General features: G+C 43.6%; 1 long non-coding RNA gene and 1 other non-coding gene across 2 annotated transcripts; both read right to left on the bottom strand.

Moving 5' to 3' along the window:
* Nucleotides 1-29,096: 29,096 nt before the first annotated feature.
* Nucleotides 29,097-29,203, bottom strand: LOC129640786 (U6 spliceosomal RNA). Its single transcript, XR_008708989.1, has one exon. It is a non-coding gene; the product is annotated as a U6 spliceosomal RNA (small nuclear RNA).
* A 15,316-nt stretch (nt 29,204-44,519) lies between these two features.
* On the bottom strand, nt 44,520-47,069 carry LOC129640746 (uncharacterized). Its single transcript, XR_008708945.1, has 2 exons — nt 46,730-47,069; nt 44,520-45,689 (listed from the first exon to the last, which is right to left on the bottom strand). It is a non-coding gene; the product is annotated as an uncharacterized LOC129640746 (long non-coding RNA).
* Between the last annotated feature and the right edge of the window lie 25,020 nt (nt 47,070-72,089).

Genomic DNA, 72,089 nt, shown 5'->3' with positions numbered 1-72,089 from the left:
ATGAATTTAAAAGACGCTTACTCCTTGGAAGGAAAGTTATGACCAACCTAGATAGCATATTCAAAAGCAGAGACATTACTTTGCCAACAAAGGTTTGTCTAGTCAAGGCTATGGTTTTTCCTGTGGTAATGTATGGATGTGAGAGTTGGACTGTGAAAAAGGCTGAGCGCCGAAGAATTGATGCTTTTGAACTGTGGTGTTGGAGAAGGCTCTTGAGAGTCCCTTGGACTACAAGGAGATCCAACCAGTCCATTCTGAAGGAGATCAGCCCTGGGATTTCTTTGGAGGGAATGATGCTAAAGCTGAAACTCCAGTACTTTGGCCACCTCATGCGAATAATTGACTCACTGGAAAGGACTCTGATCCTGGGAGGAATTGGGGGCAAGAGGAGAAGGGGATGACAGAGGATGAGATGGCTGGATGGCATCACTGACTTGATGGACGTGAGTCTCAGTGAACTCTGGGAGTTGGTGATGAACAGGGAGGCCTGGCGTGCTGTGATTCATGGGGTCGCAAAGAGTCGGACACAACTGGGTGAATGATCTGATCTGATCTGAAGCACACTTGCACCACATGGCTTTTTAGTGAGGAACCAAGTATATTATTCAGCTGAACATACAGTCTGGAACCAGTGATTTTTCTTTAAAATCTATAAAGGTAACCCTTTGGGCCTCTGCTTATCCTCTCTAAAACAGAAAAAGTGAACCAAAAGATCCTAAGATTCCTTTTAGCCCTAAAATTCTATGACATCTGAATCTCTTGTTGTTGTTCAGTCAGCAGGTGTTTTGTTGAGAGCTTCCCCTGGAACCTGTGGATCATATAAGGGAAAGTAGGTGTAATCTACCTGGGAAGAGAAAATGAACAGAATCATCTGGTGGGCAATAGCGAATCCTAGAAAGGCCAGGTGGAGCATGGGCTGCAAGTGGAGGAGGAGTTGAGAAGAGTGAGACCAGTGGGTGCCAGATAATTGCTGGTGCCCGAGACTTAGGAGGGGAATTAGATGCTTGATAGGACTTTGTTAGACACAAGAGAAGGGTTCAGGAAATGTGTGAATCATGATTTTTCTCTCTTTTTTGTTGTTATTCTTTATTTTTTCTTGGCTGCACTGAGTCTTCATTGGTGCACGAGGGCTTTCTCTAGTTGCAGCGAGTGGAGGCTACTCTCTAGCTGCAGTATGTGGACTCTAGGCCGTGCAGGATCAATAGTTGTGGATCACTGGCTTAGCTGCGCTGAGGCATGTGGAATCTCCCCGACCAGGAATGGAACCTGTATGCCCTGCATTGGCAGGCAGATTCTTAACCCCTGGACCACCACGAAAGCCCTGAATCCTGATTTTTCAGTCTTCTGAAAAATTCTATAGGTTTTAAAATTTTATTTTATAGGCTCTCTTCTATTTTCCTTTTCTTTGTTTGCTTGTTTTGACCACTTCATTGGCCTGTGGGACCTTAATTGCCCAACCAGGGATTGAACCTTTGCTTTCTGCAGCAGAAACACAGAGTCTTAACCACTGGACCACCCGGGAAATCCCCTCTACTATCTCTATTATCTAGAAATTCTGAGATCATCTGTCACTGTTATTTGAGGGTCCTAGTAGCCCAAGGGGCAGTTAATTAGGAGGGAGGAGAAAATGGTATTCTTTTTCTTTTTCTCTAAAGTATAAAAAGTGTCTACCTGTGATATATGATATTCCCTGGTTAGTAGCAAAGATGGCATTTTCGGCCTTGAGGTTGTTGTTGAATCAATTATTTCAGTCTCCATTTTGCCTGCCCTTTGAAAGCAGAATTTGAGAGTCTAAAAAAAGAAAGGAAAACAGATCTGTTGGAAGCATGAAACCAGCTCCTCATCCTCCTCCACAAAAGCGAAGAAATAGCCCTGAGCTAGTTTCTAAATAGGAATAGTGCAAGAGAATTTAGAAAGTGCCAGGAGGAAGGGAAAACATGGAGCCCGATTTTGAAAGCCCACAGAGCACAGGGTGGGCGCCAGAGAGACAGTCACACCTGTTACCTGCTGTCTCTTGCTTCCTGGCTCCAGCTTGCCCTCCTCTGCCAAACCTTCTTGCTCGAGTTGTCCCTTCCTCACCCATTCAGATAGATACACATGTGACTGAAGCTCAGGAAAACGCCTCTCCACTAATACGTAAATACACTCACATGGTAGCGATACATCCAAAGGATATTCATTTGTCACAAGCATATTCATTCCTTCCAGCAAGCTTGAGCACCTGTAATATGCCACATACAGCACTCTTCAGTGGAGAAGTCAAGGTGAATAAGACATAGTTTCTGTCCTCAATGGTATATAACAACAAACCTATACACTGAGCTATAAGCCCAGAGGTGCACATATGCAAACATATATGTAACGTACACCCACTGGTATGTGAACTCATGAAATAAAAAAAACAGAGCTACTCACTCATAAATTTCACAAGTTCTAATACTAGTCATGCTGAAATATTTGGAGGGAGGTTGTCCGTTTTCCAATTTTTCCTTTGTCAGTTTTGTCATTGCCTTTCATATTCCAAAAATGATTTCACTTTATAGTTCCATTCTTTTCTTATTTCTTGCCTTTAAAAAATTATTTATTCTCTAAGATGAATTGTCTCACATGGAGAAACTGAGAAAAAGGAAAGTTTGCCCAAGTTATAAATAAAGTTACCCTTTCAGGTACAAAATCTGTCTCTTTATACTCAGTTGATAAAATGGAAAAGACTGGCAATATTTAGTGATTGATCCTTTAATGATGTCTTTTTAAAAATTCATTTATTTTATTTTTGACTGTGCTGGGTTTTCATTGCTGTGCATGGGCTTTCTTTAGTTTTGGCAAGCAGGGGCCACTCTGGCTGCAGTGAGCAGGCTTCTCATTATGGTGGCTTCTCTTGTTGGGGAGCAGGGGCTCTAGGGCATGCAGGCTTCAGTTCTCGTAGCACTTGTGCTCAGTTGCACCTAGGCATGTGGAATCTTTTGGAACAAAGGATTGAGCCAATGTCCCCTGCATTGGCAGGCAGATATTTAACCACTGGACCATCAGGGAAGTCCTAATGATGTCTTTTTAATGGGTATTTTGAACCACAAAATATGAAATCATTCCATCTTTATTTTTTTAATTGTAGGTATTTGAAGAAAGAAGAGCTCTGCTTGGAAAATGGGTACCTATTTAAAGTATACTTGATTCTAAGTCAGAAAGAGAAAGACAAACACCATATGAATATCACTTATATGTGGAATCTAAACTGTGGCACCAATGAACCTACCCTCAAAACAGAAACAGACTCACAGACGTAGAGATCAGACTTGTGGTTGCCAAGTGGGAGGAGAGGAGGGAGCAGGACAGACCGGGAGTTTGGGGTTGGTAGATGCAAGCTATTACATTTAGAATGGCTAAGCAACAAGGTCCTACTGTATAGCACAGGGAACTATATCTAGTATCCTGGAATAAACCATAATGAAAAAGAACATAACAAAGGAATGTATGTAAATCTATATATCCATATGTAAGTTACTTTCACACTTCCTCAAAGGAAACACAGTCTCAATGACCATTGTCCATGATCAAAGTACAGTAAGTCCGCTCTGTATGAATGAGTTCTGTTCCAAAAGCGAATTCATAGGTCCAATTTGATCGTAAATCCAACACAGTCAGCCTCGGTACCCAACTAACACAACTGGCTACACCCCGCTGTTTGTAAGCTTGCTTCCAGACATCCTGGGCTTGAAATTAAAAAACTGCTCTGCTGTACTGTAAAGTACACAAAAGCACAGCCACCTGTAGTGGATGGACACACATGACCGTGCACGCCAGACGCATGAACTAATGTGATTGGACATGCGAACACACATTCGCATCTTTGAAAGTTCGAAACTCAAATGTTTGTATGAGGGGACTTACTCTATTCCTCTCTGGCTAATGTGTATTACTCATCAAATTCCTCTACAGTTCTCATTGAGAGTCTCTTCCACCCAAGAGAACTGGAAACATGGTCATACAAAAATGTGTACACTAATGTTCACAGTGGCATTATTCATAATTGTCAAAAATGTAAACACCCAAACGTCCATTTGGTGAGAAATGGATAAACAAAATGGGGTCTAGCCAAACAATGGAACAGTGTTCAGCCTGAAAATGAAAGGCAGTTCTGTTTCAAGCTACTCATGAATGAACTTTGAAGATATTGTGCTACGTGAAATAAACCAGACACAAAAGGACCAATATTGTTTGACTCCACTTTTATGAAGCTCTTAGAATAGGCAAATTCACAGAGAAAGAAAGTAAAATACAGGTTACGAAGAAATAGGGATGTTACTTAACCGGTAGAGTTTCAGCTTGAGTTTTAAAAACAGTTCTGCAGACGGATGTGGGGATGTTGCACAACAGTGTGAGTGTGCATCATGTCACTGAACTGTACACTTAAAAATGGTTAAATTTTAAAAAGCACGGGCAAGAAAAAAGAATGAAGTACTGATATATGCTACAACATAAACTTTGAACGTAGTATGCTGAGTGAAAGAAACCAGACACCGAAGCCATCTAGCATACGATTCCATTTACATGAAATATTCAAAATAGACAAATCCATACAGACAGAAAATAGCTGAGTGGTTTCTAGGGGCCAGGGAGCAGGGGGGGAGTGACTGACTGTAATGGGTGTGGACTTTATTTTGGGGGTAATGGAAACGTTCTGAAATTAGACAGTGGTGCTGGCTTTACAGCCTGTGAATAGATGAAAATGCTGGGTGGGGTGGTGCATGAATCGTACCTTCATTTAAAAAAACAAATCAGGATCCCTTTTAAAAAATTATGCTTTGATTTCTTTAACTCTAGATGTATATAATGAACTTGAAATAGTCCATCTTTAAAGCATACAGTCAAAGCCTTCTTTCCTTTTAAGGGAGCATCTTTGCCCCAGAATACAGCAGTAGACAGAATATCCTACCTTGTGAGTTACTGAGATTCATTTTCCCGTATGTCTTAGTCCATTCCAGGTACTATAACAGAACACTGGTGGGGGTGGGGGCTTATAAACAGCAGAAAATTCATTTCTCATAGTTCTAGAGGCTGGAAAGTCCAAGATCAAGGTGCTAGCAGACTCGGTGTCTGCTGGGAACCTGCTTTCTGGCTCAGAGACTCTCCATGTGTCTTCACATGACAAAAGGGCTAAAGGTCACTCTGTAGTCTCTTTAATAAAGGACACTAAACCCATTCATGAGGGCTTCCCTGGTGGCTCAGTGGTAAAGAATCCGCCTGCCAATCAGGAAACTCTGGTTCGCTCTCTGGGTCAGGAAGATCCCCTGGAGTAGGAAGTGGCAACCCACTCCAGTATTCTTGCCTGGGAAATCCCATTAACAGAGAAGCCTGGCGGGCTACAATCCATGGGGTGGCAAAGAGTCAGACACAACTGAGCGACTGAGCATGGATGCTCGCAATCCCATATGTGAATGCTCTCCCTCATGACCTAATCCTCTCAAAGGCCCCACCTACCTCCCTGGGTCATTACCACAGGGTTAGGGTTTCAGTTTCGGAATTAGGGGTGACATAAACATTCAATCCATCATAAAGCTCTGTATCTTACTGGTGTTGTTTGTCTGATTTAGTCACCACTTCTTTTCTGTGCTGGTCTACAAGCTCCAGTCTAAAGATATTTACTAACCTAAAGAAGGGAAAAAAAAGTCATGTACACAATGTTTCTGGAAGACTTTACATATCTTCTGGAGAAAGAAATGGCAACCCATTCCAGTATTCTTGCCTGGAAAACCCCATGGACAGAGGAGCCTGGCAGGTTACAATCGTGGGGTCGCAAAGAGTTGGACATGCCTGATCGACTTCACTTTACTTTTACTTTTACAAGAAAAGGGGCAATATTGATTTCCTTCAGACAGGAAAACTGTCTAAAGGGTTGAAGAGACTCTTACCTGGAGAGCGTTTTGTGTCTTTTGAATTTTTAATCATATGAATGTTTTTAATCATGTGAAGGTAATATCTATTCAAAATAATAATAAAATTTTATAAAATAAATTCACTAAAAATGGCAAAATGAGACATACCCGAAATTTAAAATCTAGCTAAGTTTTTCTCATATTGTATTTGTGTTTTTAAACTAACTTTGTTACCAACAACTTAAAAAAGAGACTTATAAAAAAAGCAAATAGATAAAATAAAAGGGACATATTTAAAATGACTATCTTTGCATTTTCATTCTACTTACTATGAATGTGAATCCCTAAATTAATATAACCAGGGCTAATGTTCAGGCAGAATTCATTGGTATGGCTGAGCAGCCTCTGCCGATTTTGATTGGTTGATAGCATTGCCAGTTGTTAAACATTTTTAAGATCACCCTGGATAAAATTGAAGGTCTTCAAACTTTTAAAAAGATCTTGTTAAGTCTTTTCTTTTACCATAACTAATAGAAGCATATATTTCAAAGGTCACTGATATTTGCAAAGATCACTAATTATCTCTCTACTCCAATCAGCCAAACTATAGGGTCAGGCATGGTTTTACCATGCTCCTTGTTGTGCATTGCTTGATGCTGTCAGGCATCTAATAAATATTTTCTAAATGAATAAATGGTACTCACTGGTTTTTCTCTTTTGCCCAACAACAAACTTATTCCATAAATTCACTAGATTATATGGTAATCTTTACACCTCCATGAAAGCCACAGGAATTAAGTTTGAAGGGGATATTTCCAGTTTATTTTTATTCAGTTTTCTCTCTCCAGTTTGGGTTTAGGCTTTATTTGTCTGTGTGTTTTATGAACAGCATAACAGATTGATAGCATAAGGAATGCATTTTCAATAAAAAAAAGAAAGGAGAGAAGTAAGTAAGCATACAGGGTTTTTTTTGTTTTTAATTTTCCTTTATTTATGGCTGTGCTGAGTCTTCCTCGCTGCACAGGCTTTTCTATAGTTGTGGTGTGCAAGCTTCCCATTGCCAGGGCTTCTCTTGTTGCAGAGACTGGGCTCTAGAGCCTTCTCATTTAAGTTGTGGTGCATGGGATCAACACAGGCTCAGTAGTTGTGGCACACGGGCTTAGTTGCTCCACTGCATGTAGGATCTTCCCAGATCAGGGATCAAACCCATGTTACCTGCGTTGGCAGGTAGATTCTTTACCACTGAGCCACCAGGGAAGCCCAAGGATACTGATTTTTAAACTTAGCATTACTTGGGATTTTCATTGTACGAGTCAAGTATTGGCTTTAAAGCTCAATCTCATATTAGAAGTAAAGTCACTTTTAAAAACAATCTGGATAGTAAAGGGCAAGATGTAATGTGAAACCTATTCAATGATAGACAATCCAAAAAGTATTTTATATTTAGCCATGTGTGCATGCTCAGTCGTGTCCGACTCTTTTGCGACCCCATGAACTATAGCCTGCCAAGTTTCTCTGTGCATGGGATTTTCCAAGCAAAAATATTGGCGTGGGTTGCCATTTCCTTCTCCAGGGGATCTTCCCAACCCAGGGATCAAACCCAGGTCTCCTGCATTGCAGACAGATTCTTTACCAGCTGAGCCACCAGTAAAGCCCAGGATAATATAACCAAAAAGCAAAAAAAAAAAAAAAAAAAAAAAAAATAACAGCCTCTTCCTTCATCTTGACCTCACTGCCTGAGAACTTTCCTCTCCTTGCCATTTGGTGTGCGATGAGTGGCGCTGATGCCCTAGCAATGGTCCTCACATCTTGAAAGTGCAGCAAGAATCCTTGTAACAACTACTCTGAAAATGGGATTTTCACAATCCTATTGTCAAGAAATCCGGAAAGGCATTAAAAGTAACTATAAAATATAATTATGATATGATATAAGATAGTATTGTTGCTGTTTAGTAACTAAGTCATGTCTGAGTCTTTTGCGACCCTGTGGACTGTAAACCCACCAGGCTCCTCTGTCCATGTGATTTCCCAAGCAAGAATACTGGAGCCAGTTGCCATTTCCTTCTTCAAGGGATCTTCCTGACCCAGGGATTGACCCCCTGTCTCCTGCTTGGCAGACGTATTCTTTTCCACTGAGTCACCCGTGATGGTCATAGCATATAAGATAGTGTAGCATAAAATAATGTAGCACAATGTCGTATACTAATTACATGGTATTAATATTAAAAAGGAACTAACTGTAAAATGAGGTATCATACATGGTACTAGGATAAGAAAACGGTCTTAGCTGCTCCCCTACCTCACACATTAGATCCCTGGCTGTGATGGTATGGCTCTTTTTTCTTGAAGAGCTGAAGCAAGAGATGTGGGACAGATATATATACTACTATATATATATAATAGATTTGAAAAAAAAAAAAACAAACAAACCCAGGAACCTACTGTATAGCACAAGGAACTATATCCAATATCTTATTATAACCTACAGTGGAAAAGAATCTAAAACAGAATATGTGTGTGTGTGTGTGTGTATACATATATAAATCAATATGCTAGATACCTAAAAGATTGTAAAATAACAATGCTTCAATTTAGAAATTTTTTTAAAAAAGAGAAAGATACTGGGCGATTACCAAATTCATGTATAGTTAATTCTTCCATGGATTATCTACTTTTTGGATTATTCCCAGCACCTTTTAAATTCCAAGGGTTTTCCCCCAGCTGTTAAGCATTCTTCTCAGTCATCTACCCACCTTCAACTGGTAGAAGTTCAAGGAATGCAAATTTGTTTTCTATTAGACTAAATAAACACAATTAGAAAGGAGAAACCCCCAAGGCAAGAACACCTATCAAAGCCAAATATAAATTATCTTTGACTGTTATAATCAGGGAAATAAATGAGAAACCAATGTAATTATCCTTTTAATCTCTAGAGGAAAAGGTTTGAATGTTTTCTTTTATAGATTTCTTCAGCGCTTTATAATCCTAATGTTCTTTTATATTCATTCTAAATCACTGTTCTTCAATCTGAGCCTGTTCTCTTCTTCTGGGCATCCGTGACAATAAGTGAGCTGACCTCAATCCTTGCAAATGTGCTTCCTGTCCTTGTTAATGTACAAACATGGTAACTTTATGCTTTGTAATTTAATTATTATATATGTAATGATTTACCCCTCATGCTTATTATTTTTAACATCACTATGATATTTTCTAACAGGGGTCCCCAACCTCTGGGCCACAGACCCATTGGTACCTCTCATCAGATCAGCAGTGGCATCACATTAGAAATAAAGTGCACAATAAATGTAATGCTGTAGTTTTTCCAGTAGTCATGTATGGATGCGAGAGTTGAATCATAAAGAAGGCTGAGTGATGAAGAATTGATGCTTTTGAACTGTGGTGTTGGAGAAGACTCTTGAGAGTCCCTTGAACTGCAAGGAGATCAAACCAGTCAATCCTAAAGGAAGTCAGTCCTGATCGTTCATTGGAAGGACTGATGCTGACGCTGAAACTCCGTACTTGGGCCACCGGATGTGAAGAGCCGACTCATTAGAAAAGACTGATGCTGGGAAAGATTAAAGGCAGGAGGAGAAGGGGACGACAGAGGACCAGAGGGTAGGAAAACATCACTGACCCAATGGAGGTGAGTGTGAGCCAGCTCCAGCAGATGGCGAAGGACAGGGAAGTCTGGCATGCTGCAGCCCATGGAGTTGCAGAGTCAGACATGACTGAGTGACTGAACTACAATAAAATGCAATGTGCTTGAATCACCCTGAAGCCATCCCTCCCTGCCTGTTCCCCCTGTCCGTGGAAAAATTCTCTTCTATGAAACTGGTCCCTAGTGCCAAAAAGTTTGGGGACCACTGTTTATAACATTAGCTACCATGAGTTCAAAGAGTCATACACTCTTTCAGGAATTTTATACATATTTTCATTTCTTTAATCTTCCCAGTAACTCTAAATTTTGATATAATTATTCAATGTGTAAAGGAAGGAATTAAGAGATTCTTAGTGAGACTCTGAATGGCCTCACTCCCAAAGCCCCCATGCATCCTTAATGCTGTATTTTCTCTTATCATGTTGCTGAGCTGATTCACTATTGTGAGGCATTTGGGGTTATTTCTGATTTACTGTAGTGATAATTATATCCCATAAACATTTCTTCCCTCATCATCCTGGGTCCCCACATAGCTCAGTTTCTACAGAGTAGCTCGTAGCACTGCCCAAAGTAATTTTAAAGATGAATACCAATTTTCATGTTGTCTCTCAAAGAAAAATCACAGGGGATCCAATTCAGAACTCATAACACTACTTACCAGATCCCCTTTCTTCACTCCCCAGTTCTCTCACACTGTATAACTGCTGGAAGGGCAGTTACAGTCTGAACCGCCACAAACTGCCTACACGCCAAAACCCTGCAGCTCTCCTATCTCCATATGCCCCCCACTGGCTCCTTGTTTTAGAGATCACCGCAGCATCGTGGGCTGGTCCTTCCCCCAGCCCTCACCACTCTGGTCTGGCTTCTCTATCATTCTAATAACCCATCCCCAAAGGAAAGAAGTCTCATATTACGTTAGTTAGAAATATGGACTGTGCAGAAACAGGCGGAGAGGAAATCTGGGAACATTCATACATGAATACATTTTATTCACTTATTTGTAAATTAAGGTTTCTGATGTTTTTTTTTTTCTTTTTATTTCATTTGAGAGTCCCCCCTCCCCCTTGAATGATAGTGTCCAAAGTGAGATTGATGAGCGCTGAAAAGATCTTGTAACAGTGAATAGTTTTTGTTTTATTTAAAAATCTTTGGTTTGGCTGCACTGGGTCTTTGTTGCAACACAGGCTTTCTCTAGTTGTGGCATGTGGGCTCTTAGTTCCCTGAGCAGGTTATCAACCCTAGTCCCTTGCATTGGAAGGCAGATTCTTTTTATTTATTTGTTTATGGCTGAGCTGCATCTTCGTTGCTGTGTGCGGGCTTTCCCTAGTTGTCGTGAGCATGGGACCACTCCTCCCTACTTGAAGGACGCAGTCTTCCTACTGCAGTGGCTTCTCTGGTTGCAGAGCACAGGCTCTAGGGTGCTTGGGCTTCAGGGGCTGTGGCATGTGGGCTCAGTAGTTGTGGCTCTCAGGCTTACTTGCCTTGCAGCAGGTGGAATCATCCCAGACCAGGGATGGAACCCATGTCCACTGCACTGGCAGATTCTTAACCACTGGACTTCCAAGGAAGTCCCACAGTGAATGGTTTTAATCGAGAAGTACTCCAACTAATTAAAAAAAAGTAGATCCTATGATTACAAAGAAGTTGACTTGTCATAAGGCTTAAAATACATTTTTACTTTATATGCCTTTTTTTTTTTTTTTTTTAAAGGGCCTCCCTGGCGGCTCAGATGGTAAAAGCGTCTGCCTGTAATGTGGGAAACCCAGGTTCGATTCCTGGGTCGGGAAGATCCCCTGGAGAAGGAAATGGCAATCCACCCCAGCACTCTTGCCTGGAAAATCCCATGGACAGAGAAGCCTGATAGGCTACAGTCCATGGGGTCGCAAAGAGTTGGAAATGCCTTTACTTGCACTTTCATGCCTTTTTAGGTGGTCAATGTATTTTATGATTAAAACTAAAGTATTATAAAATTCTGATTACTTTATACTAACTAGCAAATATCTATTGGTGAAATGCAATAGTGTATAAAATACAAGTAGCCCCAAACTTTCCTGTTTTCTCTCCTCTAATGGACTAAAGAAGAAAACCAGAGGTTTAGACTCTGATAACAGCTCCTTCCGCTGCTAGCTGTTCCCATAAGAACCTTTCTTTTGATTTTGGCCAGCTCTCACACTCTCATCTTTGATTAGTCACTAATCTTGGGACTGGTTTGGGGTCATCACTGGGGAAAATTGTGAAGTAACCCAAGCGTTTGTTTGGTATGCCCCAGATTGCTTTGGCATGTACTTCCTGTCTCTGGCACTCTTTTTTTTTTCCAGGTCCTCCTATCAACTTTTCCTTTCCAATCATATCAATCATTTACATATTAGTAGGACTTTAACTCGGAGAAGGCAATGGCACCCCACTCCAGTACTCTTGCCTGGAAAATCCCATGGGCTGAGGAGCCTGGTAAGCTGCAGTGCATGGGGTCGCTAAGAGTCAGACACAACTGAGCGACTTCACTTTCTTTTTTCACCTTCATGCATTGGAGAAGGAAATGGCAACCCACTCCAGTGTTCTTGCCTGGAGAATCCAAGAGACGAGGGAGCCTGGTGGGCAGCCGTCTATGGGGTCGCACAGAGTCGGACACGACTGAAGCGACTTAGCAGCAGCAGCAGCAGGACTTTAACTGGAGCTTCCCAGGTGGTGCTAGTGGTAAAGAATCCACCTGCCAATGCAGGAGACCCAAAAGACACAAGTTCGATCCCTGGGTCGGGAAGAGCCCTTGGAATAGGAAATGGCACCTCATCCCAGTATTCTTGCCTGGAAAATTCCATGGACAGAGGAGCCTAGCGGGCTCAGCAAAGAGTCAGACAAGAGTGAGTGACTGAGAACACACACACACACAGGACTTTAACCCTATGTACTCCCCCTTCTCAGAGATATTTGCTTGTATTGCCTTATCTCTAATTGTGAATGCAAAGGTTTGTTTCTGGCCCTGGAGTTTTAATCACTAATGAGCTGATGTAAACTATGGGGGAAGACTGACTGCCCGGGTGTCTTCTCTTAAGGTTGTACAGACAGTCTGTGGCTTAAGATGCTTTGGCTTAGCAACTTTTTGGCTTTACAGTGATGCAAAAGTGATAGACATTCAGTGGACACCATAGTTAAAATTTTGTATTTGGGTTTTTTTGGGAGGGGTGGCTAGCCATGTGCAGTAGGATACTTATTTATGGTTCTGGGCAGCCAGTGAGCCACAGCTCCCAGTCAGCCACTCAGTCACAAGAGTACAGGCCAAATACACTTAAAACCATCAGTACCCAGACAGCCATTCTGGTTTCACATTCAGTGTGCTTGTATATATGATAAGTTGTGTCAGTCATGTCCAACTCTGTGCAACCCCATGGCCTGTAGCCCCCCAGGCTCCTCTGTCTATGGAACTCTCCAGGCAAGAATACTGGAGTGGGTTGCCATTCCCTTCTCCAGGTGTAGTAGTCAATAAATTACATGAACTAGTCAACGCTTTCTTCTAAAATAGGCTTTGTGGTAGATGATTTTGTCCAACTATAGGCTCATGTGAGGGCTTCCCTGGTGGCTCAGTGATAAAGAATACTTCTGTCAATGCAGGAGACTCAGGTTTGATTCCTGGGTCAGGAAGATCCCATGGAGGAGGGCACGGCAACCCACTCCAGTATTCTTGCCTGGAGAATCCCATGGACACAGGAGCCTGCTGAGCTACAGTCTATGGGGTCGCAAAACAGCTGGACATGACTGAGCGGCTAAACAACAGCAAGGAGCATCAGGGTTCATGTAAGCGTTCTGAGCACGTTAAGGTAGACTGGGCTAAGCTAGGATGTTTGGTACGTTAAGTGTATTATGTGCATTTTTAATTTATGATACTTTCAACTTAGGATGGATTAATTGGGATATAGCCCCATCAGAAGTTAAAGATCTACATTTTACAAGTCTGTATATATTCTCAGTTTACGACTATGACCAGCTCCCAAATTTTTCTGTAACTCCAAGTTTTGAGGTCAAGTGCATGTCTATGTCAACACTGGCCTTGCTTGGGCTCACACACACACATGTGAGAAAGAACAGGTAGGTGGCAAAACATGGGGTGTACTTGTTAGGGAAAGAAATGCATGCAATTCGTTAAGAATAAGTTACTAAACTCACTTTCTATGCAGTTCTTTATCTCTTTCATAATGCGTCTCTGGTGTCAGACTAAACCTGGAGCTTTTTTTTTTTTTTTTTTTTTTGCTTTGCTTTTTTTTTTCTCCCGTTTGACAAATGGATGGACACTCAGAGGAGAAGAATCCTGACAGTCCTGTTAGAACGCTGCTCCCTGTCACAGCAAAAGTTCTGCTGTTGAAAGCTTCAGGAGAAAATTCCAGCAGAAGCTCTGGATTTTACGACCAAGCTCCCAAAGGTGTTATCTTTATACATCTTTTCTTTCCTGGACCCCCAAAGCCTTTGTCTCTGTGCACAGGCACAGATAAAGAAGCAGGGTTCAGTGTTTTGTAAAGACAGCCTAGAAAACACTGAACCTTGAGGGAAAAAGGAAAGCACGCATACAAAACCGAGCACCGACAAGACGCTCACCGCGTTTTGTTGGCACGGTTTGGATTGGCCCCAGCTCTTTGTGTCTGGCTGTGCACTTAGTGCTCAAAGGGGAGAAAAAGTAAGCCATCGCTAAGTGTCCGTAAAATAGTATTAGCCAGTTGGGGAAATATATACACATGTATATAATGGTTCATCATCAGAATAGCCTTATATTGCACAGCAGAGGACCATAGTAAAACTTAAGAGTGTAGAGTGCAGGCCATTCATAAATAGAAAAGCATGAAATAAGGTGCTAATGTGATAAATACAGAAGCATGTGAGACTAAAGGAGTTCAGAGTGGGCAAATGTGCTCACAGGTTGGAAAAGCATCTGACCATTATTTTCTTACAAATAATTTCACGGTGTATTCAAGTATATTTTTTAAGACATAAAATTGATAGTCATTTTGTTGATTTCTTTTCATAGTCTAGAAAGACCAGAAATTCCCTGTTACTGTGCATTCACAGGGTAACTTTAGTTTTTAAAATTAAGAAAATGAAAAAAAAATTAAGAAAATGAATGCAGTAAGATAGATGACGTATTTAATAATTGGTGCTGGGACAATTGGGCAGTATCTGGAAAAAAATTCTAGAAGGATAAAAGATTGATATGAAATTATGGAAAACCATTCCCTACTCAAAGGAGGGAATTCCCTGGTCCAGTGGTTAAGTCTCTGCTCTTTCACTGCTGAGGGCAGAAGTTCAATCCCTGTTTGGGGAACTAAGATCCTGTAAGCCACCAGGCATGACTAAAGGGGGAAAAAATGTAATTAAAGGAAATCTAGGGAAGGAAGACTTTGTGAGTAATCTATAATATTCAGAGCCTCAAAAGAAAATGTATAACTTAAAATCTTTCTTTATTTATTTTATATATTTTGTATATATATTATATATGCTTTATAAATAAAGAAAGCAAGATTTTAAGTTGTGATTATAAAAGTTAAAATTTTCTCCATCGAGAAGAAAACTGTAAATAAATACAGACAGTAAACAGGAGGGAGCTCCCTGGGAGTGGTTAGGACTCAGTGCTTTCACTGATGAGGGCTCAGGTTCAGCCCCTGGCCGGGAGACTATGAACCCACAAGCTGCTGCAGTGTGGCCCCCCAAAATTAAAATAAACTGGGGGAAAACATATTGCCAGCAAAGGGGTAATTTTCTTATTTTTTAAAGAAAGACTATAAATCTACATTAAGAAGAAAAAAAAAGAGCAAAGCCTAGCAGAAAAATGAGCAAAGGAGGCGAACAAATAGTTCACAGAAAGAAAAGCAGATGTTTCTAAAATAGATAAAATGCTTAGCCTCATTTTCATGCCATCGTTTGTGACTCAGATGGATTGAGTTTCTTTTTTCTTTTTTTTTTTTAATGATAACATTTTATATTGTTAGGGGTGTGGGGAAACAAGCACCTTCATATGTTGCACCTTCATAGATAAATTGATGCAAACACCAAGGAGAGCAATTTGGTAGTACCCAATTTTTAAATAAAGATTCCTGGACATTCCCTGGGGATCCAGTGGCTTTCACTAACAAGGGTGTGAGTTTGATCCCTGGTCAGGGAACTGAGATCCTGCAAGCCATGAGACATGGCTAAAAACTTTAAAAATCTTTTTAATTAAAAAAAAAAAAACAACAAGATTACCTTTGGCCAGTAGTTCCACTTCTTGGAATTTGTCTGATGGGTATACTTCAACACATGCAAAATGTATGTCTATATAAGAATATTGCATCATTGTTTGTGGTAGCAAAAGGTTGGAAACAATGGAAATGTCTGCTAATAGCAGACTGGCTGCAACTATCTCCTCAATATATCATCAATAAAACAACAAAGGTGCAGAATTATCCTACCACTTTGGAAGAATAAAAGAATGCATCCATATTTCTTGCTCTTCTGGAATGGCACACAAGAAGCCAGTAACAATGGTTACATTCACAGAGGGAAATGAGTGGCTACATGACAAGGATGAGAGAGGCTTTTTTTTTTTTTACTTTTTTTACAGTGTGCCCCTTGGTATCTGTGATTTTAGTATTGATGTACACATATTATTCTAAAACTGAAACAATTTGTTTTTTAAAAAAACATAGTGTTTTAAATGCCCAGTAATAGAGTATCATTCTGCCATATAAAGAATTATTAGGCAGTCATTAGAAAACATGTTTTGCAAGAACAGAGATGCTTATTATGTGTAAAATGAAGAAAGCATGATTTTAAATTGCATGCAGTTTCCCAATTTTGCTTTCATATATACCTGAAAAACAGAAAGGAAAATAACTCTACCAGCTTGTTGATAATGTTTGGTCATCTCTGATTGACAGGGTTCTGGGTATTGTTTTTCTTCAGGTTTCTCAGAATTTTCCATGTTTTTCACAATGAGAATGTTATCATTCCAGGGAGATGTGATACGAAATAGATAATCTTATCATCTATGTGTACCATATGTCAATCTTGGTAGATTTCAACATTTTATTTTATTTCCCAGAACTGACTGTGAGGCAATTGTTCTTTAGCTAGATTTAAAGTAAACAATAAAGTCATTGCACCAAGATGAGCTTTGAGCTGTTTAAAAATGTGGTGGCGGTTGTCTTACAGTTTTGAAAGAGCTTCCCCACCCTCAACTTTCCTCATTCCTGTTTAGTTTTAAACAAACAAAAAGCAGCAAAAATCAAAAACAAAGCAAAATTTTATCTATCCCCAGTGCGGGGGCGGTGGGAACCCCAACTTAACTACCCAGGTCTAAACCCGATCTAAGTCAAAAGAGGAAAAGGATGAGAGTTGAGAAAAACTTTCTCCCCATCTCCTCCCTCCCAAACCCCACATCTTGATTGAATTAACTAACCATATGAGGTTTAAGGGCAGTGCAGTTTCATTCTGGGTTGCCCAAAGTGGTTGTGATCTCTGTTTCTGCCTGCAGTGTTGTATAAGATCCTCTAAGCCTTTTCCTCCATCTAGATCCTGAACCTACTGTTTCTCCTATTTGTGCCCCACTTCTGCTTCCCTCTCCCCTACATGTCTTATCTTCAGCCCATAAAATAATCCTGGACATAACACACGGGCCACCTGATGCAAAGAGCTGACTCATCTGAAAAGACCCTGATGTTGGGAAAGATTGAAGGCAAGAGGAGAAGGGGACAACAGAGGATGAGATGGTTGGATGGCATCACCAACTCAATGGACGTGAGTTTGGGTAACTTTGAAACTCCGTACACAATGGATGGAAGGAGGGAGGAAGACAGACAGATAGATAAACAGATGGATGGGTAGTGAGTTCCATTACAGAGTGTTCTGCTCCTTTTGGGGGCACTCAAACATTATTTATTATTGAGTTAACCTTGAAAAAGAGGCCAGTTTTCCAAAGATGGAATGAATGTGAAGACTAGCTACCATCTCTGCAATTCATGTTAAGAGATATGGAATGCCTAGTCTGAACTTTATCTATGGACTTGATTCTAGTTTCTACTAAGACTTATTTAAAACCTGGAATAAATTATTTTAAAAACTACTACACATAATAGGGTCACCTCCACCATTTGCTGGATATGTAGGATTGACCATAATGCTACGAAAATGGAATGTACAGAATACTTTTTAAAAAATGTATTAATTTGGCTGCACCAGGTGTCAGTTGCAGCACGTGGAATCCAGTTCCCTAACTAGGGATCAAACCCTGGCCCCCTGCACTGAAAGCATAGAATCTTAGCCACTAGACCACCAGGGAAGTCCCCAGGACAAACACTTAATGCTTCATTGAATCTTAAAGGCTATTTAGGACACATCAATATAGTATTAGTCATTGTGTTCCCTTTATATATTGAGTTAAATCATAAGCATGGAGGGAAAACAGAAGCATATCATGAAAAAAATAAGCAATGTGCCAACTGGAGTTTCTGTAGCCTTCATACAACGTTCATATGCAGACTCCCAGAGATCCTTCAGTTCAATTCAGTTCAGTCACTCAGTAGTGTCTGACTCTTTGTGACCCCATGAATCGCAGCACACCAGGCCTCCCTGTCCATCACCAACTCCCGGAATTTACCCAAACTCGCGTCCATTGAGTTGGTGATGCCATCCAACCGTCTCATCCTCTGTTGTCCCCTTTTCCTCCTGCCCTCATTCTTTCCCAACATCAGGGTCTTTTCAAATGAGCCAGCTCTTTGCATCAGGTGGCCAAAGTAATGGAGTTTCAGCTTCAACATCTGTCCCTCCAATAAACACCCAGGACTGATCTCCTTTAGGATGGACTGGTTGCATCTCCTTGCTGTCCAAGGCACTTTTAAGAGTCTTCTCGAACACCACAGTTCAAAAGCATCAATTCTTTGGCGCTCAGCTTTCTTTATAGTCCAACTCTCACATCCATACATGACTACTGGAAAAACCATAGCCTTGGCTAGACGGACCTTTGTTGGCAAAGTAACGTCTCTTCTTTTTAATATGCTGTCTAAGTTGGTCATAACTTTCCTTCGAAGGAGTAAGCACCTTTTAATTTCATGGCTTCAATCATCATCCGCAGTGATTTTGGAGCCCGGAAAAATAGTCAGCCACTGTTTCTCCATCTATTTTGCCATGAAGTGATGGGACCGGATGCCATGATCTTAGTTTTCTGAATGTTGAGCTTTAAGCCAACTTTTTCACTCTCCTCTTTCATCAAGAGGCTCTTTAGTTCTTCTTGACTTTCTGCCATAAGGGTGGTGTCACCTGCATATCTGAGGTTATTGATATTTCTCCCAGCAATCTTGATTCCAGCTTGTGCTTTCTCCAGCCCAGCATTTCTCATGATGTACTCTGCATATAAGTTAATAAGCTGGGTGACAATATACAGCCTTGATGTACTCCTTTTCCTATTTGGAACCAGTCTGTTTTTCCATGTCCAGTTCTAACTGTTGCTTCCTGACCTGCATACAGGTTTCTCAAGAGGCAGGTCAGGTGGTCTGGTATTCCCATCTCTTTCAGAATTTTCCACAGTTTGTTGTGATCCACACAGTCAAAGGCTTTGGCATAGCCAGAGATCTTTAGGAAGTTCCAAAGTCTTATCTGAAGCTTAGTTTCCCCATTTGCAAGGGAAGAATATTAATTATACTACCCTTCAGGTTGTGACGAGGATGGTTAATAGGTGCTCGATAAATATTAGTTGACTTGGATTCTGTCTGAATTAACATTAAAGAAAAGAAAAGAAAAAGGGGTACCCAAAGCCAGTGCTCTGTGAGAACCTGGAGGGATGGGATGGGGAGGGAGGTGGAAGTGGTGTTCAGGTTGGAGGCGACACATGTATACCTATGGCCAATGTATGGCAAAACCATCATAATGTTGTAATTATCCTCCAATTTAAAAAAAAAAAAAAACTTCCTGCCTTGTTAGGAAGCACTTCAGGTAAGAGGTAACTTGGTTGTGATTTGGAAAAAAGGACCAAAAAGAAACTACTTGTGAATTCCAGGCCTGGTTTATCAAGTTAAAATTATGTTTGCTCTGATTCATTCATGAACGAATCCATGAATCTACTTCCCCAGTGGCTCAGTGGTAAAGAACCTGCCTGCAGTGCAGAGAAGTGGATTCGATCCCTGGGTCAGGAAGATCCCTTGGAGGAGGGCATGGCAACCCACTCCAGAAAAAAAATAAAGAAGTTCTCTCAGTGCCAGGGTGACGGCTCAAAACCTAGAGAAAGTGGACATGTAAGCTGAATAGTTTTTTAACATTGTTTCTCCAGGTGAGCTGGCATTGGAAGAATTTAACTGAACTGGATCAGCTCTGGATGCTAAAATGTTTACAGTTTAACTGGTATATCAATGTCTCCCCAACTCCCTATGAGCAGGGTGTATGGAAGAAGCATTATATTCAAATGGTGAAAGAACTCCATGTTACCAAGCCCAAGGTAAATTTGGGAAAAGAAGAATTACTAACATCAGCTACTTAAGAATTCTAGAACTAAGTTGGAGAAGGCCATTGTTTCAAAAGAAATATACCATGACTTCAAAATTCCCTTGTTCTAAGAACTTAACAGCTCTTTTCAAGATATCCATGTTAGTTGAAAGTAATCTGACACTCACAAACCACAGTTCCACCAGGTTATGACTTGGAGCTCCTCATTCTCTCCAGATTCCTGGATTTCTGTGTCTCTGATGCCTACAGTACACAATTCTGACACTGGGATTCTGTGGGTAATGTGCAGTATTTATTACCTATGGGTCATCAAATTTTACTTAACTAATTCAAATTTTCTGTGATTCTCCCAGGCAAATTGAAGTTTATGTTTCTATCATTAATAAAGAAAAGTTTGCAAAACATTAGTAACTAGGAAATGGCATAATGGGCATATTAAAGTTCTTTTCACTTTAGAAACTAGCAATGTAAAGTCCTTACATAGAATTGTAAACAGTAAACAGTATGAGCATAAATTTTTTCTAGTGGTTTTCTATGCATTGCAACCAATGTTTATGTTCATTCTTATAGTCAGAGTTAATTAGATAACTTATGGGAAATTTGTATGAGCTTTTTCTTTATGGCATGATCTATATACATGCAGAGTTGTGCATCGTTTTGTATAATAGAAGAGTTCCTGAAAATTATGTGTAAATTACAATTTTAAAATTATTTTTAAAACCACAGGGATTTTTTTTTATAGAAAAGCTGCAGTGAGTCCTTTTTGAATTGGAGAATCCTTTTGAAATATGAATAGTTGGCTCTTAACATGCTGATTTACGTTTCATTTTATTGTGTTTACTTGAAGTAGAAACCCTCTACATTTAATATAGTAATAAAGTGCATAATTAATATTGTTATAATTACAATGATAAAAGCAGTCTTTCTGATTTCAATGATGGCTGTTCTTCGTGCGAATTTCTTTTAAAAAGAAAAATGTAAAGTGCAGTGGTGGAAGAGTTATTTTAAAAATTACAATAGCTATGACTCCTTTTATCACAAGGTTTCCCTTAACTCTCCTTCAACGTCACTCATAGCCAGGGAAAGGCTTCAATAGCTGATGCGTGGGCTGTTCTGGGACAGAGGAGAGAAAAGTGATCCACCAGGTTGTAGAATGAAAAAAGGTTTTGAGTATTGTATGTAATACTGATTTTAATACTTGGTCTTCAACAATAACTCTTTTTCCAGAAACCATTTATGGACTTCCCTGGTGGCTCAGATGGTAAGGAATCCACCTGCAATGCAGGAGATGCAGGTTTGATCCCTGGGTTGGGAGGATCCCCTGGAGAAGAGAAAGGCCACCCACTCCAGTATTCTTGCCTGGAGAATCCCCATGGTTGGAGGAGGTTGGTGGGCTACAGTCTGCAGGATCATAAAGAGTCGGACCTGACTGAGCAACTAACACACACATATTTTAAGACGATGAATAGTTCTGATACAAGAAAATTGCCACATTGTTGCTTAGTATTTCATTTCTTTAGGGAGTAGTTTGTTATAGTAAATTTCAGTTTTTCTATTAAAGAAAAAATTGGCAAATTAAACCTGGTAAGATATAAAAAAGGAATAATACATGATGACCAAGTGGGATGTATCCAAGGAGAGTAAGGTTGGCATAATATTAAAAAAAAATCAGTCCATGTAATTCACAGAATAAAAGAGAAAAGATGTCTGGTTATTTCAATATATGCAAACAAAAGCATTTAAAATTTTTTCATCATTTGCCATTTTAAAAAGTCTCAAATGGCTTTGGGTAAAGGGAACAAAGTTTTTGTTTACTTAACAGAAAAGTCATCAGTTTTCATTATTATCTATTCTGTTAATGGGTCAAATATTTTGTACTTTTCAGAATTAATGTTTATGTATATAGTTACGAGCATTCATGCCTAAATTTTCTCCCCTGAAAATGCTTTTTTATTATCATGTATTCTTTATTACCAGTGGTGTTAAACAAGACCTCTTCCAGCAAAAATAGATTTCATTCAATATAAACTCAGAAAAATGAAATGAATGCCCATCTTATTTTATTTATTTTATTTTTTTGGCCACTCCATGTGACTTGGGCTCTTAGTTCCCTGACCAGGGATTGAACTCCTGCTCTCGGCAGTGAAAGTGTGGAGTCCTCACCACTGGACCACCAGGGAATTCCTTGAATGTCCATTTTAAGTGAGATCCGCACTGTGCTGTGCTTAGTTGCTCAGTCGTGTCCAACTCTTTTCAGCCCCATGGCCTGTAGCTCACCAGGCTCCTCTGTCCATGGGGATTCTCCAGGCAAGAGTACTGGAGTGGGTTGTCAGGATTCACACAAAACACTGAACACTAATCTTGTAATGAGCCATCGATTATATAAAAGTAAAATGTCTTCTTACTCTACTACTTACAATCACCCACTAAATCAGTAAATATGTATTAAATACTGTTATGTGCTAGCTGCTAAGGGTACAATGGTCTTAACCCCACTTTCTGGGAGCCTAGTCTATGGCCCAGGACACAAACAGATAGTTACCACACTGAATACGAAGTACTATCCTGTAAGAGAAATATGCACAAAGAAAGAGCAGTTGAAACAAGGATAAGAAACTAACTGATTCTGCTTGGAGGAACTTGGGGAATTTTTAAATTTTCACAAACAATTTAAGCAAATCAATTTACTGAGCAAAGCTTCCCTAATCTCTTAAAGAAAAAAAAAAATTAAACCTTTAATGGCTTCTCAACGTAGCAGTATCTCTTCCCTTAGGCTACAACCGCATAAAAACCCTTACGAATTTTATACACAAAAGAACAAGACTTTCATTTTGGGCAATTAAAAAATAGACTTTCCAAAAAAAAAAAAAAAAAGATTTTCATTTCCCAATTCTTTAGGAATGGCTGAAGTTTTGATAATTGATAAAATCTATAGTTTACCCCTACATAATGGAAATTGTTTCTGTGTTTTAGATAGGTAGAACAGGGTACTGTTTTTAAGAACGTATATTGTTATGAACAAACTAACTGCAGTTGTGGAATAGCTGTATAATGATATGGTAGGAGAGGTGGTGACACAGGATAGAGAAGCTCACTGTGTGGCCTGAAGCTGGAGAGTCCCGGATTCAAATTCTGACCCTGGGTCTTACTGCTTATGTCTTCACAGTAGTGGTGGAAAAATTTATCAGTTTATCCTACCTTCAGTTTTCTCTTCTGTAAAATGGAAGCAGTTACAATTACCTTTTAAAGTTATTATGAAGGTTAGATAAAGTAATGTAGGAACGGGACTTTCCTGGTGGTCCAGTGGTTAAGACTCTGTGCTTCCAATGTAAGCGGTGCAGGTTCGATCCCTGGTAGGGGGAACTAAGATCCCACATGCCTCACTGTATAACCCCCCTCAAAAAATAATAAGGTAGGAGTACTTCCTGAGACAGTGCCTGGCACATACAAGTACCTCTGGGTTGGTGGCTGCTATAATCACTGCCACCATTATCAGTGCCATCATGGTGATGATGATAATGATTCTTTTAAAGGATTTATTTATTTATTCATTTTTGGTTACAAAGGGTCTTCGTTACTGCCCTTGGGCATTCTGTAGTTGCAGTGAACAGGGGCTACTCTTGACCTTCCGTGCTCAGGATTCTTATTGCAATGGCTTCTCTTGTTGCAGAGCACAGACTCCAGAGCTCTGGCTCAGCGGTTGTGGCACACGGGCATACGGAATCTTCCTGGACCAGGGATTGACCCAGTGTCCCCTGCATTGGCAGGCACATTCTTAATCACTAGACCACCAGGGAAGTCCATGTTCTTTGTTTTACTTTTGTTATTATTATAGTGTTTTGAGAACAGAAATAATTTTCTCCTTCTGCTGCTGCTGCTGCTAAGTCTCTTCAGTCGTGTCTGACTCTGTGCGACCCCATAGACAGCAGCCCACCAGGCTCCCCTGTCCCTGGGATTCTCCAGGCAAGAACACTGGAGTGGGTTGCCATTGCCTTCTCTGACAAACTAGGAGCACAATCGGACATTTCTCTGGCTTAAAAAACAAAACAAAAATCAAAGGCTAAACAGAAACCCTCTCTCTGGGTTTTTGACATTTACCATCTGTCACCCTCTAGCAGGGTTTGCTTAAGTTAAAACAGTCATAAATTAAAGACTTCAAAAGTTGTGCTCATTCAAGCTGAAAGGGAAACCAGGGCAAAGTAAACACGGATGGAACACCATTAAGCTACGAGTAGGTGAAGTGTGTGATTATATGGACCTACTTGTGTGTGTTATTTGCTCAGTCATGTCTGACTCTTTGCGACCCTGTGAACTGTAGCCTGCCAGGCTTCTCTGTCCATGGAATTCTCCAGGCAAGAATACTGGAGTGGGTTGCCATTTCCTCCTCCAGGGGATCTTCTGACCCAGGGATCGAACCTGGGTCTCCTGCATTGCAGGTGGGTTCTTTACCATCTGAGCCACCAGGGAAGCATACTTGTGTGGTTTCTGTAAATATGCTAATTAGAATCACTATTTCTGCTTAATTATGATAAGGAGCATTAAGGCATAATTAAACCCTCCAAAAGTGAGCTGGGATGTTTGACTCAACATTGGTGTCTATGGTATGCGTGCATGCTCAGTCTTGTCTGACTCTTTGCAACCCCATGGACTGTAGCCTGCCAGGCTCCTCCTTTCCATGGAATTTTCCAGGCAAGAATACTGCAGTGGGTTGCCATGTCCTACTCCAGGTGATCTTTCAGACCCAGGGATCGAACCCGAGTCTACTGCATCTCCTGCCTTGGCAGGCAGAGTCTACCACTCTGCCACTGGGGGAGCCTTGTGGCTGTTCAGGCCGCAGACTGCAGGTGGCTAAGGCCCCCTCCCTCCACTGCGCCAGTTTGCCCCCCGCCCACCACACTCCTACATGAGGCAAGGTGATTGTGAAAATGAAATACTAGCTATGGGGCCTGAGAGGAGAGGAACTGGGTTTTGAGGAAATTCATTTAGGGGACATAAAGAAAGTAAGGAGTAAATAAAATCTGACAATAAAATGGATAATGAAGGACCTACTGTACAGCACAGGGAACTCTGCTTAATGTTATGTGGCAGCCTGGATGGGAGAGGGGTTTGGGGGAGAATGGACACATGAATACGTATGTCCGAGTCCCTTTGCTGTCCACCTGAAGCCATCACAACATTGTGAATCGGCTGTGCTCCAGTGTAAAACAGAAAGCTGAAAACGAAACAGAAATGACAAGTGCAGCTGTGGAGAGAGTGTGGTAGACACGGCCCAGGTGTGATTAGAGTGGAGAAAACCACAGATTCATTAGATAGAAAGTTCTTGCATCATTTAGACAGGTTTATCTAGGAAGATTCAGGAGGAACTAGAGAAACAGGGGAGCAGGAAAAACTTAGGGGAGCGCCTTACAGAGCCAGGATGAGAAGGACAGATCACCAGCGCCCAGGGAGGACCTGAGGCCTGAACACTGGTGTGCACCCTGCCCCTCAAAGTGGGAAGAGGCATGTGACGCTAGGGGAGGTTAAAGCTTTGTGAGATGGGGCAGTTAGAAGACAAACAGTGTGGGTGTGAAGGACAAAGAACATTCCTTTGAATATCCCCAAACTTTTTGGCACCAGGGACCAGTTTTATGCAAGGGGATTTTCCCCATGAATTGGAGAAGTGGGGATGGTTTCAGGATGATTCAAGTGCATTACATTTATTGTGTACTTTATTTCTATTATTATTACATCAGCTCCACCTCAGATCATCAGGTATTAGATCCCGGAGGTTGGGGACCCCTCTCTCAGCTCTCTCTCCAGGGCATGGCTATCAGGTCACTGAGGCATTTTCTCTGTTTGCCTGTCATTACTTAGAGCCTTCAAATAAGAGAATTATCCCCCCAAACAGAAACATTCTCAAAGAAACAGTTTCAAATCTGTGTATATTGCTGTGAGTGGGTGATGTTTTCTACTATTATTAGGTTTGAGTTTCAAGGGTACCTGATTCCCCTTTGAATTCTAGCACTGCCTCCTCATAGCTGCTTCATTGAACCACCTTTTGGTGTGAATCATTGATAGAAGCTAGCCTTCCCATGTGGCTCAGTGGTAAAGAATCCACCTGCCAATACTGGAGATACGGGTTTGATCCCTGGGCCGCGAAGATTCCCCTGGGAGAGGAAATGACAACCCATTCCAATATTCTTGCCTGGGAAAATCCTATGGACAGAAGAGCCTCGCGGGCTACAGTCTGTGGGGTCCCAAAGAGTTGGATATGACTGAGTGAATCTCTATTTGATTACTAATGTTTTATCATTTTGAAGATGATTTATTAAAATTATGTAAACATCAAGGTATGTTCATTCCCATTAGTTTTTTGTGGTAGTGGTTGTTTGTTTGTTTTGCTTCTTGGCCACACCATGTGGCATGTGGGATCTTAATTCCCTGACCAGGGATTGAACCTGTGACCCCCTGCATTGGAAGCTCAGAATCTTAACCACCGGACCATTAAAGAAATCCCATCATTAGTTATTATAATAAAATTCCAGACAGAACAAAGCCTTGAAAAAAATACAAGCACTACAGGACAGCCAAGTGCCACCTTAAACTTCAGAGATTTTCCCATGTTGAGTAAAGACGTGAAAAAAATAATTGTTTGAAATCTTAACAGCTGGCCCCATGATTCCTTTTTGGGAAGAGGAAGGAGGGAGCTGTCTCCTTGGGGGAAAGCCACTGAGGAGCAAATGCTACAGGCACCTGGACTCCAGGGGAGGGAAAACCTGCCAGGCTGGAGATTAGAGGAAGAGTTTCTTGTTTCTGCTCCTGCAAGGAGAGGAGAGTAGGGGCAGAGGGCAGAAAGGAAAGAAATAAGACCATGAAAGAAAAGCCAGCCGGATGGATGGAAGCTGAGCCCGGGCAGGGGAAAATGACATGTCAGTACTAGATGGTAACCCAGCCATTCCCAATCAAATTTCTTCCCGATTACTGGGATGTAAAGCCTGACTTCCATCTCTTTAGGAAATTGGACTCAATTTACACATGGAAGCAAGATCTCAGTAGTCTAGAAACCAAGAAAGCCCTTCAGGACTATTTACAAAAACCAAGGTGGGGAGGGTGGGACTTCCCTGGCAGTCCAGTAGTTAAGACTTCACGCTTCCAGGGGGTGAAGGTTTGATCCTTGGTAAGGGAACTAAGATCCTACACACTGAACGTGGCCAAGGGAGGGAAAAAATGCTATCCTTAAAAATAAAACCAAGAGGGGCGGGCTTTGGGCTTCCCAGGGCTGGAATTGGGACCCAGCTGAACTGACATCTTGTTTTTTCTTTCCTTTTCCCTACCAAGTTAAGTATAAAAACAAATACCTTTTTGTCTCACGCTCAGCTTTTTTTTCTTGAAGGTTAGAAGTCCTCACTTTCCAGGTTTTGATTTAGCCAAGGATTTCAAAAAGCTTTCTGTTCACAGCGTTCAGCTAAATACAAGTAACAAAAGCTTACCTGCTTACTCTAATTGCTTTAGATTAAGACCTTATCTCGCCTGGTTCTCCTTCCCTTAACTCCAGCGTCTGTGGTTACCGTCTTGACCTCCTTCCAGGATAACTTGATTCTTAATGTCCTGATTGTTTTTTTTTTTTTTTGATATTTTAATTGTTTCTTTATTTTTAAAAGGTAGTTTTATAATTATAAAAAATTTTTTTAATTTTATTTTTAAACTTTACATAACTGTATTAGTTTTGCCAAATATCAAAATGAATCCGCCACAGGTATACATGTGTTCCCCATCCTGAACCCTCCTCCCTCCTCCCTCCCCATTCCATCCCTCTGGGTCGTCCCAGTGCACCAGCCCCAAGCATCCAGTATCGTGCATCGATTGTTTTTTAATAGTCTTTAAGCTTTCTCACTTTTTTCCCCCCTATCTGGATTAAGAGAGGAGGAGAAAGGAGTATTCTCTAAAGGAATTCATGGTTCATGTCTAAGAAAAAACAATGGTTTAAGAATTGGGAAACCCCAGGTTCTGGCCTTAGCTCTACTGTTGACCAGCAGACACTCAAGCTATTTCTAAAATAAATTAGAATTGCATTTTTTTTAATAACTGAGGTTTCTTTTAAATATTTAATTTATTGAGTATTTATTTCACTGCACTGGGTCTTAGTTGCAGCACATAAGATCAATCTTCCTTGTGGCATGTGGGATCTAGTTCCCTGACCAGGGATCGAACCCACACCCACTGCATTGGGAGCAGAGAGTCTTAGCCACTGGACCACCAGGGAAGTCCCTGAAATACCTCTTTAATGTCTCTTCCAGGCTAAAGTCTGAATCTCTGGACCCTCATAGTTTCCCACCACATTTACTCTCTGCTTTCCCCCAGTACCAAGAAAGAATCCAGTGTATTCATGAATCCTAATTCCAAATCATTAAAAACTGGTTTCTGTTTCCTTTTTTTCCTTCAAACTTTAGAAAACCTAAATAATTAAAACAGAAGAACTTATAAAACATAGTTTATACAGTGGTTTTCTTGCAAGCAGTCTTTAATAGACTTCTTTCAAATTCTGACAAATACACTAGGTGTTTGGCTTGGATATGCAGGACTAAAAATATCTAAAGGAGAGATTTTTAATTACTTAGTTCAATCCGTGAAATTCCTGCGAATTCTATCTGGAAGAAAGAATAAGAAAGAATATGAGGGACTTCCCTGGTGGTCCAGTGGCTAAGACACTAGTCCCACTGTAGGGAGCCTGGGTTTGAACCCTGGTCAGGAAACTAGATTCCACATGCCAGAGTGACGACCTGAAGAAGCCAAATAAATAATGATAAATAAATAAAATTTAGGAGCAAAACAACAATATATATTTTTTAACAAATAGAATATGGGCTTTGCAGTCTGAGAGACCTGGCCTTTTTCTTTTTCATGGTAGCAAGCAAACAGGATTTATTTCAGAGAGAAAGTACAAAACTCTCAGCATAGACACAGAGGAGGTGAAGTGCCCCAGACCGGGACTTTGCAGTGCAACTTTAGATAAGTTACTTAACCTCTCTGAGCCTCAACTTCTAAAGAAATTTCCCTGTTTCATTCATACTTTTTTAACTTTATTTTTTAATTGCAGGAAAATCGCTTTACAATGTTGTGATGGTTTCTGCCATAAAAACATGAAATGCTTCACCAATTTGCATGTCATCCTTGAGCAGGGGCCATGCTAATCTTCTTTGTATCATTCCAATTTAAGTATATGTGCTGCCAAAGTGAGCACTGAGCCTCAATTTCTTCATCTATGAAATGGGAATGATACCTCCCTTGCAGGACTGTTGTGAGGATCACATGCCAGGTATATATTAAGTACTCAATACATGTTCATGTTCTCCTCCATTAAACACCATCTTATTTTTTACTTTGCTCACCAAGAGCACACGTTTGGGCCTGAAACAGCCTAGGTTCAATGGCCTGATCCCACAATTTTAGCAACTCGGTGATTTGGGATAAGTTGTTAACAATCTCGGAAGCACTGTTTTCTCATCTGGAAAATGGAGTTAGCACCAACAGTGCCCAGCTCCAGGAAGCGTTCATGAACTAGTCACATCCATCAGAATCACATTAAATCACCATGGAGACAGCAGGGATACTGAGAGAGTGCTGATGCTGAGTGGCTGCTGAGTTGCTGATGAGGGGTCAGCCAGGTGGCCAGGAGGAGGCTCCATCCTTCTCTTTCTTGATTTTACCTTTACTTGCCCCACTTTTCTTTTTTTAAATATTTTAAATTATTTTATGGCTATGCTGCTGCTGCTGCTGCTAAGTCGCTTCAGTCATGTCCGACTCTGTGCGACCCCATAGACGGCAGCCCACCAGGTCCCCTCGTCCCTGGGATTCTCCAGGCAAGAACACTGGGGTGGGTTGCCATTTCCTTCTCCAATGCATGAAAGTGAAAAGTGAAAGTGAAGTCGCTCAGACGTGTCTGACTCTTTGCGACCCCATGGACTGCAGCCCACCAGGCTCCTCCACCCATGGGATTTTCCAGGCAAGAGTACTGGAGTGGGGTGCCATCGCCTTTCAGTTCAGTTCAGTTCACTTCAGTTCAGTCGCTCAGTTGTGTCCGACTCTTCGCGGCCCCATGAATCGCAGCACGCCAGGCCTCCCTGTGCATCACCAACTCCCGGAGTTCACTCAAACTCACATCCATTGAGTCAGTGATGCCATCCAGCCATCTCATTCTGTTGTCCCCTTCCTCCTGCCCCTAATCCCTCCCAGCATCAGAGTCTTTCCCAATGAGTCAACTCTTCACATGAGGTGGCCAAAGTACTGGAGTTTCAGCTTTAGCATCATTCCTTCCAAAGAACACCCAGGACTGATCTCCTTTAGAATGGATTGGTTGCATCTCCTTGCAGTCCAAGGGACTCTCAGGAGTCTTCTCCAACAGCACAGTTCAAAAGCACCAATTCTTTGGCGCTCAGCTTTCTTCACAGTCCAACTCTCACATCCATACATGACCACTGGAAAAACCATAGCCTTGACTAGACAGACCTTTGTTGGCAAAGTAATGTCTCTGCTTTTCAATATGCTATCTAGGTTCATCATAACTTTTCTTCCAAGGAGTAAGCGTCTTTTAAATTCATGGCTGCAGTCACCTTCTGAAGTGATTCTGGAGCCCCCCAAAAATAAAGTCTGACACTGTTTCCACTGTTTCCCCATCTATTTCCCATGAAGTGATGGGACCAGATGCGATGATCTTAGTTTTCTGAATGTTGAGCTTTAAGCCAACTTTTTCACTCTCCTCTTTCACTTTCATCAAGAGGCTTTTTAGTTCCTTTTCACTTTCTGCCATAAGGGTTGTGTCATCTGCATATCTGAGGTTATTGATATTTCTCCCGGCAATCTTGATTCCAGCTTTCCATCGCCTTGGTGGGTCTCAATTGCAGCATGTGGGATCTTTCATTGTGGGGTGCGGGCTTCTCTCTAGATGTGGCTCCCGGGCTCAGTAGTTGTGACTTGCAAACTTAATTGCCCTGTGGCTTGTGGCATCTTAGTTCCCCCACCAGGGATCAAACCCTCGTCCCTTGCATTGGAAGGCAGATTTTTGACCACTGGACCACCAGGGAAAGCCCCTCCCCACTTTTCTTTGTCTTTCTCCTTTATCTTCTCTTTCAGTTTCTGCTGTGTGAAAAATGGTTGCATCCAGAGTGGTATGATATGTAATCCATATATTTTCTTTCCCTGCATGGCCTCCATAAATCGTGTGTCTGTGCATGACTCCTTCTCAGTGCTGGGTTTTTGATTCCACATCCCCAGGTAGAATACTGTGTGTTGAACTCTGTGCCATGGATTTGGTGCTGTGCGTCCTCCTTTGCCTCGGATACCTCCAAGATGAAAAGACCTAATTGCTAAGAATCCTGGGGGCAAAATTAATTCTCAGGAAGGACCACGACTTAGCATCTTTGCATTTCTCTTTTACCTCGGAAAGAGCATAGTCTGCTTGTTCTGTCTTGGGGCCTCTTGTTTGATCATGCTATGCATAATAAATTAATGTGGCATTTCCAACAGGAGTAATTCTACTTACTTCTTTCCCCGAATATTTAGACTGTGGCCAAATGGCTTCTTGTTTTTACTTAAGAGTTAAACAAAAGGGACTTCCCTGGTGGTGCTGTGGTTAAGACTGTGCCTTCCAATGCAGGGGCTGCAGGTTCAACCCCCGATGGGGGGACCAAGATCCCACATGCCTCACTGCTCAAAAACCAAAACGAAAAACAGAAGGAATATTGTAACAAATTCAATAAACAACTTTAAAAATGGTCCACATCAAAAAAATTCTTAAAAAATATATACGTGTGCATATGTAGTCTATATGTATGTGCATGAGTATAACCCTTTGTACTAAATAGTTTGGCTTTTTACAGCAAACTACATTAGAAGCCAATTTGTTCAGACATGGATGCTTTGAAATGTAAATTCATAGTCCCTACTAACAAAGAACCATAGGAATTCTATGTTCTGTGCACATGTGGCGGCACAACCCGACTTTATGCCACCTATTTGGGAGGCTGAATGGTATATTATATATATATATATATATATATATATATATATATATATATATCATATAATCTTGGACTTAAATTCCAAAGCCCTGGCTAGAATTTTCTGCTTAGCCTTTCCCCCCACAACTGATGGTTTTACCCCAGAGCTAAAGACAAATGAAGAACAAAAACAGGCCTGTTGCTGTGTTGATTATTTCTTGCTCACCTCTATTTCTCTATTAAAAACATTTTTTAAGGTATATATTTTTTAATGTGGACCAATCTTTTTCAATGGCCACATCATACAGCATGCAGGATCTTTATTTGGGGCGTGCAAACTCTTAGTTGTGGCATGCAGGATCTAGTTCCCTGACCAGGGATGGAACCCCAGCCCCTTTGCATTGGGAGCTCGGAGTCTTAGCCACTGGACCACCAAGGGAGTCCCTAGACCCATTGTTTCTTGACTGCTTTCCCTTCGTGCCTGTAGTCCTTTCTCCCCTTAAGATCATTAATTACTGAGACCTGTTTAAGGGCAAGCATTGTGGCCAGGTTTAGATCACAAAATGTCTTGGACCAAAATGAGGTCAAGCTTGATTATCTTTCTCCAGGGACCCCCTCCCCTGTCTGCTTACAACACCCAATGTTGACATAAAGGAAATTTCCAGTTATTTCAACCAGATCATCAGATGCTGTGGACCAAACTCAAGACTGTTAGATTTGTAGTCTGTATATTTCCTCAGGCTTCCCAGGTGACTCAAGTGGTAAAAAAAATCTACCTACCAATGCAGGAGATACAGGTTTGATCCCTGGGTCAGAAAGATCCCCTGGAGGAGGAAATGACAACCCACTCCTGTATTATTGTCTGGAAAGTTCCATGGACAGAGGAGCCTGGCAGGCTACAATCCACGGGGTTGCAAAGAGTCAGACACAGCTTAGCCACTGGACGCACACACACACGCATGTAATTTCCCATATTTTGTCTTTCCTCCTGTCATGATGGGCATTAAAGTCTTAAAATGAGGGTCTACGAGCTTTTTTTCAGGGACAACCAGGAAGGGTGGTGGCTGACTAGCCCACTCAAGATGGCTGTTCCCTTGCTCTCTGTCCGTCCCTTGCCCGACCAGTGCCTGCTTCATTTACACTTACTCTGGCCTTCCTACATACTTGCCTTGGGCACCAGCTAGTGGTTGTTCTTATCAAAGGGGCGGTGAGGTGTGTGCCCTTCTGTTGGTTTCCCTGGTAATCGATGAGCCCATCTGACATCAACTCCCCTGTAACTGGCAATCTCCCCCTCCACCAGGAGCAAAGACTGCTGCCACGTCCTGAAGGTGTGTGCTGCACAGCGTGGGAGGTCGCTCCAGGACTTCGCTTCAGACACAGAAGCTCCCCATCTGTCAAACCACTGAAGTCTCTGTTGCCTGATCCATGTGTGCATGCTAAGGCACTTCAGTCAGGCCTGACTCTTTGCAACTTTATGGGCTGTAGCCCGGCAGGTCCCTCTGTTCATGGGATTCTCTGGTCAAGAACACTGGAGTGGGTTTGCCATTCCCTTCTCCAGGGGATCTTCCTGGTGCAGGGATCGAACCCCCATCTCCTGTGTCTCCTGCATTGCTAGTGGATTCTTCACCGCTGCGCCACCGGGGAAGCCCTCTGTTGCCCAATCCAGGCTTTCGTCAGTCTTGAAGCTGGGCAAATGCAGGCTTTGTAGGCCTGTGAGGTGCAGTCCAACAGGTGGGCATAAAGAGACCAGGTTCCAGAGCCCCTCAGGAAGGGGTGAGACACTTGACAGCTTGGGGTGGTGGTGACAATTACCAAGAGCAGAGGTGGTGGGGCGGGGGAGTCCCTGGGACCTGCCAGGGTGGAATAGGAGAGTTTGAGAGGAGCCTGCCTGGGCCTGTGGATCTCCCCCGGGGGGACTTAGGAGAAAGGGTTCCTCAAATACACTGATAAATATACTCTGCACCGTAATAGGATTCCATTTGAAACGGTTGCAGCCGAGGTGTTATGAGCCCATTCTTGTGTGACAGAAAGCTAGGCTGTTCCTCCATTTCGAAGGTATTATTTTATTTTCCTTGTTCCTAAAATAGCACAAAGGAAGGCTTCTGTTTGTTCTTTTACCTTGTGCTAATCCTAGAGCAACATGAATATGCTGACTGTACATGGATCTTGAAACAACAGCGAAAACTTCCAACACGGGAAGACAATTAATTCCCACTCCTTTCCCCTTTCCTCTTGGATTCCAATGACTGGCTGTGTTTAACCCTAGTTTTGCCTACTCTTTCCCAGAAAAGTCACAGCTAACATGCATGGATCTACTAGCAGGAGCATAGATTCAGTAGGATGTGGGATTCCAGCTTGATTCTCCAGGGGCTGACATCTCATCAGAGAACTAGTCCTGAAGAGCATATGTTCAGTGCTGAGTTTGGGGGTCTGTATGATAATGGCTTCAGGAATGCAGCTGAGACAAAAATCCCTGAGGGTTGAAACACTCAAGCTTCTTGGAGAAGGTGGGCCTCCATGGATAGATGTAGAGAAGGAGTAAAGAGAGCAGGTGAGTAAGTCAGAAAGAGCAAAACAAATATTGTATATTAATGCATGTATGATATGCATTATGGCAGGCTACAGTCTATGGGGTCTATATGACCAAAGTCACGACCAAAGTGACTCAGGATGCATGCACCACACATATATACAGAATCTAGGAAAACAGTACTGATGAACCTATTTACAGAGAAGAAATGGAGATGCAGATGTAGGGAATGGACTTGTGGACACGGCGGGGGAAGGAGAGGCTAGGACAAATTGAGAAGGTAGCATTGATGTATATACACTTACTCACTCTCAGAGTCACTCAGATGTGTCTGACTCTTTGAGACCCCATGGACTACAGCCCGCCAGGCTCCTCTGTCCATGGGATTTCCCAGGCAAAAGTACTGGAGTGGGTTGCCATTCCCATCTCCAGGAGATCTTCCCAATCCAGGGATCAAACCTGAGTCTCCTTCATTGCAGGCAGATTCTTCACCATTTGAACCACCAAGGAAGCCCCATGTATGCTCGTAACATGTGGGAGGCTGCTATAGAGCACAGGGAGCCCATCCTGGAGCTCTGTGATGACCTAGAGAGGTGGAATGTGGGGCGAGGGAGGCTCAAGAGGGTAAGGGGATATATACATATATATCATTATGGCTGATTAATATTGATGTACGGCAGAGAGCACCACACCATTGTAAGGCAATTATCCTCCAATTTAAAGATACATAGAGAGAGAGATAGGCAGGTGGAGGGTGCAGGCGAGAGCAGCCTGTGTGGCGCATCTCTGTGGAAGAAGAGGGACCCAGTTCACTGGAGACAGCAGTCATGGCTGAAGCAATTTCAGATTCAGTGAAAGCCTAAGGTAGGACTTTCCCCAGATTAATGGAAACCCTGTGTGTTGCAAACATATCCATCAGAGCATTAGAGGGAGGTAACGGATGACCTAACTCCTGGGGCCTGCCAGCTGAATATGGAGTCGGGAGGGGGACAATGTTCGGAGAGGCTCAGCCTCTGTACATCTGCTTGCTCTCCTGTGTTGCTCTGCCCAGTCGGGGCTGAGATAAGAATGCGTGTGCCCCTTCCTGCTCCCTGTAAACTCAGCTCGTATGAGGTCTTTCTCTCACTCTCTCCCTTTCTCTGCCTTTTCTGCTCACGGCCAGATGTTGAGAAGTCCTTCCTCGCTGTGAGTTTTGGATGGAATGTCCACGTGCGACATCAGTCTTTAGTGTGCATGCCCAGATTAGCAGGGAGGGTAAACGATGGGAACTCTAGCAATACCCACCTGGTCTGAGGATCACGAGTCTCCAGGCCCAGCTCTAACACTTTTTAGCTTCTTGAATGCTGGCATTTCAACTACCTGCTCTTTAGTTTCATTTATTTGTAAAATGGAGACATTAATACCTCCCTAGCTACCTCACACAGTTTCCTTGAGGCTCAAATGAAATATGGTTGTGAAAGTGCTTTGGAGACAAAGAAATGTATTTATTAGGAGTGACTCAATAGTTGAGGGGTGAATGAGGGGGAAGGTGGTAAAACTGGGACATCTCAATAAATCCCATCCCGTCCTATGATTTTATAAAATTGTTTTACACTACTTTGTCGTTGGTCAGTAACTAGGTTGTGTCCGCCTTTGGCCAACCAGCCTCTCTGTCCATGGAATTCTCCGGGCAAGAATACTGGAGTGCAATGCCATTCCTTTCTCCCAGGGATTTTCCCAACCCAGGAATTAAACCCACATCTCCTGCTTGGCAGGTGGATCCTTTACCACTGAGCCACTAGGGAAGCCCTTTATATTCCTTCAATAAGTTGAATTAGATAGCTTTTCCTGCTGTTCTAACAACTCTCACTGTAGCGGTATCTTTTCTTCCTCCCTAGATCTCCTTACATGCAGAACCCAGGGCCTCCCTACATGTTCCAGCTCACCTTGCTCAGCTTCCTCACCAGCCACTGGGTCTCCCAGCCACTGAAGCAGCAACAAAAACTCTCACACAGCATCTCCAAAAGCTCTCTGGACTTCAGTCATCACCCCAGGCCTTCCAGCAGCAGCTGATGTAAAAAATGTGAAAAGAGTTTTCCAAAAACGACAAGATGCTCCACACAGAGACTTGGATGTCACTTGGCTCCTCGCTTAGAAACAGCTTAGGAACCTTATTGTGAAAGTAAGTCCTGCAGTATTTCAGGAACAGGCATTCACAACACAAACGTTGACATATTTACAAACTTAGGAATGTGATGATAGACACCGTGGAGTGGATAAAGGGACATATGATAAGTGTCCTTGGTGAGGTTGGCTGTGTGAGACCAGGTCCGAGAAGGATATAACCAGCACATCCCCAGGGCTCCACAAGTGGTTTAGTGATGGGACGATTGACCATGGTGTCATAGTTTGCTGGGGCTGCTGTAACAGAACCTTAGCCCGTTTAGGCTGCTGTAACAAAAGTGCCATTGATAAGTGGGCCTCCCTGATGTCTCAGAGGTAAAGAAACAGTATGCAATGCAGGAGACTTGGATTTGATCCCTGGGTTAGGAAGATGCCCTGGAGAAGGAAATGGAAACCCACTCCAGTATTCTTGCCTGGGAAATCCCATGGACAGAGGAGCCTGGTGGGCTACAGCCCACAGGGTCACAAAGAGTTGGACACGACTGAGTGACTAAGCCACCACCACAATTGATGAGTGGCTTAAAAACAACAGATATTTATTTTCTGGAGGCTGGGAAGTCCAAGATTAAGATGTGGGCAGGGTTGGTTTCTTTTGAGGCCTCTCTCTTTGGCTTGCAGACGGCTGCCTTGCCCACAGACTGTCTTCCTTCTCTGCTCGCCGATGTCCTAATCTTCTCTTACTGTGTATATGCTAAGTTGCTCAGTCATGTCCGACTCTTTGGCACCCCATGGACTGTAGCCCGCCAGGCTCCTCTGTCCATGGGATTCTCCAGGCAAGAACACTTGAGTGGGTTGCCATGCCCTCCTCCAAGGTGATCTTCCAGACCCAGGGATCGAACCCACATCTCTTATGTCTCCTGCATTGGCAAGCGGGTTCTTTCCCACTAGTGCCACCTGGGCCTCTTATTATATGGACACAAGTCAGATTGGATTAGGGTCCACCTGTATGACTTTGTTTAACTTTAATTACCTTTTTGAAGACACTCTCCTAAGACAGTCACTTTCTGAGGTCTTGGGGGTTAGAACTTCAACATAGGAATTGGGGGCGGGGGTTACAACTCAACCCTTAACTCACACTGTGGGCAAGGTAAAGAGAATCAAGATGAATGGAGAAGCCACTGGGAACTATTAACAGCAGAAGCTTCCATCATCCTTGGGCCTGGAGAAACAAAAGAGAAAGGGTGTGCTATTCCTAGAACCCATCCAGAGCTGTGGTCATAGGAGAGGGGCCGCCCAGCGTGGGTGCTATATGACAGAGGAAGGCACCCATGGTGGAGACCAGGCTCTGGCAGGGAGGGAGGGAGGGGGAAGACCCACCCCTCTCTCTCCCCGCCCTTCACACTCCTCTCTTCACACTCTTCTTCTACTCAAAGTGCTTCCCTTTGGTCAAGAGCCGAGAAAGAGGCACTGAGAACAGCAAAGCCTGGGGGCTGCAGCTTGTAGATGTCAGGCTTTGAGGCAGGGAACGGGATGACAAGTGTGGCCAGGGGTGGGAGGGGAGTGGTAGGATTTGAGTGGGACGAGGAAGAATCACCAGCTCAGTGGAGAAAACAAAGACATTTCCAAAGGAGGAATTAATTATGCATACTCAGTAACATAAATGGGCTTTAAAGTATCATTGGAAAACAGAAAATGCTACTTAGCTGCAAAAAATATTAGTCATCCATTTGAAACTGAACCACCTATTCATGTAACCATTTCCAGTCCCAGAAGTTACTATTCTAAGATACTTGTTTGCAGAAGTAAAGCCGAATGATAGAAAAATAGGTTTGTCAATCTTGTCATGTTGAACACTTATGTTTTTAAAGTGGGATGGGAAGTATTATTGGAACGGTTTTGGAATAGAAAGCAGCTCTCTGACTCAGGAGGGTGTCTGTATGACCACACCCATCAATCGTCACAGCATGGTTATATGAACTGGGTACGACCCCTGTGTTATCGCGCTGGGTGCACCATAACAAAATACCATAGGCTGGTGGCTTTGACTACAGAAATTTGTTTTCTCACCACTCTGGAGGCTGGAAGCCTGAGACCCAGTGTTGACAGGGTGGACGTCTGCTGAGAGCTCCCTTTGGGAGCTCCTTTTCAGTGTGTGCTCACACGGTCTTTCCTAGGTGACTCTGCAGGGGGAAAAAGTGAGGGGGATGGAGGGAGGGGGAGAAAGAGCCGTCTCTTGGTGTCTCTCCTTTTTTTTTTTTTTCCTTGCTGCTGCTGCTGCTAAGTCGCTTCAGTTGTGTCCGACTGGGCGACCCCATAGACGGTAGCCCACCAGGCTCCCCCGTCCCTGGGATTCTCCAGGTAAAAACACTGGGTGGGTTGCCATTTCCTTCTCCACTTCTTTTTTTTTTTTACCTAAGTTCAAATCATCCTGACTTTATGATCACAGAAATACTATAAATATCCACAGTTGGTGAACACCATTATAACAAATACAGATAGAAGGATGGATAGAGAGCTGCATAGATAGAGTGACTGTAACAGGAATAGGCTCAATCTGCACATGCTGTTTTTAAAGTATAGTGTTGAATTTAGTGTTACTTGAATTTTTAAAAAAATTTATTTACTCACACCAGGGCTTAGTTGCGGCAGGTACAATCTAGTTTGCTGACCAGGGATCAAACCCAGGCCCCCTGCATTGGGACACAGGCTTGATCCCTGAGTCAGGAAGATCCCCTGGAGGAGGAAATGGCAACCCACTCCAGTATCCTTGTCTGGAAAATCCCATGGACAGAGGAGCATGGCAGGCTACAGTCCATGTGGTCGCAGAGAGTTGGAGACGACTGAGCGACTTAGCACACACTCATGTATTTCCCTAAAGGCTCCACGTCCAAATACAGCTGCTCTGGGGGTTAAGACTTCAACATATGAGTTTTGGAAGGGACCCAAACATTCAGTCCATAACATCCCACGTAGTGATATGAAATAGATGACACTTGATATGTTGATACTGATAGTCATTAAATCAATAAAACTTCATTGCACACCTACTGTGCACCAGAATCTCTGCTAGGCTCTGAGATTATAGGTAGAAGGAAAAAAAAAAAACTGCCTCAGTCTTTAATGAGTTTATAACTTGAAGAGAGACAGAGAAGCTGTTAGAACACAGTGGTCACTGCCAGGAGAGCCTGAGCATTTGTGCTAAGTCACTCGGTCATGTTTGGCTCTTTGAGACCCCTTGGACTGTAGCCCGCCAGGCTCCTCTATGGATGGGATTCTCCAGACAAGAATACTGGAGTGGGTTGCCATTTCCTTCTCCAGACCCAGGGACCGAACCCACATCTCTTGGGTCTCCTGAACTGGCAGCGGGTTCTTTTCCACTAGCACCCCTGGTGACTCAGATGGTAAAGATTTCACCTGCAATGCGGGAGACCTGGGTTCTATCCCCAGGTCAGGAAGATCTCCTGGAGGAGGGCATAGGTACCAGTATTCTCGCCTGGGATTTCCATGGACAGAGGAGCCTGGCGGGCTGCAGTCCATGGGGTCGCAAAAGAGTCAGGACATGACTGAGCGACTAACACTTTCACTTTCTGTTCAGTGCCTCCTGGGAAGCCCCAGAGCTCCTAGACAGGACGAATAAACCACTCCCTGGGGGCAGCAGAAGTGATGTGCAAGCAGAAACGGAGGATGAGGAGTATTGGATAGTAAACACGGGGCGGGACAGACAAGGGGGAGCATTCAGGATTGAGGAAGACGATACACAGAACTAGGGTGACCAGGATCCTGGTTTGCCCGGGGCTGTCCTGGTTTTAGCACTAAAAATCCCACATCTGGGAAAGCTCGGGGTCGCTGAGCCTTATATGCTGCTGCTGCTGCTAAGTCGCTTCAGTCGTGTCCAACTCTATGTGACCCCATAAAAGGCAACCCACTCAAATGAACTCGAAATGAAAAAGGAGACGTTTCAACAGACAACACAGAAAGAGAAAGGATCATAAGAGACAATTAGAAACAACTGCATGACAATAAAATGGATAACCTGGAACAAATGGACAAATTCTTAGAAAAGTACAATCTTCTAAGACTGAACCAGGAAGAAAGAGAAAATATGAATAAGTCAAGCACCAACACCAGTCACAAGCTCTAACTATGAACAGATCAATCACAAGCACTACTAACTGGGATCAAAAGTCTCCAACAAAGAAATGCCTGGGACTTCACAGATGAATGCTCTCAAATGGTAGAGATGTGATAATACCTATGCTGGTCAAACTGTTCCAGAAAAATGTGGAGGGAGGAGCATTCCCAACTCATTCTGCGAGGCCACCATCACCATGAACCAAAAGGAAGCAGAAATGCCACACAGAAAAGAAAGTTACAGGCTAACATCACTGATGAACATCAACGCAAAAATCCTGGGGAAAATTGTAGCAAAAACCAAACAAAAACACATGAAAAGGATCATACACCAAGTTCAAGTGGGGTTTATCCCAGGGATTCAAAGATTCTTCGCTATCTGCAAATCAATCAATGTGATACACTATATTGACAAACTGAAAGATAAAAAGCATACGATAATCTTGATCGATGCAGAGAAAGGTTTTGACAAAACTAAATACCAGTTTAAAAAGCACTCCATAAATGGGCATGGAAGATACCTACCTCAACATAAGAAAGGTCATATAGGAAAATCTCTCAGCAAACATTATTCTTAATGGTGTCAAAATGTAAGCATTTCCTCTAAGATCAACATCAAGATCATGGTGCCCACTCTATTTCTATTAATCAATAGAGTTTTTAAAGTCATAGACACAGCAATCAGAGAAGAAAACGAGAAAGAACGCATATTGGAAAAGAAGAAGTCCATCTGTCATTGATTGCAGATGACCTGTTTCTATTCATAGAAGACCCTATAGGTAGAACCAGAAAATTACTAGAGCTAATCAATGAATTTAGTAAAGCCCAGGATACAAAATTAATACACAGAAATCCTTTGCAGACTTACAGCACAACAAGAAAAATCAGAAAGAGAAACTAAGAAAAAAGTGCCATTCCCCACTGCAACAAGAAGAATAGCATAGCTAGGAATGCTGCTGCTGCTAAGTCACGTCAGTCACGTCCGACTCTGTGCGACCCCATAGATGGGAGCCCACCAGGCTCCCCCATCCCTGGGATTCTCCAGGCAAGAACACTGGAGTGGGTTGCTATTTCCTTCTCCAATGCATCAAAGTGAAATGTGAAAGTGAAGTCGCTCAGTCGTGTCCGACTCTTCGGGACCTCATGGACTGTAGCCTATCAGGCTCCTTGTACATGGGATTTTCCAGGCAAGAGTACTGGAGTGGGTTTCCATTTTTCTTCCCCAATAGCTAGGATTAAAGTTACCTAAACAGACAAAACACATGTATGCAGAAAGACAGGCTGTATGATGAAAGATAGCCAAGTTGAAACAAACAGATAGAAAGATATGCCTTGTTCTTGACTTGAAAGAAATCAATGTTGTGAAAATGACTATACTACCCAAAGCAATCTGAAGATTCAATTCATCCCTATCAAACAACCAATGACTTTTTTTTTTTTTAAAGAACTAGGACGAACAATTTTACAATTTATATGGGGGGAAAAAAGACCCAGAAGGGCCAAAGCAATCTTGGAAAGAAAGGTGGAACTGGAGGAATCAACCTTCTGACTTCAGACTATACTATCAAGACACTATGGTACAGGCACAAAAGCAGAAACAGAGGGCAATGGAACAAGACACAAAGCTGAGAGATAAACCCACACCCCTATAGGCATCTTTTCTTTGACAAGGGAGGCAAGAATGTACAATGGAAAAAGGACAGAAAAGAGAGCCTCTTCAGTAAGTGGTGCTGGGAAACTGGACAACTACATGTAGAAGAATGAAATTAGAACGCTTCTTCATACTATACACAAAAATAATTCACAATGGGTTAAAGACCAAAAGTAAGGCCAGAAACTATAAAATTCTTAGAGGAAAACATAGGCAGAACACTCTTTGTCATTTATCACAGCAAGACCTCCGAGAATGACTGAAATAAAAATAAAAATAAATGGCATCTAGAGAAACTTCAAAGTATATAAGCAGCAAAGAAAACTATAAACAAGATGAAAGGACAACCCTCAGAATAGGAGAAAGTAATTGTAAATGAAGCAATTGACAAAGGATTATCTACAAAGTACACAAGTAGATCATCGAGCCTAATATCAGATAAAAAGCAACCAACTGAAAAGTGACCAGAAGACATGAACAAATTTATCCAAAGACGACATTAAGAAGGCCACCAAACACAGGCGAAGATGCTCCACATCACTCATTACTAATGAAACGCTAATCAAAACTACATGAGGTATCACCTCACACCAGTCAGAATGGCCATCATCAACAATTCTACAAATAATAAATGCTGGACAGGACATGGAAGAAAGGGAACCCTCTTGCACTGTTGGTAGACATGTAAATGGATACAGCCACTATGGAGAGGGAATGTAGGTTTCTTTAAAAAGTAGGAATAAAGCTACCATATGATGCAACAATCCCCTACTGGCCATATAGCCGGAGAAAACCATACCTCTAAAAAGACACATGCACCCCAATGTCCACTGCAGCACTATTTAAAATAGCCAGGGCATGGAAGCAACCTAATATCTATCAAGAGAACAATGTATAAAGAAGTCGTGGAACATATACACAATGGACTATTACTCAGCCACGAAAAGGAACAATACGAGTCAGTTTAACTGAGGTAGATGAACCTAGAAACTGTGATACAGAGTGAAGTAAGTCAGAAAGAGAAAAACAAATATAGTATACGAATGCATACACATGGAATCTTGTAAAATGGTACTGGTGAATATTTGAAGGGCAGAAATAGATACACAGATGTAGAGGAAGGACTTGTGAACTCAGCTGGAGAAGGAGAGGGTGGGATGAATTGAGAGAGTAGCACTGAAACATCACCTACTACCATATGTAAAATAGCTAGCTAGTGGGAAGTTGCTATATAACATGGGGAGCCCAGCATTGTCCTCTGTGACGACCTAGAGGGTGGGATGGCGGGAAGTGGGAGGCAGGCTCACCAAAGAGTGGATAATATACTTATGGCCTATTCGTGTTGTTGTATGAGGAAAACAAACCAAACAATGTAAAGCAGTTATCCTTCAATTAAAAATTAATAAATACAATCTGAAAACTATCATTCAACACTTTTGTACTGTCGTCTAAAGCTATATGGGATCATCGTCTATTCCTAGCTATTTTTCCACTATAAGTGCTTATAAATGTCATTAAAGGTTTTGAAAATATGATTTTAATAGCTACACAGTATTGCTTAATATCTCACACATAAATAACAACATTTCAGTCTCAACATAGAAACATAATACCAAAAAAGGTTTCCATTTTAAACTAAAGCTTGCATTTTAATTCAGTTCAGTGAGAATTCCTCTGAAGGCCTAAAATTCTTATGAAAAGTACATTATGTGGAGTCCTTCTTGCTTTCATCTGTTATGCCGTATCCTCATTTACTTCTAAGGACTCTTGGACTTTTGACATTTTTGCCTGAGGCTGTAATTTTTGACTGAGATAAAATCTTAAATTTAGATATTAAGAATGTCAAGAAGCACTCTTGTAAGTGTGAGTCACTCAGTCATGTCCAGTTATTCGTGACCCATGGACTGTAGCCCACCAGGTCCTCTGTCCACAGAATTTTCCTGGCAAGAATATTGGAGTGTGTAGCTATTCCTTTCTCAAGGGGCTCTTCCTGACCCAGGGGCCAAACCCTGGTCTCCCGCATTGCAGGCAGATTCTTTACCATATGAACCACCAGAGAACCCTGACCCGGGTGTACACGGATGTAAAAATCCTCAAAAGAATATTAGCAAACCAAATTGAAGACACATTAAAAAGAATCATACACTATGATCAAATGGAATTTATTCTGTGCCTGCAAGCATGATTTAGTATTTGCACATCAATCACTGTGATACACAATATGAGCAAAATTAAGAATGAAATCATGTGATCTTCTCAATAATTGCAGAAAAAGCTTTCAACAAAGTGTAACATCAATTTTGGTACAATCTCTCAATACAGTGGTTAAACATGGAACATCCTAAAGGGTATATAAGACAAGCCCACAGCTAACATCCAAGTCAGTGGTAAAGAGGTGAAAGATTTTCCTAAAAGATCAGGAATAGTACAAGGATGCCCACTCTCACCAATCTTGTTCAACATAGTAGTGGAAGTGTCCTACCCAGAATAACTAGGCAAGAAAAGGAAATAAAAGCATCCCCATTGGAACAAATGAAGTTACACTGCCACTATTCGATTATGACAGAATTTATATGAAACCATAAAAACTCCACCAAGTAACAAGTATTAAAACTAATAAACTCAGCAATGTAGCAGGATATGAGCCATCAGAGAGAGAACAGAACAGTACCATATACAAATGCATCAAAAAAAAAACAACATGAAATAAATTTTACCGATGAGCAGAAACACCTGTACAATCACAGGCTCCAAGACATAGAGTCTGGATTCAAATCCCACCTTACACTGACCTGCAGAGTGACCCAGGGCAAATCACACAATGATCTGAGGCTCAACATATTCAACTGTAAAATGGACACAAACCCAGTATCTCCTCCCAGGGCTGTGAAACTCCAAGGAAATGCTTATTTAGGCCCGGGCATTGGAGTGTCTCCGGGAGCCTCTCCTTGTATGAAACTCCTCTAGAACTGGGCTCTTCTGATCCTGTGGGTGAGGGTCAAGTGTAGAGCCTGGGAGCCAAATGGGACTGGACAATGACGAGGACAAAAAAATATACTAGTTCTGTGTCAGGGAGGGAAGCCACCTCCTTTCCAGATCTCAGAGTGGGGCCTGCACCGAAGGCCCGGGGGATGTACAATCAGATGTGAACCCCGAACCGCCCCACCCCCCACCCCCAGCAGGGATGGAGCCTTCCTGGCAAGAACCTTCTCTCTGGTCCGGGCTTCAGTGTGATGTGGTGCTGCTCCCTGAGTTCTCCAGGTCTCCACCAGGCAAAGAGCTCTTGGGACTTGGAGGTCTATTAAACCACAGGTGCCTGAGAGTCAGAATGACACAAGGGCTAACAACATTGAAAATTAGCTATATTTAAAAAAATGACAGAAGTACAGACAGGGCAGGGTATGAGAAGCAGAAGGATTGACTACCTCGCAAGCCTTTAGCAGAAATATCTCCACACCAGCTCAGCAGAGCCCACAGGAGGAAAATATAATGGAAAAGCAGGCTATGGGTATATCTCTACACTGCTGGACCCAGGGACCCAAGTCCCAATCCACCAACATCATTTTGCATATCCAGACAGCAAGAGGGAGAAACACAGACCTTGCCTTAGGAAGTCTCAGCCAGACTTAATATTGGGGTTGCTGAGCATGGTTACATGGTCACTAGGGTCACCCAGTCCCTCCTCTCTGCTCACATCCTCTGTCCTCACAGAAACATACATGGTTCACTACAGAGAACCCTCTGAGGGTACTTGTGTATACTAGAAACAGGCAATGGTGAAGTGTGAAGAGAAGACACAGAAACGGAAACATGCTTCTGGGGTGCTGTACAAATTTCCAAAGATCTGAAGTTCTTGATACTTGGCATTTTTAAAAGAAGCTTCTTAATGTGTAAACGCAGAAAGGATATTTCCAGGAGAAAGGACAAAGGAATCGTCCCATTGGGACAATTTGGTGTCCATGTGGGAAAGTTAGTTGGATCCCTACCTCAAAAGACAGCACCAAATCAATTAGACACATAGTAAAAACCAACAATTGAAGGAAAAACTTGACAAAATTTCGAACCATTTTTGATGAGGGAATATCTTTTCTTTAAATTGAGGTATTGTTGATTTACAATTTGTTTAAGGTTTACAGCAAAGTGATTCAGTGATTCAGCCTCTCAGGTACTTCCTTGGACAAAATTCATTCCCTTTGGGAGGCCCCTAGGCCATGCCCTCTACTCAGAACAGCTAAGAATCCTGAATAGGCAAAGCAGCATGTCGTGGTGCTCAGTGAGGGTTTTTAGACTGAATAAACTATTCTAACACGATACAAGGAACAAGCCCAGAGTTTAAGAGAGGATCTCCAAACCTACCTTCCAAAAGGAGGTCTTGCTCCCTTGAATGTCAGTGCGTGAAACAGCGCTTGGGAAGGGAAAAGGTGTGTCATGAATATTTGGTCTGCAGAGGAGACAAAGTGGTGTGTAGAGATGATGTGCAGGCATGTCCCAGGACACTGAACACACGGACAGAGTGACCGGACTCTCAGCCCTGCTCTGGGGGCATTGCACTCTCTCCATCCCTGACAGAGCGTGAGCAGCTCACACGTGTCTTGGCGAGTATGGTCACATGACCTGGACCTGGCCAATCAGTGTGCTCCATCCCTGGGCACCATGATTGGCACTGACCAATCGGGACCCAGGACCAGGCCTCAAGCTGGATTCAAAGGAAGAGGAGGGCTGGCTCTGCCGGAAGGGGTGGGGGCCTGTGAGGTCAGGCTGCAGCAGTGGGAGGGGGTGTGAGTTCACCTGGGGCAGTTGGTGACCTTCTTGCGCCCGTTAGGGCAGAGCCGCTGGCCTGAGAAGGAGGGCGCTGCTGAGCCCAGGGGTTGAGAGCGCCGGTTCCTGCTGTGGTCCCGGGGCTCCACCTGAGACCGGAGGGAAGCCGTCTGCCCGTGAGTCCTCTCCTGCTTGACTGTCAGCTTGTTTGGACTACGCTGGGTTTTCTGTCCAGCTGGCTACGTGAAGACCCTGGAAATGCACCTGTGTGGGTTTTGGCTGGCTTCAGGGAAGAAATGCCAGGTGACACTGGGAGACTCCAGTTTAATCCGGATTCAGGTCATATCTCTTGAAAGTGAAGTGAAAGTCCCTCAGTCGTGCCCACCTCTTGGCGACCCTGTGGGCTATACAGTCCATGGAATTCTGCAGGCCAGAATACTGGAGTGGGTAGCCTTTCCCTTCTCCAGGGGATCTTCCCAGTCCAGGGATTGAACCCAGGTTTCCCGCATTGCAGGCAGATTCTTTACCAGCTGAGCCACAAGAGAAGCCCAAGAATACTGCAGTGGGTAGTCTGTCCCTTGTGTAGCGGATCAGCATTCCCAACCCAGGAATCAAACCGGGGTCTCATGCATGGCAGGAGAATCCTTTACCAGCTGAGCTATCAGGGAAGCCCAGTATCTCTTAAGGCCAGCTATTCATTGTAGTATCAACCATATTAGTCTTCATGGGATTAAGGTAGCAACCTGCTAAGGTAGCAATCGATGTCCTTTTTCTAGAGGACAAAACTGGGGCTCAGAGAAGGGGGTAACACAGCTAGAGCAAGGAAGTGTGTACCTAGACAAAACCCCCCGATCCTGCTGTTAGAACTCAGGGAAGCCATACGGTGGCTTGTCCATGTGACGGGGGCTAAGACACCCAGCCCACACCGGATACTGTGGGGACCTGACTTGGTAACTGCCTTCTCGCAGCTCTGAGACTCAAAAAAGCGATTTTCACTGGAGAGAGGAAGGATACGTCCCTCCATCCAACCCACCACATCCTCCAGGTACTCCCACACCCTGCCCCCTTTCTCTTTCTTTGTGAGGGAATAAGCGTCAGGCTCATGTGACCACATTGGCTGTCCACTGTTCATGAGCTACCACCTGGAGCTGCTACCGGAGAGGCCAAGAGCCTTTGCCCCCGAGTACCCCTCTTTCCTTTGCACCGTGGGGGCCCTTCTCGACACCTGCACACCAGAGGCCGTTTCTGAGGCATGCAGGGACCCTCCTTCAGTTTGCAACAGACTGCATCCATCACTGTCCTTTCAATGCTTCCCTTGACACTCAGCTCCTGAGCTCCATTGTCTGCATTGCGACCCACCTGGCTGCCACGGGAGGGACAGAGCTGACCATGAATCCAAAGCTCAGATCTGACAGGCAGGCATCTGTGTATAAAGGGCTTGATTAATCATGCCGTAGAGGCTGTAGTGGGCTCCAAGGATCCGTAAGTAGGACTTGGGCCAAAGTGATTCCACAGCTGTTTTAATGCCTGGGGAGGGTCTGGCTGTAGTGGGGGTGGGGTGAGTCTCCTGAGGTTCTGAAGGCCCACTGTGTGCAGATTCATGGCACACAGAGAAGAGAAGGCGGAGTCCTTCCCTGGAGGTGGTCCAAGCTCATGGATGAGCCAGACAGGCAGGCAGGGCACGAAAGCACCTGAGCTGCCATTATGAGTGAATGGTGTGGGGGCAGAGGAAGAGAACCAGGTCTGCTCACTTATTGGCGCCCAGGGCAGGTTGTCCCCAGACTAAACACTTACTATGGTGATGACCGTCACTGCTGTCTGCAAAGGGTTTACATTGGTGTGTGTCTTCATCGAGTGGTCAGGCCGTCTCTAAGCTACACTGGCCATGGGCATTGCCTCTCCTTGGAACTTGACATGATTCGTCTCTTCCTTATGGAACATTCATTTCTAAGAGGGTTTTTGGGCCACAAGGATGTTGGGTTTTTCTCTAGCTTTGTCTCATGAGGAACGCTTTTCCACTTGTTGATGTGGTTTGTTTTCCCAGCTCTCTTTCTTGCTTTATTTTGTCAATTTGTTTCTGCCAGAGGAAGAGCTCAGAATTTGCCTCTGGCTGATATGTGACACTTACAACAGCGACACCCACCTGGGTATTATGACCACATTTGCTGAAAGGGCTTTGTTTTGCAGAAGACATCTTGAAAGTACCTACACTGTCCTTTCAGATTCCCAAAGGCTGTTTGAAATGAAAGAAAAACAAGAATTCTCAAGTTTAGTCTTACAATATGTGGGGAGTCAGAAAAATCCCCTGGAGAAGGGAAACACCACCCACTCCAGTATTCTGGCCTAGAGAATTCCATGGAGTGTCTACTCCGTGGGGTCACAAAGAATCAGACAAAATCTGATGACTAATCAACAACACCGAAGCTTCACCATTTGTCAGAGATAACAACAGTATTTACACGACCGTGTGCATGTTCAGTGGCTCATACGTGTCAAACTCTTTGGAGCCCTGTAGCCCCTAAGATCCTCTCTCTGTGGAATTTTTCAGGCAAGAATACTGAAATGGGTTGCCATTTCCTCCTCCAGGGGATCTTCCCAACCCAGGAATTGAACCCAGGTCTCCTGCATCTCCTACATTGGCTGTCGGGTTCTTTTCTGCTGAACCACCTGGGAAACAAGTCATTACATCACTGGGTTATCCTAAAGTACTTAACTTGGAGTCTGGCACTGGGGAAGTTCTCACTGGTGATGTGAATATTCAGTCATATATCATTATTGCTCATATGATAATGAAATGGCCATGCTCATAAAGGAGAAAGAAGAGCCTTTCCAAGTCCAATTAAATCCTTTGCCACACATATGTTTTTAAAAACTTCTTGACTTTGAAATGAACATCAAACATAAAGACATTGGTTATGGCCTCCAGAAAAGATTGAGCTGTACCAATAAGTGACGAGGATTCTTCTCCCAGTTCCAAAATGCATGCGTTGTTTCCCGGGCACCACCGAGCACTTCTCCGGTGGGCTCAGAGAGGCTGAGTCACTCACCAGAGACCACACAGCAGCAGACCAGGACTCCGACCCAGGTTGCTGAAACCACGGCTCCCTCCTGTGCCCATCTGACCTGCCCCTTGAGGGCAGCAGGAAGATCTGGGCTCCCCTGGCCTGAGCCCCTGGGCCTGCCTCCCCTCGTCCGCGCTGGGATGTGTCCATTCCCAAATCATGCACTGTGTCCCCCAGCCCTGGGCCGTCATGTCAGGCTCCAGGCTCCCTGCAGGTGAGCCCCACGCCCACCAGCACACCTCCGAGCCCTGCCCATCTGGTCTCTGTGCCCGAGTGTCCTGATCCTAACTGTTTTCTTGAGGCAGTCCCAGGACTGGGCCCTGCTTCCTCGAAGCTCCCTTCACCAAGCCCAGTGAGGCTCTGCCCTGTGGCTTCATGACAAGTATGTTGGGCTGAGTGGTGGCTCCGAAAGCCATCCATCCTTCTGCAGCCTCCAGAGGTGGCCTTATTCCGATGAAAGGTCTCGGCAGATGGAAGTAAGTTCCTGACCCCTGCACCAGATCACCCGGGATGCATGTGGACCCTAAATCCAACGACAGGTGTCCTTGGAAGAAAAGAGGGGGTGATCTGAGGCACAGAGCCACCCAGGGGAGAAGGTTTGTGCAGATGGACGCAGAGGTCGGGGTGATGTGGCCAGAAGCCCAGGGAGGCCTGGCGTCCCCCAAGGACTGGACCAGGCCAGAGGGACCCTCCTCTGGAGCCTCTGGAGGGAGCTCAGCCCTGCCCACACCTTGATCACAGGTTTCTGACTCCAGAACTGGGGGGGGGGGGGAATGAATTTGTGTTAAAGCTGTCCAGTCTGTGGCCAGTGGCTGCAGCCACCCCTGGACACCGAGAGTGAACTTGCTGGCTCCAAGGTGAGAACAGTGGCAGGACCCACCCCCTACCCCCCAACCCCAACACACAATCTTGTCATGAGGTTAAATGAGTTCATACACACAGATGGCTGAATCAGGGACTGACACTTGGATCTCAGCCCGCTTCACTTCCTCCTCCTCGTCACCATCACCGTCATTGTGAGGGGCCCTCATCCACTCATTCAGTGGACATACAAGGGCCTGATGTGGGCAGCGAGGCCAGCGAGCTGGGAGGCTCCGCACAGGACTCACCCTGTCTGCTGGGGCCGCATGGACGAGGCTTGTGCGGTGACACGGAGGCCCCGGGAGAGGCTGGATCCTCCGGTCGTGGGAGACATGGGCGCCTCAGCATCAGAGGTGGAGGGTTGAGCTGGGTTCATCCTGGGGGGGTGCAGCCCTTCACTCAAAGTGAGGGAAGAACCCCATTTGGCACCCAGTGTCCGGTAGCCTCCCCTTGCCATGGCAGGCTGCGGGCAGAGCCATGGATGACCAGGAGTCTGCATCTCACTAGGAGCCGAGGCTGGCACTGAGGGAATCCTCAGTGAGGATTTTTTTTAAAAAAAACCATCCTAAGTGACTTCAGCTCCATTGCTTTTTGCCAAAAACCTGCAATGATCCCAAGAGCTTTGTACACTCCAAGGGTGGTGACTGGACGTGGAGCCCAGCACAGACCCAAGTCAGTCCTGCCCTGAGTCCCACGGGCCGGCCACACCCTCCCCCTTCCTTGGCCTGGCTTTCTTCTGCCAGGACCCCCAGAATGGTGGAAAGGCAAGTGTGGCCTCAAGCTGAGGGGCCCAGCCTGGGCTCCAAGCCCCTGGGGGTCCCCTTGGGACGTCTGGTGGACCTAGTTCCCCCTGCCGTGGGGCAGCTCTCTCGCGGGGACTGTCGTGTTTCTTTGCTTTCTGTTGTGATGGGGCACCCCAGTTATCTCGGGGCGATGGGAAGTCTGTTGGTGTTACATGCTCCTGCCTTAGATGGGGAAACGTTATTGCTGCATTGACACTGCTCACTCGATACTGGGAATCGGTTAAACACAAATGGCAAGGGGAACAGAGCAAAACAGAAAAAGAAAAATAGAGAGTTGCTGGGTTGCTTCAGGTCTCACCTGTGATTAAGAGTGTGTACAGCCTGCACGTGAACCTGGGTTCCCACGCCTGCCAACTACCAGGTGCCAGGCCCTGATTTTAGACCCCCAGCTTCACTAAGGAGTCATTGACAGATACAGTTTATGTGTATTTAAAGTCTACATTGTGATGACTTGATGCCCACAGATGTCATGGAATGATTGCCTTACATACGCATCACCTCACACGGTTAACTCTGTGTGTGTGTGTCTTTATGTTGTTCTTATAATCCGTGAACACAATATAGATAGCTCTCCATTTTTTAAGATCTTCTTTAATTTATCTTAGAAGTTTATAGTTTGCTGTATGTCTTACAAATGTTTAATTAGATATCTTGATATTTTCAGTGCCATTATAAATTCCTAATAGATACAGAATTTACTTTTCTATATTCACTTGGTAAATCCATATATTTCAAATCATTCTAATTGTATTTATTTATGTATACACAATTATGTCTGCAAATAAGTTCTTTTTTCCCCTTTGCAACTGTGATAACCCTTTACTTTTTCTTGCCTTATTGTATGGACTAGGATCTCCAGTACATTGGTGAACAGAAGTAGTGAGAATAAGTATCCTTGTCTCTTTCACATTATCAGAGGAAAAGCTTTCAGTATTTCACCATCACACATGATATTAGCTTTTCTGTAGACAGTTTAATCAAAATATGTAAATTCTTCTCTGTTAGTTTACTAAGAGTTTTTTCTTAGTCGTGCACTAAAATTATTACATTAAATTTTCTTGTTTATTTTCTGCAGATTTTGAAACAGGTAATTTTTCTTGTATGTGATTATTTTTCTTTTATGTGATTTAACTTTTAAAAAATTTTGTGATTCTAAAACGACCCCAACCTGATCTCAATGTATTCTCCTTCAGTTGGACTTTATTTCTTAGTGTTTTATTTAGGATTATTTCATCTATACTCAGAGTCTGTAATTTTACTTTCTTGTACTTCTTCCTGGTTGGATTTAGTATCAAGGTTATGCTAGTCTTATAAAACAAGGTTGGAGAGTGTTCCTTGTTTACTGCAAGAATTCCTGTGAGATGACTGTTTTCTTCCCTAGAATTTTGGAAGAGTTGATTGGCAAAACCAGTTGGTTTTATTGTGGGGAGGCTTTTAATTTCAGATGTAATTTTTTTCATGCAAATAAAATTTTCTGATTTTGTATGTCTTCTTGGGTCTATTTCAGTAAAGCATTTCCCTCCTGCTAGGAAGTTATTGAGGCGAGCAGACTCTCCAGTTAGTAAGTGAACTGTGGTTCATAATATTTTTCTTATCTGCAAGATGTGTTGTTTCCCCTTTTAAAAACCCCTGATGCTGGTGATTTGAGCTTTGTCTCTTTCTCTTAATAAGTCTCTCTAGGGGTTTATCAGTTCTTTCAAAGAGCAAACTTTTGGCTTTGTTTTTAAAAAACTTCATATTTGCTTTCTGTTTCCTTGTTTTCTGCTCCTTTTTTTCCCCATCTATGTTGTGTTTCATTTGCTATGTTTTTTCCCTGGTTTCTTGGGAGAGAGGCTTAATTGATTTTTAGCCTTCCTTCTTTTCCAGTGTATGTGTTTAAGGCTTTAAGTTACCCTCTAGACACAGTCGCTGTGTCCCACAGGTTTGAATAAGCCAGATTTTCATTATCTTTTATGGAAAAGTATTTTCTCATTTTCATTGTGTTTTTCAAAATCATTATCCATGAAATTCTTCAAGCAGTATGTCATTTAACTTCGCAATGTTTGGGGAGCTTTTTCCAGTGATCCTTTTTTGATTTCTAGCTTAATTCCATGAAGAGCCCCGTCATAGGCTTTTGGGGTTACTGTTATAAATCCCATAGACTAGCTGATAAACAACAGAAAGTTGTTTCTTGGAGTCCTGAGGCTGGGGAGTCCCAAGATCACCAGCAGGTGCCACATCTGGTGAGGCCTGTTTCCTGGTTCCTAGACTGCCTCCTGCTTCTCCCTGTCCTCGCAGCACAGGAGCCCATTCCCTCCTGGCCTGACCCTTCCCAGAGTGCCTGCCTCCTCAGATCATCACCACGTGCTGGGTGAAGTTTGAGGGCCCATAAACCGTCAGCCCATTGCAATCCCTAAATATACTCTGCATTATTTCAGTCCTTTGAAATAATTCAAGCTTTCCTAATGGCTCAATACATATTCTTTCTGTTATATGTTCCTTGGGCTCTTGAATATGTATCAGTGGGAATGCAATGTTCCATGTGTATCAGTCAGATCAGGCTTGTCACTCATGTAATTCAGATTCCGGTAGCCACGTTGAATAAAAGCAGAAGTAGGTGAAATTACCTGTAATATATTTTATTTTAACACACCCCAAATATTATCATTTCCGTGTGTCATCAACATGATAAAACCTAATGAAATAGTTCAGGTTCTTTTTTTCACGCTAAGTCTTTAAAATCCAGTGTGTGTTTCATGCCTGCAGCATATCTGATTGTAGAGCAGCCACACTTCAGGTACTTCATGGCTGCAAGTGACTACATACCAGGGGGCCCAGTTCCACGAGAGATGTGTCTTTAACGTCTCCCACTGGGATTATGAACTCGGCTGTTACTCCTTTTCTATTTCTGTTGGTTTTTATGTATTGATATTTTGAAGTTATGTTATTAGGTACATTCAAATTTAGAATCCTCATCTTCTTGCTAGACTGAACTTGTATCAGTATGAGATGCTTCTTTTTATCGCTAGAAATGCTTCTTTTTTAGAGACTATTTGACAGTGATATTGCCACATCGGTTTTCTGTCCTTGTTGGCCTGGGTATCTTTTAGGTTCACCTGTCTAAAAGATATTCCATCTTAACATGTAGCTCTGTGAATAGTGTGTAGTTTTCATTGGAATCAGTTTGACACTTTATCTTTTAATGAGAGTATTTGCTCTGTTTATAATGTTGATATTCAGTGTGTAGACACCATGTTGCTGTGTGTTTTCTGTTTGTCCCACCTAGTCTGTGTTCTTTGCTCTTGCCTTCTTTTAGAAGTTTGAAATGTTTCTCTAGTTCTGTGCTCCTCTGTCAGATTGTTGGGTGCACATTCAGAGACACAGCGTGTGTTTTACATTGAAGTCTAACTTAGTACTTTTACTGCCTCCCTGACACGACTGTTTCCTCCTTGTCACTGTTACACTTTGAACTGTTAGATATATATTTGGCGTTAACATCATTGTTTTGTAAAGTTAGTATTTACCCTCACAGTTACCTCATTGTTGGTCTCTACTTGTTTTTTATATTTCCATCAGAGACTACTTTTTTTTTTTTTCCCAAAGCACTGCCTTAATATTTTTTTAGTGCATGTGTGTGGGTGATGAGTTGCCTCATTTCCATTTGCCCTAAAAGTCTTTATTTTGCTTTCATTTTCAAAGAGTGTTTTTCTTGGGTATAGAATTCCAGGTTGGTGGTTATTTGTTTTTCAGCATTTTACAGATGCCAGTCCATTATTTTCTGACTTCCTTGTTCTTGGAAAGTCAGCTCTCAGTGTTGCTGTGCCATTAAAAGCCACACCATTTTTCCTCTGAGCGCTTGAACATGTTCTTCTAGCCTTAGGCACCCACAGAGCTGCTGAAACCAATGGGTGATTTTCATTTTTGAGTCAGTGGTCTGAGTCTTGAACCAAATCTTGCCACTGTCCCTGTCAGCCAGTTCAGTCGCTCAGTATCTGCCCCGTTGCGACCCCATGGACTGCAGCACACCAGGCTTCTCTGTCCATCACCAACTCCGGAGTTTGCTCAGGCTCATGACCATCAAGTCGGTGATGCCATCCAACCATCTCATCCTCTGTTGTCCCCTTCTCCTCCTGCCCTCAGCCTTCCCCAGCATCAGGTTCTTTTCCAATGAGTCAGTTCTTCGCATCAGGTGGCCAAAGTATTGGAGCTTCGGCATCAGTCTTTGCAGTGAATATTCAGGTCTGATTTGCTTTAGGAGTGACTTGTTGGCTCTCCTGGCAGTCCAAGGGGCTCTCAAGAGTCTTCTCCAACTCCCCAGTTCAGAAGCATCGATTCTTCGGCATTCAGCCTTCTTCATGGGGCAACTCTTACGTCCATACATGACTACTGGAAAAACCATAGCTTTGACTCAGTGAACCTTTGTCAGCAAAGTAATGTCTCTGCTTTTTAATATGCTGTCTAGGTTTGTCATAGGTTTCCTTCCAAGAAGCAAGCATCTCTTAATTTCACCATCTGCAGTAATTTTGGAGCCCAAGAAAATAAAGTCTGTCACTGTTTCCATTGTTTCTCCATTTATTTGCCATGAAGTGATGGGGCCGGATGCCATGATTTTCATTTTTTGAATGTTGAGTTTTATGCCAGCTTTTTCACTGTCCTCTTTCACTTTCATTAAGAGGCTCTTCAGTTTCAACCCCTGGAGGCATTTCTTATTCCCCTTTCTGTCTTTTCTCCACCATGAGAGTCCCCATTTATACTTTTTAACAACGTAGTTTAACAAGGGGCTCCTTCAATATATTCTATCCTTTTTTTCTCTCTCTCTTATATATATTTTTACCTGACCAATCCTTCAGTTCACTGATCCTCTCTTCAGCTACGTCCATTTTGATGTTAAGCCCAGAGACTGAGTTCTTAAATTCAGTCACTGTTATTGTAAAGTTCTAGAGTTGGTTTTGATTCTCAGAAATTTTTCCTTTTGTCAAGTATATTTTTGAACAGGTGACATTTGCACCTGATACCTCTAGCACACCTCTGATATGCTGATATACATCTGATACCTCTGGATCTGGTTCAGCTCTTTTTCTCTTGGTCCTGTTTGTTGTTACACCCTTTTTTGCTTCTTTGGTTGCATGTTGGACATTATGTTTGGAAAACCCTAGAGGTTCTGAGTGATGCTGCCTTCTCCAGAGTTTCCTCTGACACACACGTCCAGTGGGAACAGAGCTGTCTGTTCACTTAGGGCCTGAGGGACTTGAGGCTGGGGAGGGGGCGGTGTCCTTGTAAGCTCAGTCTCAGCAGCCTTCACCCACCTTCCACCACCACCCCAGGGAGGAGCTTTCCAGCGTCTCGGTCTGGAAGCCTGGGCTGCCCCATAGGGCGCCCCCCTTCTCGGCAGGTCCTGAGTGGGGGGCTGCCCCCATCCGCGAGGCTGTGTAACAGAAGGTCCCGCCTGTGGGCACTTTTTCAGTGTTGCAACCCCAAGGCAAAGACCAAGACCAGGAAGAACTTGGCCTCGGCCCATGTCCTGGAAGCAGAGTGGCCTGAGGTGAGAGCAGCCGGGGGCTGGGCCCGTCAGATTGGGCCTCACCCAGCGAAGTGTTGGGGTTGTGTTTCATTTTGTTAGCATGGTTGTGGGCCCTGCCGGCCAGGGCGCTTTGGCCTTAGTGGGCAGGATCGACCCCAGCAGGATTACCTTGTAAGAGGTTGTGCAGGTGCCACGTGGAGGATGGGCGGGGGGCCCCACAAGAAGGGAAACACTGGCTGGAGGAGTCACTGGGGCACGTGGACTAAGCTATAAAGTCAGTCCTTGAAGCAGAAAGGCTAAGCCCCTTAACGTCTCCCTTCTTCCAAAGAAAGGATACACTGGCTGGAGGAGTCTCTGGGCATGAGGATCGAGCTCGAGAGTCAGTCCTTGAAGCAGAAAGGCTAAGCCTGTTAATGTCTCCCATCTTACAAAGCACAGACCAGTGTGTCCAGTATTTTAATGATGGGTACCTACTGCTTACATGTATGACATACACCCTCATAGCTACACATGTCTACTACATGCCTCTTACAAGTGCTGGGCACTGTTCTGGGTGCTGGACACTCAGTATGTAGTAGGGGATACGTAGCCCAGGATTTTTTTATTTCTGCAAAGAAAAACAGAACGAAAGATTCCATGTGGTTCAGTTTGAGAAAGTTCACCATGTGGAGGGCCCCATGTGCACGCAAATTGTGGTAAAATACATATAACATAAATTTAACATTTTAACCACTTGATTGAATGACTGGGTGGCTTCAGTGGAGTCAGGCTAACAGATGGCCCTGAGGTGCCATCCGCCTTTCTCCCAGAGGAACACTCCAAAGCTTGGTGGCCCTGTAGACCTTCCCTTTATTCTTCACTCTCCCCAGTGGCTCTAGGTCATTGGTCTGTGTGTCATTTAAGAATCTCTTTATCCACTTTGTTGTTAGGTTTATGTTTTGGAAAGCTTCTCAGACGTCCCTGGGTCTTGAGAAGGCAGGCTTGGATTCCAGGTTCTCCCTTGCCACGTGCCTGCCAGGTCGAGGTGGAGGCCGAAGGCTGGTCTGAGTTGTGGTGGTCTGTGTGGTCTTGGGGTCAGTGGACCGCCTCTTCTGTGGAGGGGCAAGGAGATCCTTTGTGTGGAGCCTGGAGAGACTTGACAGGGTCAGTCTTCACAGTCTCGCTCTCATTTTTAATTTATGTTTGCATTTAGTTTCTCATTTAACTGTTTTCTAGGAGTTTCCAACTGCTACTGAAGAACTAAAAATATGCAGGGAGCAGCTTCTTGAAAGATTAAGAAGAAATCACTGAGCTTAGAGTGGAAAGAAGCAATACCAGGGTCAGTAAGGGGATTCTCAAGTGTTGACATTTGCCCCACGGGGGGTCACCACTGGCCTCCGTTTTGGTGTCTTTAAACTCTGTCTGATTTTCAAGTCATTTTTCACACCTTCCCACTGAGCAGAACAGGGTGGATCAGTTTGGGATTCTCATACCTTGCTTCAAATTTATGATGAGAGCTAATGTAATTTTAGAACATTTGAGGGGGGAGTTCTCTTAACTTACATTTTTGTCCATGCTACACTTTGTGTGGGATCTTAGTTCCCTGATCAGGGATTAAAACCAATGACCCCTGCAGAAGTGTGGAGTCTTAACTACTGGGCCCCTGGGAAAGTCCACTCTAACTTTAGCTTGAACTGGCGGGATTCCGATGTGCCTTAGCATGCTTTCCACTATAGGGTGAGTCTGAGAGGAGTTATTGGCCCTGAATCAAGCATGAGGTTGATGGTGCTCCTTTGGCCCTGCCCTGCAGCTGCTGCTGGAGCACCTGGAGTGCCTGGTTTCCTGGTATGTGCCGTCCCTCCAGATGACGGTGGGCATGCAGCAGGCGCAAGCAGCAGCAAGCTAGCCAGCATTACCAGCGACGTGGAGGTGCTCAGGGCACCGAAATTGCTGTTTGAGCACCACAAGACCCTGGACGAGAAGGTACCAGCCACCCAACCGTCCTGGATTTGTACACTTGCTGTCTTGTTAGGTGGATGATGCATGTATTTATGTAACTACTTGACTTTTGAGCTTCTTGAATTCTTGTATATATATTTTTTTCTGTAAGAAGTCAGAGTTTTATATAGTTAAAAAGCATTGCCTGTGTACATGCTCAGTCATGTCCAAATCTTTGTGACGCTGTGGACTGTAGCCCACCACGCTCCTCTCTTCATGGGGCTTCCCAGGCGTGAATACTGGAGTGGGTGTCCATCTTCCACTCCAGGCAATCTTCCCGACCCAGAGATCGAACCTGCCCTCTTGTATTGGCAAGCGGATTCTTTACCACTGAGCCACCTGGGAAACCCCCAGTTAAAAAGTATTCGTTGGCATGAATGTCTCAAGATTTATTATATTCTGTATATCAACTTGCAGTTAAAAACTGGGTAATAGAATTAATTTAGGATAACATTTTGTTCTCTCAAATTTAGAATTTAAAGCTGTTAACAAGCAGATTCTCTTGACGTTAAGATCAATGAGAGACATTAAAGGTATTCTGTGACAGTATCTATGTATTAGGGTGAGTATACACTAAGAAGTGTACTAACGTATATACACACATCAACACAAGGTGACTTGGCCCCTTTTATTTGAGTTGAGAGCGTGATTACAAGTAGCACTCGAAAGGTGTAGTTTGTTAGAAGAAGAATTAGGTGCCACACATAAAGAGGTAAGTTTGATCAGTCATTGTGTAATTTCCGTGAAGGGTTTGTCATTTGAATCCTTTGATTTTAAAAAAGAATGAAAGCTGTAGTGGTGGGCATCAGATGTTATTTATCGTTCTGATTGAGAACCTGCCCACCTGGGTTATTTTAATGACTAGTAAACTAGACTTGTGGCTCAGAGCTGCAGGATCTCTTAAGTACCCCCTTTGTCCAGCAGAAGACAAATTCTGACTCTAATCACCTGGTGGTATTCGGGATGGATAGCATCACCATGTATTTTCTTTATATGTTGCATTTTCAGTTTAGACTTGAATATTTCCAGGTGTTTTGCTGTCTTTACTTATTTCTTGACTCTAATTCAACTTTTTGGTTTTAGCAGATGATTCTTAAAGAGGAGAATAACCAGGAAAAGATACTAACGCACAGGGTGCTAGATGTAAATCATGAGCAAGAAAACATGCCAAGCGCCAATGGAAAGGCAAGTCCTTGGTCTCACCCTCTGTCTGGTTCTTGTCTTACCATCCAGTCTGTGTGGGGCTGTCGGGACCTCTCACCAACATACCATGTAGGTCTGAGTGGCTGTGAGGGTCTTGTGAGCTCCCAGAGCGCAGAAGGCAGTTTTGACCTCACCGATTGCCCGGAAGTGCTGTGGTCCCTCCCTCTCAAAACAAGGCTGTCCAAGGCTTCCTTTCCCCCTTAGAGACCCTCTAAGCCACGAGGAGGACCTGGCTAAGGTGATCAACCTCCAGAAAGTCATAGACAAGCAGGAGCAGAGCCAGATGGAGGAGCGCCTGGCAGCCCTCTTTGCCCATGTGACAGAGCTGAAGGAGGACCTGGACACGGCCAGGAAGGACCTCCTCAAGTCCGAGGACGTGAACAGGAAACTGCAGCAGGATGTTCACGAAGTAACTGACGGCAGCTGTGTCTGTTGTCCTGAGGTGGACTGTGGGTCCCTTGTTCCCCGGTGATCTCAGCCTTGGCATGGCTGCGTGAGCAAGAGCAGAGCTCTGGCAAGACCGCAACTGGCTGCCTCCCCGCCTCTGCGTTGAGATCTCTGGGGTAGAAGAGGCCTGGTCCAGGCAGTCCGTTGGCAGTGGACCAACATGAGGGCAGCCCTAGCGCTGTGCTGCACCCTGGGTGTGGACTCCTCATTTCTACAAGTTCTAGGGTGCCCAGTGTGTTCCTTTTCTAAAAATTCATTCATCCATTCATTCATTTCTTGGCGTATAGTTGCTTTACACTGCTGTGTCAATTTCTGCTGTACAGCAAAGTGAATCAGTCATCTATCTATCTATCTATCTATCTACGTATCTCCCTCTCTTTTAGATTTCCTGCCCATTTACTTCACCACAGAGCACTGAGTAGATTTCCCTGTGCTATGCACTAGGTCCTTACTCGTTGACTTTATGTGTAGTATCGGTGCTGTATATATGTCAACCTGAGTCTCCCGGTTCATCCTCCCCCACCCCCACCCCCACCCCTCTGCAACTCCCTGTCAAATGTGTTCCTGATGATGCTGAAATTTCCTTCTGATTCACTCAGGCGAGTCTGGTGACGTCTGTGGAGCCCATTCTCTCGGAGAGATGGGAGCATGCTGTGTGGGCTCTGCTGAGGCAGCTTGCCTGGCCATCTTCTCGAGTTTTCTGAGGTTCCGCTCCTTGAAGGGATGTGTGACAGTGATACCGGCGGCCAGACAAGTCAAGTGGCATTTGCTCACCCTCAGATCCTCAGGCCCGAGCTGTGTGACCATGTGGAATCATGATGTTTCTGGCGGTCGTGTCTGCGGGTGTCATGATTTATGAGAAACTACCTAACGGTCACTGTGAAAACAGAAGAGTGCTGGGGGTTCAGGCCTCTTCCTGTGAGCCTCGCCTCTCCTCTGTGCACAGACAGACAGCACCCACCCTGCCCACCCCTCCCCCGTGAGACCATCTCAGAGAGAACCCCTCCAACATGTGGTACAGCAAGTGTCCTTGTTTAGTAGCTTGGTGTGAGTAATTCTGTGTGAGAACTCAAAACAGAAATATTTGCACAGGTTTGTATAAGCTATTCACACTACTCTTTGGCAACAGGAGATTAGGTGGCAGAGTTTAATACATACAGAATTCTGGGAAAAGCGTTTTTAAGACCTTTCACTTTTAATGTTAGGACTTTGCCCACATTGGTTACTTAATGATCAGGGAGGGACCTGAAATGGATTTTGAACTGGTGCACAGGAGTTGTACCAGCAGCAAGTTCTGGTCCTGGTTTGAGCGTTTCATACATATGGTGTAACTCTGCTTTAGAAGAACTAGGCTTGAGAAATCTGCGCCCAGTTGTGTTACACTTTGATCTGCTTGCCTCATTCACAAGCCAGGTGATTCCTCCCACCGTAGTCAAGGACAAGTCATGTCTCAGTCTCCATTCACGTAAAAAAGACTACAGGTTATTAACCTTCTGCGACTCTTAAGAAATAGCACTGTCACAGTCTGTCAGGCCCCTCAAATGAATACGCTCAAATATCAACTTGTCGCCCCCCCCCCCCCAGCTCCAAACCTCTGCCTGTGCTTTTGAGTGTTGTCAATCCTGTGACTACCACTCCGTGGTACCATGTTTGACCCTAAGGAACAATGTTTGTCTCTTCTCTCTCGCTGGCCACGAAGCTACAGGCTCCTTGAGGTGCGACCATGAGCAACACCCAGTCATACTGTCCACACACCAGACAGGCCCTTGTCACACTCGACAGCGCTGAGGGGAGCTGCTTGGGGGAGCGGCCTACCCATGGTGGAAGGGAGCCCCTCGTAGCCTCGTCTGGTCCAGTTCGGCTCTCAGGGTTTCCAGGCTGGTCCTATGAAACAGCAAATGACACAGCCCGCACTGCTTGCTTTCTGGATGTAAAATGACTTGCACCAAAATGTGCAGAACAGGTTACAGGAGTAGTTATCAACTCCGAATATTTTCATTGTGAGAAAATATTCTCTAAGTGTCCCATAGCAAATAGAAGCACTCAGAACAATAGTAAACCCTATAAACCATAATGAATAAGAAGTTCCATCTCAGGTGTAGAAAAGCTTCTGGAGGAAACACGGCAAGCCATTAACAATGATGAAGTCTGTAGAGAGAAGCTGGACTTGGGGCGGGGGTTCGGGTAGGGGGGCAGGACTCACTCTATTGCCCTCACTCCTCTCATTGCTTTAAACTGTATCCATGGAGCTCACCTGCATTCCTGGGCATTCCTGACATTCATTCCTCTACACCCCCCTTCTTCACGGGGTAAAACAAGTCAAACGGGCCAAGTTTCTGAGTCACTTGACTCAACCTGGCAGCTCTGTGCTGTCGGCCACGGCAGTCACTCGCCTCGTGCAGCCCCTGAGCACGTGAGACAGGCTGGTGCAAACCTCGATGTGGAAATCACACAGGATTTCAAGACTCGCAGTGAAAAAAGGACGTCAAATAGCCTGTTGGTTTTTAAGAAAGTTTAGATTGCATATGTGGCTCATATTATCTTTCTAACGGACAGCACAGTCCACGTGAAAGGCTCACGCTTTGTCTCAGCTTTCGGGTGAACCCAGAAAGGACTACTCAGAATTCTGAACCACACACAAACAGAATTTAGCCACACACTCTAAATCCATCTACAATGCAAACACATTCAGTGTTCAAAGCCAGAAATGCTATACGTGTTAAAGCAGTGGATTAGCCATAAGGAAAATGTAACTCGACATCTGCTAAGGATCTTTAGTGACTGGAACAACGAACCCAGCTCAATTCAGCTCTTAGCAAATTTCTAAACGATTTAGAGATTTATGTAGCTTGTTGTTTTGCATTTCTTCTAATTGCTTTTTCACTTAGGGCCTGAGGGACTTGAGGCTGGGGAGGGGGCGGTGTCCTTGTAAGCTCAGTCTCAGCAGCCTTCACCCACCTTTCCCCCCGAGCCCAGGGAGGAGCTTTCCCGCGTCTCCATCTGGAAGCCTGGGCTGCCTCCCAGGGCTGCCCTCTTCTCAGCAGGTCCTGAAGCCCACCATCTGTCTCCTGAGCACCACGAGGTGACAGATAGTGCTCAACCAGTTTGGGCAGAGTGTTGGGTCCATTTTCTGACATCCGAACTGATTCACTAGGCCTGCACTCAAATTTTTGTCTTCCCAGCCCAAGGAACCGTCCAGAGCTGTGTTATCCAGTCCCCTCCGCTTGACTTTTTTCCTGCCTTTTCTTCGCAGAGTTGGCTTTGTTCAGATGGCCCGAGGGAAGGAGCGGGCCTCTCAGTCTTCAGCTCCCTCACTGGGCTTCCCTTTTGTTTGAAATCTTGGATTGTGGCTGCCTAAGGACCTCTTTTTAAACTGTGTTTAGCTTTTCTAGTTCTCGGTAGGCTGATCTACAAGCTGCTTGCATCTCTCACTGGAAGTGGGGACACCCTGGGTGTATTCTGTCATCTGAAGCCACATGTAACAGTCACAGTACTTGTATTGATCAACTTTGATACTGGGGAAAACAAGAACCAGGTGTCCTTGCTTAGTACCCACGGTTGTGTTTCTGGTCAGAATCCCCAGCTTGCCCGGGCTGTTTCAGTGCCACGTGAACTTGGGAAGGAGGTGGAGCAAGCAGCCCACACGGCCTGGACACAGAGGAGCCGGTCTCCCCTCTTCCCTTGCCCCTGCCGGCCCAGGGCAGGCCTTGCGATGACGGGCTGCTGGTGGTGGAGGCCAAGGCTGAGGAGGGAGGGGTTACGTGACCTGTATTCTGTGACATGGTCACATGTGGGTTTTCTATTTCAGTTTGGAAAAATGACTGCTTTTAGTCTTCCCTCCAGTTTCACTTTAAGGTGGAAAATGAAGATTTTATTCTTAAAGTTGAGCACAGTGATTTTACAGTCTTTTTGAAAGCAACAGTTGAGGTTTTAAGAACACATCTCAGAGAACTCCAGTAGATAAAGCCAAAAAGAGAGAACGTGTTCAGGGTGAACTGCAGGCGGGACCCCAAACTGTACTCTGTCTCTCCCAGAGTGTGTAATTCGTGAGATGGGTGGATATAGGACCCCAAGCACCCTGGGGACCGAGGTCCTCAAATGACAGCAGAGGTCCAGGCTGAGCCAGGAGCAAGTGGCCTGTGCTCTGGCTAGTGGAGAGCCGCGAGGGTGGGAGTGGGGCCAGGAGAGGGGTGGGAGACTTGGGGGCGGAGGGTGGTGCAGCACCTGGTGGGCTCTGGGAGGCGCTGGCTGTCGCGGCTCGAGGCAGGGACACCCCTGAACCTCCACCTTGCAGCCCCCACGGGGCAGAGTCTTCTGACAGCCCAGGGTCGAAGTTAAAAGGGCGAGTTCACAGCAGGTTGAATGAACCCCTGTACGCACTGTGGGTTCATTTTAAGTGCCTGGAGCGAGGTTGGTCAAGCCCTTGCTGAGCTCGAGTGAGGGAGTCAGTCAGGGAGGACCGAGCTCAGGGTGAGAGTGAGGGGCAGCTAGCGTGGTGAGTCCTCCTCAGCCAGGTGGGTTCTGGGGACGCCCTTGAGTTCATGGGTGCCCTTTCAGTAGCCTCACTGGAGGCTTGTTTGGGGCTTAAAGGGGGGCAGAAGCCCACTTAGAAGATGTGCTCATTCCCAGGGGTGGTGGTTTCTGAAGGAGTTCATACTGGTCGGTTCGACTGTGACCCAGTACCTTGCAGGGTCATGTTTGACTGGGGGCCTGAGCCACGGGCACGGCCTTCCTTCTCCCGCACCCCACACTCACCTGTCGTCTTTTTGGCAGCCCGTCCCCCCTCTCTGCACCCTTGAAGGTGGGCCTGAGCCCAGCCCCCCGTTACCACAGAGCCCCTTGTGACTGAGTGGGTTCCGGTTCCAGGCTCGTAGGAGACGTGCTGGAGGCAGAGCCTTCATGCCATTTCTCCTTGAGACAGTGGTGCTAGTGGTCATAGTGTGAGAGCAGCGGTCATAGTGTGGGAGCGGTGTGTGTGAGAGTGGTGTGTGAGAGCAGTGTGTGTGAGAGCGGTGGTCATAGTGTGAATAGCAGTTGTTGTAGTGTGAGATTGGTGGGTATCCTGCCGTGAAACAGCAGTTGCCCCCGAGTGAGGGGCTGCCCCCATCCGCGAGGATGGGTTGCAGCAGGGCCCGCCTGTGGGCACTTTTTCAGTGCTGCAACCCCAAGGCAAAGGCCAAGACAAGGAAGAACTTGGCCTCGGCCCAAGTCCTGTAAGGAGAGTGGCCTGAGGGGATGTCAGGATGCATTTAACAGGAGGCTTCCTGTGTGCTGTTTTAGATCTGTCAGGAATTCTCTGCTCCTTATTAATTCCTGAATACTCAGGAATTAAGAGGAGAGGCAAGCCTCTCCCGCGGGCTGAAGAATCCAGGCATTTCCTTCATTAATTTTTCTATACAGTGATAAGTACCCTCTTCCTTCTTGTGAACCATACAGTAAAAGTGACTGCTTACAACTCTCTCTCTCTTTAATATGGATCGCCTATGTTTTGTAAGTCTGGAATTTTAATTTTTATCTTTGCTGAGAATAACTACCTTGTAAGACAGTATATATTTCCACATCATGTTGATTAAAACACCTTTGTTCCATCAGAGCTCTGGTCCCCGTGTCTGTCTTTCTCTCTCTCTCTCTCTCTTTTTCAGGCTGATCCCTTGGAGCTCTGCAAAGGCTCTCTGAGTTCACTTTCCTGCCCGGGCTTCTAAGACCCTCTCGAGAAGGCACTCTGTGTGTTCACTCCATTGAGAGGGCACCTGAGGCCTCCGTGAACAGAGCAAGTCCCGTGTCGGGGGCTTTATTGGCTTTCTGCATAAGCCAAGGACTATCAGCCTCTTTCTGTCCCTTACCTTCTTATCGTCAACTCCGGACCACCAAGTTCTGGCCCATTAAAGGACCTCAACAAGTGGCACCCAGAACAGGGACTTGGTACACGTAGGCAGATTCTTGGACGGAGTGACCGCAGGGCCTATTGAGGCCAGTAAGTACTAAGACATGGGTAAAAAGGCTGGAAAGCCCCATCACTTTTCTACTTTACTTCATCACTTATTTAAAGTTCAGGGATCTAAGGAAATGCATGCTGATTTTTTAGCTAGATTAGAAACTGCTATTTCCCGTAGTGTATTTGGAGAAGCCAAAAGGCAACTAGAGAAATTATTTGCTTTACAACTCTCTCTCTCTTTAATATGGATCGCCTATGTTTTGTAAGTCTGGAATTTTAATCTTTATCTTTGCTGAGAATAACTACCTTGTAAGAAAGTATATATGCCCACACCATGTTGATTAAAACACCTTTAATTACTTGCAAATTACTTGCATTATGTGATAATGCAAATCAGGGATGTCAAAAAGCTATAGCTCCAATTCGTGAGAAAGGGACTATTGATTATTTCAAGGCTTGTCGCAATCTAGGATTAGAAACTCAAAAGATGCAAATGGTAGCTGAAACAATAGCTGCTGCCTTAAGAAAGGGAAATAAAGGATGCTTTACATGTGGAAATAAGAACCATTTAAAAAGGGATGGCCCTAAGAAAGCTTAAAAAAAAAAGAAAAGAAAAATATATAAAGATAAAAGACCTCCAAAAATCTGCCCTCGCTACAGTAGAGGAATGCATTGGGCTAAAGATTGTAAGTCTAAATCTGGCATTGAAAGGAAACCTATTCCAGAAAACTGCAAGCAGGGACCCCCCACGTCCCCTTCAGCAAAAACCTGAGACAAATTCCATCTTTTACCTGAAACCCTCGACATCTGGCAGTGTTGCCATCGATATACCAGCTTTGGTTTTAGATACTATGAAGTTAACGAGCTCTACTTAAATTCAAATTCACGTGAACTGAAAAATATTAAATATATATAATTATTTAAATATGAATATAATTTAAATATAATTGTTTGCTAATCTAATTAAGACATGTCTTAAGTCATCAACATTATATAATACTTTTCTTATGCCTAGGTTTAAGGTAAACTAAATTTGTCAACAAAAAGGTAACTCTTTATATATATATCTATATATATAGATATATATATAGATATATATATGTATGAGATAAAAACTTTTGGATAAACTGTTAAAAGTAATTATAGTTTTAATAGAATAATCTATTATTATAATCTGTTATTGTAATCTAAAATAGTCTCTTAGGATTAGAATAACTTAAATTTCTAGAGTTGTACTAAAACTAAATAATAAAAGTTTATTAAACAGCTAGGTCATTTCCAAATAAAATAAGATTTTAAAACATTAATTACTAAACATTAAATTCCTCTTACAAAAAGTTTTTCTTACAGAAAAACTAAAGAGATTTTAAACTATTAATAAATATATTTTATAATGTATAATATATTGATATATATAAATATAAATATATTAACCAATCTATAAAATGCTAATATACAAGACACTTCATAGTTGCTAAGGAAAAGTGAGATATATGCTTTTAATAAAAAGATATAAGATATGACATACTGAGATATACATCCCACATTTTCCCTGGGGGCCACTGCTCATTTAACAAACAATACAATTATTAAAATAACTTGGAAGAATGACGAGCCTATTTGGACAGAGCAGTGGCCCCTCACGAAAGAGAAATTACAGGCGGCTAAGGAACTTATAGATGCACAACTAGAATTAAAACATATTGAAGAATCTTGTTCTCCTTGGAACTCTCCTATTTTTGTCATAAAAAAAAAAAAAAACTAACAAATGGCGTCTCCTAACAGACCTTAGAAAAGTTAGTGCATCTGTGAAACCTATGGGTGCATTGCAACCAGGACAAGATTGCTTTTTTAATATACCTTTACACCCTTTAGACCAATAGAGATTCACTTTCTCTCTCTCTTCTCCTAATCATATTAGACCTCATGAACGGTACCAATAGACTGTACTGCCACAAGAGATGATGAATTCTCCCACCATGTGTCAGTACTACGTAGCCAAAACCCTTGAGCCTGTGAGAAAGCAATTTCCTAACTTTCTTGTTATTCACTATATGGATGATATATTGTTTTCGGCTCCATCTATCTTAAACACTGAACACATGTTTGATGTAGCTCAACTATGCTTTAAAAACTCTAGATTAATCATTGCCCCTGAAAAAATTCAAACCTCTACACCTTACTATTACTTGGGGTTCGTTGTTAATAGGCAACACATTACTCCCGAACTAACTCAGATCCGTGCTGATAAATTATCAACCTTAAATGATTTTCAAAAGCTCTTAGGTGATATTAATTGGATTAGACCTTCTTTAGGCATTGCTAATTATCAACTGAATAGTCTATTTAGTACTTTAAAAGGAGATCCTGATTTAAATAGCCCTCATTCACTTTCTCAAGAGGCACGAGAAGAACTCTGTTTGGTGCAAAATAAATTACAAAAACAATTTCTTACTCGCATCAAAATAGATTTACCTCTAGAATTGTTTATACTCCCCTCTAATTCTCCCACAGGACTTATTGCCCAACAAGAACACCCAGTAAAATGGATCTATACCCGTTTTATGGAAATAAAGTCACTTACACCCGACCTTGATTTAATTGCTCTAATCGTTATCAGTGGAAGAATTAGGACTAAAACTCTAATTGGCTCCGATCCTCATAAAATTGTAATACCTATCAATAAATACATATTACAGGTATTCCTTATAATCCACAGACACAAGACATAGTCAAAACAAACACATCACACACTAAAGTTACAAATAAAAAATTTTTTTAAAGGGGAATACACAGGTACACTACTGTCTTCCTTATCTAAAGCAGACTTTACTAGGTTCTAACATTTTCTAAACCTATAACTATTGTTACTACAGCTTTATTTGTTTTAAATTTTTTAACCTCTTCTTAAGATTCGACCCAAGGGGGGCCCCAGCATTCAAAATGGAGATGAAATAAGAACCCCAGGAAGAAGAAATTCCAATACGGGCCATGTCTGCCCCAAAAATCTTCAGAAAGCACCACCCTCGGCGGCATCACCCCGATGATCTCCTCACTTGGAGACAAATAAAAGCCCTACTAATCAAGCTGAAAATTTGGTCTCTCAACAAGGGTTGCCTCCGAGTCCTGAATACATTCTCCTGGCAATGCTCAGTCTTTTGGCCTGTGCCTCCCCCTGCTCAAGCTCAGACTAACACCCAACCCCCCTCTATTACAGGTGGTCGAATGGACAGAGAGAGGACCAATCATTTCAACTAATGACTCTATACATATGCTTTCTCCCCTAGTACATGAAAGGGCCTTCACACCCTGGGCAGGAAAGAAAACTAATTAATTTTTCTTTAGGCTATGAAGTCCTTCCCTTGTGCATGGGCCCAGCAAAATTGTGCATAAACGTCAGCCGACAAATTTGGGCTGACAAACTTGGGCTTTCGTCCTGCCTCCAAAAGAAGACTTTCAGACACTGCTTGGATTATTTACTGCCCTTTCTTCGTCTGTAAACCATGTTTATACTACTGAAACTTTAGGGAAAGAGTTAGGGAAAGAACAAAGAACTTTATGCAAAGGGTTTACGTATAAAAACTTTACTTATACTCCCATTCCTTGGGACAAATGTCAAACCAAATCAAGAAAATCAATGTTTGTGGCTAATCATACAATTGTTGATTGGGGACCCCATGGTATGTGGTTATCTGACTGCTCAGATGATATTAACAACACTGTGTGTGATATGGAAGGTCACTGACACTATGATGGAACATTACTATGACAAACGACTTCTTGAGTGGCTTGACCGTGGATTAGCCCCACCTCCTCCTAAGATCGTCCTCGATAAACAGAGTGGGTCTGAACAATGGGCCATTTGGAAACTTGCTGCGAGCATCAGAGCACCGAAGAACTTGGAACTTGGAACTTGGACCGGACATTTCATAGGGACCAGTCGTCATGGTAACTATTTCTTTTGCTACAGTCAGTCATATTTTATACAGGCCTGTGTCCCACTTCCTTTTGTTATAGCCATAGAAAATTTACAATTTAATAAGACTTTTACGTTCTGTAACTTGTATTAATTGCAAACTGTATACTTGTATTAACTCCTCTATTTCTTTAAGCTTTTTGTGTTATTCCTGTTCACGTCAATCATAGTGCCTACAACTGGGAACAAATCAAATTTCATTTACAAAATATACGTGATAATGCCTCTCTGAATGTACAATTACTATAAAAGAAAATCTTTAAAACCTTTTCTAAAAATCTGCCCTCTTCCCCTAATTTGGAAACCTTAGCTGAACAAATTACCTGGGCTAGACCCACGAGGATGGTTTCAAAGTATTACCCACAGTATCGGGTCTGGAACTGTAGCTTTGGTGATTGTCTTGATAATTATATTTGTTGTTTACCATCGCCTTTCTATAAGGTTGGTTAATACTAACCAAACTCATTTGGTCAAGACCTTTTTTTGACAAATTTAATAAAATAGAGGGAATTGTCAGGAAGCATTTAACAAGAGGCATCCTGTGTGCTGTTTTGGATCTGTCAGGAATTCTCTGCTCCTTATTAATTCCTGAAGAGGAGAGGCAAGCCTCTCCCGCGGGCTGAAGAATCCAGGCATTTCCTTCATTAGTTTTTCTATACAGTGATAAGTACCCTCTTCCTTCCTGTGAACCATACGGTAAAAGTGATTGTATACAACTCTCTCTCCCTTTAATATGGATCACCTATGTTTTGTAAGTCTGGAATTTTAATCTTTATCTTTGCTGAGAACAACTACCTTGTAAGACAGTCTATATGCCCACACCATGTTTGATTAAAACACCTTTGCTCCATCAGAGCTCTGGTCCCCGTGTATTTCTCTCTCTCTCTCTCTCTCTCTCTCTCTCTCTTTTTCAGGCTGATCCCTTGGAGGGCAGAGGCTCTCTGAGTTCACTTTCCTACCCGGGCTTCTAAGACCCTCTGGAGAAGGCGCTCTCCATCTTCACTCCATCGAGAGGGCACCTGAGGCCTCCGTGAACAGAGCAAGTCCCGTCTCAGGGGCTTTATTGGCTTTCTGCATAAATCAAGGAATATCAGCCTTTTTCTCTCCTTTACCTTCTTATCATCGACTCTAGACCACCAGGTTCCAGTCCGTTAAAGGACTTCAACAAGCTGAGAGCAGCCAGGGACTACGCCC

Source organism: Bubalus kerabau, unplaced genomic scaffold (genome assembly GCF_029407905.1).
Source record: "Bubalus kerabau isolate K-KA32 ecotype Philippines breed swamp buffalo unplaced genomic scaffold, PCC_UOA_SB_1v2 scaffold_40, whole genome shotgun sequence".
Lineage (NCBI taxonomy): Eukaryota > Metazoa > Chordata > Mammalia > Artiodactyla > Bovidae > Bubalus > Bubalus kerabau.
The sequence above is the reverse complement of the archived record's forward strand: the minus strand, read 5'-3'. Positions and strand labels throughout refer to the sequence as shown.